The sequence below is a fragment of the Muscardinus avellanarius genome (assembly GCF_963383645.1).
Source record: "Muscardinus avellanarius genome assembly, chromosome: 2".
In the NCBI taxonomy this organism is placed as follows: domain Eukaryota; kingdom Metazoa; phylum Chordata; class Mammalia; order Rodentia; family Gliridae; genus Muscardinus; species Muscardinus avellanarius.
The window spans coordinates 186,166,873-186,228,146 of record NC_137787.1 but is presented as its reverse complement, the minus strand read 5'-3'; the positions used below and the strand labels follow the sequence as shown (position 1 = coordinate 186,228,146).

General features: G+C 41.7%; 1 protein-coding gene across 1 annotated transcript; it reads left to right on the top strand.

Moving 5' to 3' along the window:
- Window positions 1-1,190: 1,190 nt before the first annotated feature.
- TGDS (TDP-glucose 4,6-dehydratase) lies at window positions 1,191-22,876 on the top strand (the record flags this gene model as incomplete). Its single annotated transcript, XM_080688921.1, has 12 exons — window positions 1,191-1,276; window positions 4,004-4,070; window positions 5,519-5,587; window positions 7,248-7,338; window positions 9,551-9,693; window positions 14,351-14,449; window positions 16,076-16,135; window positions 17,314-17,357; window positions 18,205-18,370; window positions 19,437-19,495; window positions 20,167-20,264; window positions 22,791-22,876. 12 exons carry the CDS (start codon window positions 1,191-1,193, stop codon window positions 22,874-22,876), a joined length of 1,068 nt encoding a protein of 355 aa, XP_080545047.1.
- Window positions 22,877-61,274: the final 38,398 nt, after the last annotated feature.

Sequence of the window (61,274 nt, the reverse complement as noted above, 5' to 3'; positions counted from 1 at the left end):
GAAGATCATAAAGGGCAGGGGATTGGGATCAAAAAAAGGAAAAAAAACCCCACTAAGTATCCACTTCACTATATTCTGGTCCTCATTCCATGATGGTACATTATTTTTAAAGGCTAATATAACAGTCTACCATATTTTAAAAGTTCAACAATCTTAAATTGTGTCCAATTTTTCCTTATTAGACAATATAGTAATGAACAATTATCAATTTTGGAGTATGTAACACATGATGCTACCATAGATACTGACTATTCCCATTTTGTTTAGGCTCTGCTAAAATAGTGTGGAAAAAGATATTTATCAATGCGACAATATTTACTGATCATATTTATTCTATGCCAGGCCTGGTATCTGGGATAATAGCAGTGAACAAAAAACTCTGCCTTCATGGAACAGAGAAGTAACAGCAATTACGGCATCAACATTTATACTGATAAGTGCTATAAAAAACAAAGGGTAAAATGGCTTTGCGGGGCTAGGGTAGAGCTTGCTATTTTAATTGGGGTGGTCAAGGAAGGACTCTATCAGGATGATAAGTGAAGAATTAATAAAAACTAGTCAGACATCTGAGGGGAGGACATTCAGGCCCAGGGAAGCCGCCTGCCTGGCCGATTCAAGGAAGAGAAAGGCGCGGGAGGCTGAGACAGTGGGTAAGGGGAAGAATAATGGGATAAGACCTAAGGGTAGGATGTAGGGACATTTTTATCATGACTGCGAGTCGCCTGCGCGGTCTGTAATAATATTGACAACAGCAAAAGGTAATTTTGCAATCGCAAGTTCTCATTTCCACACTGCAAGAAGAGCACTCTCTGGAGATCTCAGTTTAATTAATGCATAACCTTTAGCGATGGCGGAAGTGCAAGGACGAAAGGAAGGCTTTCGTAAAACCTCAGTGTATCAAAGGGAAGCCTAAAACACGCCGGTGACACTTGCCTCGAAAAGTTGCAGACCCCTCTGCCCCAGTGACCCAATTACCCTTAGCCCCCAGGCATTGGTGGAGAGCATCTGCGCCTGCGCACTGACGCTGAAAGCCCCGCCCCCCAGTGGGCGGGGCGCGCTCTCCGGATGTCGCCGCTGTCTTCCCGGCAACGTGTCCCCAGAGCGGAGTGTGTCGCAAAAAGTCGCGGTGTTTCTTCCCTCCGGTCTCCAGACCCGGCGCTTTACGGTGCTAGGCGCTGCCGAGCTGGGCGATGTCGGCGGCGGGCCGGGCGGATCCCTCGGCTCCTCCCGGCAGCTTTGCGAAGCGGGTCCTGGTGACCGGGGGCGCTGGTTTCATGTAGGTAACAGCGCCGCTGGCCGAGCAGTTTCTCCCCAGAAACCTTACCTAGAATTGCTTGCCCTAGGCAACTTGGGTTCAGCTTTGGGGGAAGTGGTCTCACCTGGGGAGGGTCCGAATGCGAGGCTGGGACCGTCCTCCCTTCTCTCTCCCCGACCTGCGAAGAGGTGGGTCCTTTGAAGCTGTAATTTCTTTAAAGCTCTGCTTCCCGGGGCGAGTGTGCTGTCCCGCCCCTTAAGCTGGCGGGAGATGCTTACTTACCTCCTGTCACTCCTTGGAGGGCGCACAGTGAGCCCTCGCCCACTGCTGCCCACCATGATCTGCAGCCCCCAGACCCCGAGATGCACAGGCCTTCACATATAGCCCCCCCCCCCAAAAAAAAGATTTGAGGATTATTGAAGGACTCATTTGTTCAGCAAGCTTTAAACAGTCCTTGTTGTCGACAGTATTAGACATTGGATCAGCAAGTCCTTTCTCTCAACTTCCAGAGTTTATCCTTGATGCGACCACTCTCCCTCCTACTCTAGGCCCTGGTACCACCGATTTTTGTCGGGCTAGTGTTTTAAGCCTCCTGATTGGACATACTGCCTTTACTCTTGTTCCCCTAAAGTCTGTTCCTCACTTCCAGGTCAGTGTTTAAGTTAACCAGGTCATGTTAGTACATACAATTTGACACCAGTGGTCGGTCTGTCTTTCTTTCTTTCTTTCTTTCTTTCTTTCTTTCTTTCTTTCTGCAGTACTGGGATTGAACCCAGGGGCATTCTACCTCTGAGCTACGCCCCCAGCCTTATTATTTATTCTTTATTTTGAAACAGGGTCCCACCGAGTGGCAAAGGACCTCACTAAGTAGCTGAGACAGGCTGAGAACCGGGATTCTCCTGTCTCAGCCTCCGAAATGCAGGGATTACAAGCGTGCACCACCATGTCCCCAGCTTGATTCTTTAGGGTGTCAGTAAGTTACAGAGGGCCTCACTAAGTGGCTGAGGCTGGCCATGAACCTGAAATCCTCCTGTCCCCGCCTCCCAAGTGCTGGGATTACTAACATGTGCCACCACACCCAGCTACACCAATGGTTCTTGTCTGACTTAAGTCCAAACTCTACCAGATCTCGAAGATTCCTAACCAAGGCCCTACTTGACCATAACTGGAAGACCCATCTGCCCAAGCTTTAGTTTTTCAAGCTGATGACTCCTTTCCTTTCCCTGCCATACTTCCGGTTCTTCCGGTTCTTAGTGCCTCCTCCGGCCTTGAAGCTTCTGCACTTGCTTCTCCTTAAGTGGGCTGCTTGCAGGACGCAATTCAGGTTTTTGCTAGGATATCACCTTGTCCGAGAGCCTTTATTTGGATCCTCTATCTCAATTAGCCCCACTTTCAACCCAGCTGGCGGCACAAGTCTGTAGTCCCTGTACCTCGGGAGGCTGAGACACAAGGACCACAGGTTTGAGGTCAGCCTCAGCAACTTAGTAAAACAAATAAAAAATAAAATAGGGCTAGGGGTGTAGATCAGAGGTAGGACTCCCCTGGGCTCAATCCCCAGTACCAAAAATATAAATAAATAAATAAATAAATAAATAAATAAATCCCCACTCTCAACTAGCATACTTATCCTACTTGAAATTATTGAAATTATATTGCAAATTTGTGTTTATTTGTTTATTGCCTGAAACCCCAGCCATGAATGTAAAAGCTCATGAGGGCAGAGACTAATATCCACGAAGCACCTGGAGGGAGGCGTGCTCTTCTTACGAAGGTCTTCAGTAATTGTACAGTGAATGAATGCGTGAATCATAAACAGTAACTCCCCAGCCCCCAAAGAACTTGGTGGTGGAAGAAGAGGAAATGTCAGGCCTCTTGTCTGTTAAGCCATCCCTTCTATCTAAGGGTCATTTGATGGAGAGTTGTAGGCAAGCAAGTTTCACCTAAGAAGTATAGGAACATGAAAGGGTGGCCCTGAATGCAAGTGCTGGTCCAGGAAGTGTTTGTCCTAGAAAATTCCGGGAAAGGGCTACCAAATTCAGACACTTGACTTCACAACCCGTCAATGCTTACTTTTACATTTGGGGGCCCAGCGTTTTAGAGTTATAAAAATCTGGTAGATCGGCTTTATGACATATGCTTCCGTTCTACTTCAGGGTCCTCTGAAGCCCAGGAACCACAGCGGGTATCTAGCTCAGGATCATTGCAGCCATTACTCCCCTAGGAAATCTGGGTTTAGTCCAAGACACCCCCCCACCTGGATTCCAGTTTATACCCCCAAATTCTTGTACCAATTGCTATTGTAGAAGTTACTATAGACACGAATGTGATTGTGCTCATGTGGATTTAATTTTTATTTAATTTAACTATTCCATCTGCAGTTCCTGAAAGGGCTCGCCATGGTTTCAGCACCATTGCTCTGACTGGCGCCATTATATTGCGTCCAGCCTTACTTTCGCATTGAAAGCATACTTGGACAGCATCATTTGATTAGAATGATTTTTGTTCGTATACTCAGAACCAGTAAATTCTTCTGCATAGTGTAAAGTGAGCTTTAGAGGTAGTTTATAGATGCTGTTGAGAAGTTTGGTGAAAAGTGTGCCCATGTGCGTATTCTGTATAGTCTTGTTTCTGTCACCTTGGGAACTTATCTTTGATTATCTTTGTGATACTCAACCACATTAAAAAAAAAATCAAGGATCTAGAGAGGTTAAAGATTCTACTCACAAGATGTATTTTTTTTTCTTATAGTGCTTCACATGTGATTGTGTCTTTAGTAGAAGATTATCCAGACTATCTGATCATAAATCTGGACAAGGTGAGCTTTATAAATAGGAGCTTCATGCACTGAAATTATATTTAAATTTAATTGCATTTTTTAAAGTACTAGAATTCTGCTGGGTTTTGATTTAGTCATATTAGTCATAGAGGGGTCTATATTGTCAGGTATTCATGTTCTGTTTAATTTTATGTAAAAGTTTTTGAAAATTTTATTTATTATGATGGCCTATAAACCAAAGGTTTTAAGTGCAATATTTTTAGCAGAAGAAAAACTTCATTTTTTGTAAATTCAGTAGTTAGTGTAATGTATTTGGTTTTGAGAATACTGCAGTGATAATTGGAGTCTTCCTGAAGAATCTGAAAGCCAGCATTGGGTTGGTAATCACTAGGTTTTGTTTTGGTGCTACTGGGGATTGAACCCAGGGGCATACCTCCAGGCTACACCCCCAAGCCTTACTTTATTTTGTTATTTTTTTTTTATTTTTGAAATAGTATCTTGCTAGGTTGATGAGAGTCTCGCTGCTTGCTAAGGCTGGCCTCAAACCTGTGATCCTCCTGTCTCAGCCTCCCAAGTCCTTGGGTTACAGGCATGTCCTACCATATCTGGCTTGGTTTTTTTGAGTTTAAACAGATGATGCAAATGGTTTACCAAATTTCATAAAATGTAATGGTAAAATGTACAGGAAAAGACTAACCATTAACTCTTAGCAATTTTTGCCTGCCTTACTATCATGAACAGGAATTTTTTTTTTTTTATTTTCCCATCTGTACACTGATTTGCCAACACTGATTTGCCAGCAGTTAACTCAAGACCAGGTGTAATGAATTGTAATGTGTTTAAAATGGGTATAATTATTTTCAATCATTAGTTCTTTTCTGTAAGGAATAATAAACTTTAGACATTAGTAGCTGTAGGCAAATTTAGGCAGGAACTTTCTTTAAACTAGGGATTTATAAAATGGTTTGTTTGGGGTTTGCTTGTTTGATGTCTTAGAAAAGTAACAACATTACTTGTTTGTTTTTTACTTTGAAGATGCCAGAAGCTGGGTTGGGATATAGCTCAGTGGTAGATTGCTTGCCTAGCATGCCTGAGGCCCAGGGTTCATCCCCAGCACTGCACATACACCCATAAGATATCAGAAGCTCAGAATGTCTTTAAGAGGGCATGTTCGCTGGGCGTGGTGATGCACACCTGCAAACCCAGTACTCGAGGTGCTGAGATAGGAGGATTACAGGCTTGAAGCCAGCCTCAATAATTTAGTGAGACCCTGTTTCAAATCTTAAAAAAAAAAAAAGTGCTGGGGGCGTAGCTTGGGGATGGAATGCCCCTTGTTCAATCCCTGGTACCAAAGAGAGAGAAGGAGAGAAAAGACACGTTATCATATTATAGTTATTCACATTTATAGTTTTAAAAATAAATTGCTGTTTTATAGGAAAAGCTAATGTCACCTTTTGTGTTACCCCTGGTCACACTCTTATTTTAAGCTGGATTACTGTGCAAGCCTGAAGAATCTTGAAACCATTTCTAGCAAACTAAACTACAAGTTTATACAGGTATGAAAGTTTTCTTATAATTATTGCACTGTGCCTCTTAAGTCATGCATCAATTATATCTTTCTACATTACAAACTTGTGTAGCAGGGATTGGAAGACACAGTTACTGAAGACCTTTTAGTGTCATTCCTGTAATCCCAGTTTATGGGAGGCTGAGATAGGAGTTCAAGGCTTCCTACACAGGTTCAAGGCCAGTACACGGAACTTAGAGGTACCTGTTTCAAAATAAATAAAAAGGACTGGGGCTATAACTCAGTGGTAGACCCCCCCATTCAATCCCCAGTATCATTCATAAAAAAATAAACACAAAGATCATATAGTTAATTTCCAGAAGTACCTCATTGCTCTAGTATTGTAGCTTTAGATTAACACTTTCTTTTTTTGGTGGTACTGGGGGTGGAACCCAGAGGCTTTCTACCTTCAGGCTATACTCCCAGACCTATTTTATATTTTATTTGGAAACAGGGTCGCACTAAATTGTTGAGAGCCTCACTAAGTAGCTGAGGCTGGCTTCGAACCTGTGCGATCCTCCTGTCTCAGCCTCCCAAGTGCAGGGAATACAAGCGTGCGCCCCCACATCCAGCTTTAGATTAACACTTTCTAAAAAGTTCCATGTAATTTTGACACCTTGACACACCTATAAGTAGGTGGCTGAATATACATGTTTGTGATTTGAGGTCCTTCCTAGCCTGTTTAATAAGGCCTTCTGGGATTTGAAGTGATTGGTGTGCAGTGTTACTCTGAGTGGACAGCCAAACCTTGGAGCTCGTGGGATACTCTTTGACCCCATGAAGGCTGCTGGCCTCTGGGAAGCTGATCCTTAACTAACCATGTGTAGACAAGTCTAAAGTATAAACCACAGAGCCTATTCATTAATTTGGTAAGGGAAATGTTATTGTTAAATGAAACTATGTTATGACTTGTGTTTTTTTTCCAAAATGGCTCTGTAAACTCTTCTTAACCACAAAACTTAATATACTAAGCAACTCTTTCACAATTTTGTTCTCCTGTATGAATGTGTATAGTTATCAAAGAGTTGTTGAGAATATTTTTTAGAATTAGATGTATATAGAAACATCACAAGTACCATAATTTTGCTTAGTAATGGTAAAATACATTTTCCAGATTCCAGTTGTTATACTTACTTTCTGTATATTTCAGCAATGGTTCTCTCAAAGGAGTGTGTGTGTGTATGTGTGTGTGTGTGTGGGGGTACTGGGGCTTGAACCAGTAGCCATCTCTGAGCTACACCCCCAGCCCTATTTTTTATTCTTTATTTTTGAAACAGGGTCTCACTGAGTTGCAAAGGGCCTCACTAAGTAGCTGAGGCTGTCCTCAAACCATGATCCTCCTGTCTCAGCCTCCCAAATGAGGAGGATTTTTTTTAATGTAAAAAAAAAAATTGTACTGATAGTAGTGATCCGGGGTTGGCAAGAATGTGATGGTGCTCCGTAAAATACTGATTTATACCCAACTAACAAAGACGTTTGGGTTTGAATAGCTTATATTCTAAAATGCCGGGGAAATACATCATTATATACTGGCCTGACCATGTGGTTGAATTTTCAAAATACTCTCTTTTGAACTAGGAGGTGGGAGATGGGAGGAGGGAGGTGTTATAGCAAGGAATGGAGCATCTCATGTGTGCTTTTTCATACAGGGTGACATATGTGATTCTCACTTTGTAAAACGGCTTTTTGAAACTGAGAACATCGATATCGTGCTGCATTTTGCTGCGCAAACACATGTAGGTAAGTTGCTTTGTTACAGTTGTGAATGGCAGGGATTTTTCTCCAGTGCCTAAGTAGGCTAACTCCAAAGTCTAGTAACAGGACCCAGTAAGTAAGTACTTGACATATATCTTTGAAAGGGGATATACATGCTGTACCAGAAAAACAAGCTGTTCCTATGTCATTAATATACTTGGCACCTTGTAGATCATTTTTGTTAGTGCAGACTGAAATATAACCTTGAATATATCTTAAAAGTTTGAGTTGAACTTCTGAGGGGCAGGGGCAAGGAGATGGACTTTCAACTATATATATATTTTTTGGGGGGGGGCGGTTACTGGGGATGGAACCCAGGGCCATTCTACCTCTGAGCCACACGCCCAGCCCTATTTTTTATTCTTTATTTTGAAACAGGGTCTCACTGAGTTGCAAAGTAGCTGAGGCTGGCCTCAAACCATGATCCTCCTGTCTCAGCTTCCCAAATGCCGGGATTACAAGTGTGCACCACCACGCCCGGCTCAACTATATTTTTATGTTGTTTTTTCTTAAGTTGGGTGGTGGGTATCCAAATGAACATTAGATTATTGTCTACATAATTTGGGCATTTGCAGTATCTTCTAATAATTTTTCTAACACTTTTGCTGTGAAAGATACATTGTACCTTTGGAAGCATTTATAAGTGGAGTTTAATAAGTCGTGACCATCTGAGCGTCCACGTAGCCCTCACACAGGACACAGGTGGTCACAGGTTCCTCCTCAGCAACAGCACTATGACTGCCCGCTGCCTCATCTAAGGTTGTTACTTCCTGCTGAGCACATGCCTGTAATCCTAGTACTTGGGAGGCTGAGACAAGAGGATCTCAGGTTCGAGGCCAGTATGTGATAACTTAGACCCTGCTTCAAAATAAAATAAAAAGAGCTGGGGGCATAGCTCAGAGGTACAATAGTCAGTGACGTGCATACCCGCACACACACACACACAGAGACACACACACACATACACATTATTTCCTTTTCTTTTCTACAGGTTAGCTGTTTATATCCTTATCCCTAAATACTATAGGTTAGTTTTGCCTTCTTATTTTTACAAAAACTATAAAAATGACATGGAGGGTTTTTTATATTGCTTTTCAAAAGCCATATAAACTCATGCATATAATTGGGATTAGGTGTGATGTTTTTCATTTTTAGTACTGTATAATATTCCAACTTAAGAACTGGGTGTGGTGGCGCACGCTTGTAATCCCAGTATTTGGGTGGCTGAGACAGGAGGATTGCGGTTCGTGGACAGCCTTGGCTACTTAGTGAGGCCCTTTGCAACTCAGTGAGACCCTGTTTCAAAATAAAGAATAAAAATAATAGGGTTGGGGTTATATCTTGGAGGTAGAATGCTCCTGAGTTCCATCCCCAGTACCGCAAAAAAAGAAAAAGGTCCAACTTAAGAATATGCCTCCATTTTATATATATATTTGTTTTTTTTGTTTTTTTGGTGGTACTGGGGTTCCTGGGAACCCTTCCACCTCCAGGCTGCCCTCCCAGACACCTATTTTTTTATATTTTTATTTTGAAACAGGGTCTCTTAAGCCAGCATGGCTGGCTTCGAACCTGCGCGATCCTCCTGTCTCCACCTCCCAAGCATGGGGATTACAAGCGTGCGCCACCACGCCCGGCTATATTTTATTCTTGACAGACATTTGCCTTGTTTATAGTCAGGGGCAAGTTTGAACAGTACTACCACGGACATCCTTATGTATTTATCATACTACTCCTACGTACATATTATTCTCTAAAAAATAAATAGGATCAAAAGATTTTCATAGTTCAACATTAAGGTAATGTCAGATTCCTTTACTAAGTGGTTATACGAATATTTCTCTAGGATGTGTGCCTTCCTGGTGTTCCAGATCTTGCCATTTTGTGTTTTCTTCTGTTTTTGGATTTAAAAAAAAAAGTTTCCTGAAAATACAAATACAATGCAGATAGTTTCCTAGGTCCTAAAAAATTTACATGTACTACGTAATGTAGATTTACAGAAATTATAAATGTGTGTGTGTGTGCACGTGTGTGTGCGTGTGTGTGTGTGTGTGTGTGTGTGTGTGTGTGTGTGTGTGTTATTTCTAAATTTGCTGCAGTTAGTGAGCAAAATAAGTCGTTCTCTTAAAGCCTGAATGCATGGCTTGGTATTTGTTTTACCCCTTGGGTGGAGTTGTTTCACCTTTTTCTCCTTTTTCAGATCTCTCCTTTGTCTGTGCCTTTGAGTTTACATATGTTAATGTGTACGGCACCCACGTTTTGGTCAGCGCAGCGCACGAAGCCAGAGTGGAGAAATTTATTTACGTCAGCACAGATGAAGTCTACGGAGGCAGTCTTGATAAGGTAAACTGAGCAAATTCGTGTTCCGCATGCTTCCACGTCCTCCGACACGGCTATGTCTTATTCAGCCTGTCCTGGGCTTTTTCACCCTCTGATTCATAGACTGTGTCACTCTCCAGAGTGTTCTCTCATTGTCTCTTTTGTTGAAATCAAAGGATGCCATCCAGAGCAAATCATGTTCCCAGAGAGAGAACAGCTTAGTCTTGGTTCCTGTTTATTCATAATTTGACTGTTTTACACGAGGGCAGAAGATCTCACTTTTTGTCTCAGTCTCACAAACGTGATGCACGAACGCAGGAGTACACTCAGCTGCAGCCGACTTCTGCTCGTCTTTCTCTTCCAGTCAGGAAAACGCATGGAGCATCAAGGAGTGATGTGAAATTATTGTACAAAGTGAAATCTAGTGTTTACTCACTCCTCAAGAGTGTACTGTTACACAAAAGATGACTCCATTCTTATTAGTATTCTTTTTCCTTTTTGAATATACAGTCCTATTGATAAACAAATATTTATCCTACTAAATACAATGGCACTGAAATGATGGGGATACCAAAGGGAAGGCTCAACAGAATCTATGTATAGTAACAATTATTGGATATTAACTATTAATTATTGGATATTAACTATTAAAGGTCATTAACTTTTAAGGGTCGTTTTCTGCACAGTTAACACTTGAGAGTGATTGTATGCTCCTATGCCATATTTTAAAACTGCAGTTAAAATTATGTAGAAAAGAATGTAGTTAATTTCTCATATTTCTATAGTTACAATTTCCAAATAGCTGTTGTGGTTAAACTATAAACTTCTAAGGACCCACCTAACCATGACCTGGTAAAACTGACCCGGTAAATACTCCTTTCATATAAGCCTAATTTTTATGTTAATTAAAATTCTTATTGGCAATTGTCACTTTAAAAAGAGTCTCCCAGACAGTTGTAACCATGGACCTGTGTGTTGGCGCCGGCCAGCTGCTGCTCTCTGCGCTCTGGCCGAGCTCTGAACTTGCATTGTGATAGGCGCGCTCAGCATTACCTGAGGAGGGAGTGGATAGGAAAGTCCCGATCTCGTCCAGTCCAAATTCAAACATTTGTCTTTCCATTCAAGAGAAACAAATTATTTGTTGATTGACCATTATTATGGATAACGGGTTATACACAGGCTTTATTCCCATCAATTATCTGATACCATTATTCAACTTAGATTTCAGCAATTATATTTATACCTAGAAAATTCAAGGGCTTTTCTTGGGTAAACATTTCAGTGGTGAACTTCAGAATTTCCCAACAGTAACTATCAGTCCAATTACCACAAGCTTTCCAAAGACAGTGACCTTTCCACCCAAGTAGACTGTAACAAATTTAATAAATTCCTAATGGAACCTGGCATCATCTTGAAGGAATTCTTACTTCATACTTTTGGGGAAGTTTACCAAGATGGCTCTGTGTAGATTAACTTTATATGCCACATTTTAAAAAGAGGCACATTGCTGGGCATGGTAGCACACACCTGTCATCCCAGTACTTCGGAGGCTCATACAGGAGGACCACAGGTTCAAGGACAGCCTGAGCAAGTAGTGAGACTCTCATCCACCTAGTGAGACTCTGTTGCAAAACTAAAAATAAAATGTAGCTTGGAGGCAGATTACCCCTGGGTCCAGTCCCTAGCATCACACACATACAAGATAAATAAAAAGAGATCTTTATTCAATCTGTTATATTTAGCAATCAATCATGTAGGAAAAAATTTATCTTAAAACCCTGTGTTGGTCATGTAAGAAAAAAAAAAATCTATATTAAAACCCTGTGTGGAATGCCAGGCATGGTAGCACACCCTTGTAATCCCAGCATTTGGGAGGCTGAGACGAGAGAATCAACGCTTCGCAGCCAGCCTCAGCTACGTAGTGAGGCCTTTTGCAACTCAGTGAGACCCTGTTTCCAAATAAAGAATAAAAACTCTTTAGGGCTGGGGGTGGAGCTCGGAGGTAGAATGCCCTTGAGTCCCATCCCCAGTAGTGCAAACAAAACAAAACTCTGTGTTGGAATGCTTTATTCTTTCCACAGAACAGAAACTAAAATGACCTGTTAGACAAGTAATCACTGTGGCTTTTTGCCCATTTGTGGTATTGTCTAACCGTGTCATCTTTGTAGTGGTTCGGCCCTAGCACCGCTCTGCTTGCCGAGTTCACAAATCTGTTGCGGTCTGTAGTTTCCCTGTCACTCCTCGGCCCCCCGCCCCTTTTCCTACTAAGTTTGTTACCTTGCAGGAATTAAAGCCTCTTGCCTTCGTCATAGCTACTGTTGCAGCTGAAATTGTAACCACCTCGATTTGGCAAACAATTGGCCTTACCACCCAGGGCTTCTGCTTCCAAAGTTCCCTAATGTGAAGATTGATTATTGTTATTGCCAGGATCATATTAGCTGCCACGGTCTGCAAAACTGCTTTTATCTTTACCAAATCCACTGTGCCCATCCCCATTGCCACCATATCTACCACCACCCCGGCCTCTCCCTCAGCTGTGGTGACCACCGAGGTTTCCTCCGCGGCCAGCATTGTAACCGCTATCAAAACCACCCCCCTGGCCACCTCCAGAGCTTCCAGACCCACCTGGACTTTTGTCTAGACGAAGCGGCGGCCCCCTCTCGTGTCCACGGGCTTTCCGCGCTGCACAGGACGGCATTAGTGAATGACAGTCTTATCCACCGTCATGGTTGTCCAAGGTCACAAAAGCCGAGAACCTCTTCTTGCCCCGCCTCAGCGGTGATTCAGTCACTGAGTTTTTCCTCATGTCCAAAGTAACCCCCGAGGTGAGACTGCAGTGGCTTTGACGCTGCCAGCCAAGATCTTTTGCATAGTTAAGCGGGCACTCGGCCTCGAGAACCTTCCTCAGCCCTTCCATCTGCTTTGTACAGCGGCCTTGCGTTCTTGGCCGCGTCCACCTCCTCCATAGTGGGCGGGGGTCCAGCCCGGAGCCCCCAGGTCTCTCTGTGCAGGAGCCCGTGAGGGTTCCGTGTTGCCCAGCGGGGCTTCTCAGTGCCCAGTCCTCTCGCGGGGAGCCTCCACACCTGCTTGACATCAGAGGAGACTCAGCCATGTGTCAGCGGCAGGAGACTGTAGCAGCGCTTCCCCAGCGGCGCCCGTGCACAGAAAACTGTAGCTTTTAGAGTCAGCATTTGCTGGGAATCCATTTTATTTTATTTTTAATATTTTTAAAATTTACCAATATATACTGAAAAATAGAAATTTTTTTAAGAGACCTCTAATGAGAAAAAGCAGACCCAGACCACTTCTGAAGCCTCCCTCCTATTTGAGTAGCAACCACTTTCAACTGTCTTTGCAGTTTCTGCGGGGTACTTATTCCCTCCCAGAACCTTTCTACTCTACATCAGATCCAACACAGTTGCAGAATGATTGTTTTGTTTTGTTTGTGGTACTGAGGATGGAACCCAGGGCCATTCTACCTCTGAGCTATACCCCAGCCTGATTTTATTCTCTTATTTGAAACAGGGTCTCACTAAGTTGCAGAGGACCTCACTAAGTTGCCGAGGCTGGCTGCGAACCTGCGATCCTCCTGTCTCAGCCTCCCAAGAACTGGGATTACAAGTGTGCGCACCACCATCCCCAGCTAGCAAAGTTATTTTTAAAATAAGTATCAGAGGCAGGTGTGATGGCACATGCCTGTTATTGCAGTACTTGGGAGGCCGAGACAGGAGGATCCACAGGTTCAAATTTAGCCTCAGAAATTTATCGACACTCTCAGCAACCTACAGACACCCTGTTTCAAAATAAAATAAGATAAACAACAGCTTGGGGTATAGCTTTGAGGTATAATGCCCTTGAGTCCAGTTCCCAGTACCAAAAAAAAAAAAAAAGACAAAAAAATAGATATCAGACATGACATTTCTCTGCTTAGAGTTGGCCAATGTTTTCACAGTGGCTTCGCTGTTCAGTGTGTTCTGGCCTCTGTCCAGCCTCTGATCTCAGCTCCTGTTTCTCTTCCCACACACCAGCCTTCCTGCAGGTCCTCCGAGCACATTTCTGTCTTAGGGCCTTTGTCTGTGGTTTTTTCTTTGCTTGCCTTGAAGGGTTTTTGTGAGCATTAAAGTTATAATGGAGCCAGGTGTGCTGGCGCATGCTTATAATCCAGTACTTGGGAGGCTTAGGCAGGAGGATTGCAGGTTCAAGGACAGTTTTAACAAATAGTAAGACTCCTTAACCTAGCAAGACCCTGATTCAGAATCAAAATAAAATAGGCCTAGAGTTGTAGCTTGGAGGTAGAATGTCCAGTGCCCCCCCCACCCACACACACACTAACAGTGGGTACATGGGAAAATGCCAGGCACATACAATTCAAGATGTATGTGTGTGTGTGTGTGTGTGTGTTACTAGGGTTTCTGGAAGCCCTTCTACCTCCGGGCTACACTCCCAGACCTATTTTATACTTTTTATTTGGAAACAGGGTCTCTTAAGCCAGCACAGCTGGCTTCGAACCTGCGCGATCCTCCTGTCTCTGCCTTCCAGGCACAGGGATTACAAGCGTGCACCACCACGCCTGGCCAAGAAATGTTTTTTAATGCAGTGACTGACATTTTAGGTTTGTAATGCTTTCTACTTAGAAAGTATGAGTAATACTTATTTTTTAAATATGTCTTTTTAAAATGAGGAATTTGATGAGTCGTCACCCAAACAGCCTACAAACCCTTATGCGTCATCTAAAGCAGCTGCTGAGTGTTTTGTACAGTCGTACTGGGAGCGATACAAGGTAAGAAGTGATTTCAGAAACCTTTGAACAGTTTGACTTTGGTCTTCAGTGTTAAAATTCTAAGTTAACTTTATCAGCATTTCACTTTTTAGAGTAGAAGATCTAGAAGATGGAGCTTTTTTTTTTTGGTGCTGGAGATTGAGCCCAGGGGCATTCTGCCTCCAAGTCATACCCCAGCCCTATTTTGTTTATTTTTTTATTTGGAAACAGAATCTCTAAGTTGCTGCGCATGGCTTCAAACCTGCAGTCTTCCTGTCTCAGCCTCCCAAGTACTGGGATTTCAGGCGTGTGCCACCACATGAGTCGAATTTAAAATACTGATTTCTTACATTGTTTAGGTGACATAGGCTCTACCTTTTCTTGTTATTAAAGGAATGGTTTGGATATATATGTGTGTGTGTACATATATATAGGAACATATATATATATATATGTATATGTATATATATGTATATGTATATGTATATGTATATTTTTCTCCCATTTCAGTAGTAGGTAGAGTGTGACGGCTAGAGTGAAAAGCCCTGTTGGACTCCTGTGAGAGGAGGAAACAGACAGGACGGATTCCTTTCCCGCTGTGTGCGTGTGTCTGCGTGATTCAGCTCTCCTGGCCCCCTGCACTGGCCCCGGTGGCTCTGACAGTCCCTGTGGCAGCCTTTCCCTAGGAATCATCAGCGTGAATCCCCTGCGTTTGGCTTCCTGCTGATCTTTATAAGCCATTAGGAACTGGATGAGGAAGCATCCCTCAAGTAAACCTTGCCTTTTCTGTTCCAGCATCATTGGTCCTTTTCTCTTTGGTGATGGCCCTTTTTATTTGGAGAGAGCCACCTTGCAGTTGACCTTCTAACCACACGTAGAGCCCTGGAGGTGGTCCCTGAAATGACCAGGTCGGGAAGGGTACTCAGTACCATTAGACTTACAGGCCTGCCTCTGTCTGTACTCACTCTCCCCTTGCCCCAGTAAAGACAGCGGTCCTTTTCCTTTTGGACCTTTTGCCCCTTTTGGACCTCAGCCTTTCTAGGGAACCTTACATTAGGAAAAATTACTTTGCTCTGCCCTTAAGATGTATGGAGTTAACCAAGCGAGGTGGCACATGCTTGTAATTCCTGCATTTAGGAGGCTGAGATGGGGGGATCATGGTTTGAGGACAGCCTCAGCAACTTAGGCCCTTTGCAACTCAGTGAGACCCTGTTTCTAAAAAAATAGGGCTGGGAGTATAACTCAGAGGTAGAATGCCCTGGGTTCCATCCCCAGTACCACCACCAAAAAAAAGAAAAGATGTATGGAGTTGCTGGGTGTGATGATGCACTCTTGTAATCCCAGTATTTGTGTAATGTCAGTATTGGGAGACTGAGACAGGAGAATCACAGGTTCGCGGCCAGCCTCAGTTACTTAAAGAGGCCCTCTGCAACTTAGTGAGACTGTTTCAAAATAAAGAATATAAAATAGGGCTGGAGATGTAACTTGGAGGTAGAATGCCCCTGGGTTCAATCCCCAGCACCAAAAGAAAAAAAAAAAGTGTGGAGTTATTTAGGCAAAGGCGCATATATTTTAGAATTCTGCATATCTTTAAAATAATCATTGTTACTGGCCTTCCCAAAGCCTTAATGTTAATACTTTCTTAAGTTTCCAGTTGTCATCACAAGAAGCAGTAATGTGTATGGACCACATCAATATCCAGAAAAGGTAAATTTTATTCCTGAATTCATAGTGTTTCTTAGTGATTGGAACTGAGCTCTCTTCAGTCATTTTTGTCCAAGATAATTTGTATTGTAATTCCACAGAATCTGTACAGATTACATGCCAATGTCATCGTACTTAGAGTCTGAAGACTACTTGGGTTTTAGTATCAGCTTGATACTCACCAGCTGGCCTGACCTGAGGTCCTTTGGATATTGTCTTTAAATGGAGGGATAATTAAAATACTTAGGACCTGAAGGCTCCGTTGAGGTGATGTATGTGGAGTGCCTTGTACTTTCTAGGATTCTGAGGCACCAGCAAATACTTCACCAGTGCCACCAGGCTGCAGTTAAAAGCAGTCAGACCCACATATTAGAATGCACAGAAAGCTGAAAGCTGGTTAGATAGTGGTACAGGAGGCTCATATATAAATTTGTCTTGGGCCAGCTCATTAACTGTGCCCCAGCTCCTTTTCATGGTCCTGAATGTCTTCCAGAAAGTAATTCAAGTAGTAAATAAAGAAATATAGCTGAGTGGCTACAAAGTGCCCGTGCCGTTGGTTGCTTGTCAGCAAGTCTGATTTTAGGTAGCTGCTGCCTGCTTTGCGTACATTTGAGGACTTGGGTATTCTCACTTCTCAGATGCTTGCTTTGATCTATCTGCCCAAAGGAAAGGGCCATATCAGAGTGTTCTGGTATTAATACCCATATTGCTTAATTTGGGGGGTATCCATAGCAAATTTAATATAAATTTAGTAATTTCTTACTTGTCCTGTTCAACATACATTTTCTTTGAACTCAACGGCCATAGAATTTGCTCATTATAAATTCTACAATCACTTCCTGAGTGGGTTCTTACATATAAAGTGATAAGTAAAACGTGATTTCTGTTCTTAAAAATCGATATACAGGTGAGCTTTGTAAGACTTCATCTGGATTTTTTTTCACTACTGATATCACTTTAGCCTCAGGTAACTGGTTTTTGTGAAATAGGAAACTGTCTTGGATTGTTTTTCACTTATCAAATATTACAGGTTTTTATTTTCATGAATTTCTAGTAAAAATGATTAGAATTTATCTACACATATATTTCTTACCAATAATAATTTTTAATCTTTGGAGTTTCAGATTCATATTAATAAGTAAATGTTCAAAGTCTGAAATGATATTTAAATGTTCTTTTAGGTTATCCCAAAATTCATATCTTTACTACAACACAACAGGAAATGGTATGTTATTTGTACCCAAATGCTTCTTTGGCACATTGATAGCACTTGGTAACCGTCTTTCTCGACAATCCTATCATAAGAGCTGGAGGCCATAGAATTTAATGTTCCTCTAGATTTAAGAACTCCTCCACCATTTCATGTTAGAGTGTTTGAAATAATTATAATACTTAATTAATCTTTTTTTTTTTTTGGTGGTGGTACTGGGGTTCCTGGAAGCTCTTCTACTTCCGGGCTACACTCCCAGACCTATTTTTACATTTTTATTTGGAAACAGGGTCTCCTAAGGCAGCGCGCGCGGCTGGCTTCGAACCTGCGCGATCCTCCTGTCTCCGCCTCCCAAGCGCGGGGATTACAAGCGTGTGCCACCACGCCCGGCTTAATTAATCTTTATAATTTATTTACTAAGATAATTTCAGTTCTTGATCTATCATAGAACTTGAAGGTACAGCATTAAAATTTAGCATATAATTTTACATTTTCAAAAGATTTACTTAATTCACATAGAACTATAGATATTTCTTCAAAATGAATTTATGATAGAAAATTGATGAAAACTCACAGTATAAAATTTATAATATAAAATTTGTGGTATAAAATTGATGAAATTCCATGGGGGCTTAAGTTTGCCACATTTTTATTGCATGTCTACAGAAGGTTTAGATGATATCATTTAAGAACTAAGGATAACATTTTAAAAAATCTGTGAGAATTTGTGTTTTCAATAAAAGATTTTTAGGATCCAAGGGAATTGGCTTCCCAGGACTTGTACCCAGTCACTGTTTTATCCTGGTTTAGGAAAAGTCACTTTTCTTAAACTTCATGATTTTGATTCATTTAACCTGTTTAGCTGCATTCATGGATCAGGGCTTCAGACAAGAAATTTCCTTTATGCTACTGATGTAGTGGAAGCATTTCTTACTGTCCTCAAAAAGGGAAAACCAGGTGAAATTTATAACATCGGAACCAATTTTGAAATGTCCGTTGTCCAGCTTGCCAAGGAACTAATACAACTGGTACGTATCTATTGTAAAAGGATGGTGTTTGGACAACTGTCATTAAATTTCCCCAATTTAGTCATTTGCAAGAGTTTACAGTGTATTTAATTTAGAATTGAACCAGTAGAAAATGAAATTCATAGCTGGGCGTGATGGTACACGCTTGTAATCCCAGCACTTGGGAGGCTGAGACAGGAGGATCATAGGTTTGCTACCAGCCTTGGCTACTTAGTGAGGCCATCTGCAACTTACTGAGACCCTGTTTTAAAGTAAAGAATAAAAAATAGTACTGGGAGTGTAGCTCGGAGGTAGAATGCCCCTGGGTTCAATCCCCAGTTACACACACACACACACAAAAATGAAATCCATAATTATGTGTAAACTGCATCTGCATTTGAAGTTGTTATCATTCATTTAGTATTGGTTTTCTCAGGCAAAAGATAGTTCATTAATATACTGACCCTAATTGTAAGACATACCACAGTTCCAGCAATATAAAATGGTATGTCTTAGAACCAAATAGCAATGATATATAATACTTATAGTTATGAATATATGCACATATTAGGTAAAATAAATTATAGATCTTAGGATTCAGTAGAAAGGGAGACCGGATAATAACCAAAAGTCAAGAAAATTTATTTTCTCCCATAGTTTCTATAACGTGTGTTCTTTTTGAGTTTCAGATAGAAATTAAGCTATAAGGTATAGAAAGAATATACAAAGTATGCTTTTACCCCTGATATCTACCTTGTTTTGAGGCAGTTGTTTTTCTTATCTTTTTAATCAGCTTTTAAGTACCATTGTTATTCTTTTTTTTTCTGGAGGGATTGAACCTAGGGTCATTCTACCTCTGAGCTACACCCCTACCCCTATGTTTTTATTCTTTAGTTTTGAAACAGGGTCTCACTAAGCTGTGGAACACTGCACTAAGTAGCTGAGGCTAGCCAAGAACCTGCGTTCCTCCTGTCTCAGCATCCCAAGTACTGGGATTACAAGCATGTGCCACCATGCCTAGCTGTACCGTTGTTACTCTCTGGGTTCATTTTATAATTTGACTCAAAATCCTTCTCCATTTTTGCAGATCAAAGAGACGAATTCAGAATCTGAAATGGAAAATTGGGTTGACTATGTCAATGATAGGTGAGTTACAAGTTAAAACATTGGGGAAGGTTGTGAAATCTTAGGTGCTTATAAGATTATAAATTTTATGGGCTAGCTGAAAACTGGTTCATCTGTTCTGAATTTTCTGGTAAAATATTCTTTCCTAATTTTTTGTGTTGTATCAGTTAGACATAGCCCTATTACTAGCTATGTGATTTATAGTTATTGACCCGTTAGACTCTTTCTAAGTCTGAAGTTTCCTCCATTGTGAAATAGAGATGATGATATTTTACTTATAAAAATATTGTAGGGTTAATTATAATATGTATATATATATATGTATATATATATATATATATATACATATATATATATATATATATATAGTACCTGGCCCACAGCCTGGCACTTAGGAGTTATGTTATATGTGTTTATTTCTTTATTCATCAAAAATGTATTAAGTTCCTACTGTGTGACAGGCATTGGACTTATACCTAAAATGTGGTTGAAATAAATTTTAAAACATAAACTAGAGAGGGTTAGGTGGTAGGGGTTGTAGATACTTTTAAGGTCTAGATTTTACAAAGTTTTACAGTAAGCATTTCATCAGGGGGAATTTTTAAAAACTCGATAGCAAAGATACATGAATGTAATATTTCAGTTTACAAATGGATGCCCACAGTGTCATTTTCAATGTTTTGTTTTCTAAGGCCTACCAATGATATGAGGTATCCAATGAAGTCAGAAAAGATTCATGGTTTAGGATGGAAACCCAAAGTTCCTTGGAATGAAGGAATAAAGAAGACAAGTATGTTGTAATTTGATTGTTTGGGGGCAATTTGGAAAAATAGTTTTTAGAGCACTATAAATTCAGTAGCATAATGGTGAATTATTTGTACTTTTCAATTGTTGGGTTTGTTTCGTATATTCCTAAACATCTTGAATTTCATAGACTAACCTTTTTTTTTTTTGGTATTAGGGATTGAACCCAGGGGCATTCTATCTTTAAGGTACACCCCTAACCCTATTTTTTTTTTTTTCCCAGTACTGGGGATGAAACCCGAGGACATTCTACCTCCAAGCTACATGCCCAGCCCTATTTTTTTATTCTTTCTTTTGAAACAGGGTATTACTGCGTTGCAAAGGGCCTTACTTAGTAGTAGCTTAGTCTGCCCGTGATCTGAGATCCTCTTCTCTCAGCCTCTCAAGTGCTGGGATTACAAGCATATACCACCATCCCTGGCTCCCCCAACCCTTCCCCCCCCCCCCCCGCTGGTACTGGGGATGAAACCCAGAGGTGTTTCTACCTCCGAGCTATACTCCCAGACCTATTTTATATTTTATTTTGAAACAGGGTCTCACTAAGTTGCCGAGAGTCTCACTAAGTAGCTGAGGCTGGCTTCTAACCTGTGTGATCCTCCTGTCTCAGCCTCCCAAGTGCGGGGATTACAAGTGTGCGCCACCACGCCCGGCCCCCCAACTCTATTTTGAAACAAGATCTCACTAAGTTACTAAGGCTGGCCTTGAACCTGCAATTCTCTTGTCACAGCCTCCCAAGTATTGGGATTATAGACTTATGCTGTGAACTCCAGCTTTTCTTTATCTTGTCAGCATTTATCACACACCTGTTTCATTCATTCTGAGGTGCATTTTTTTTACTTTTTATATATTTGAAAGGTATTTGTTTTATAATTACTGATGTCTTCTAAGTATTATTACAGCTTTTTTTTGTCTTCGTGGTATAATAATGATTCATCTTTTTGTGTGTGTGTGTGTGTGGTGCTAGGGATTGAACCCACGGGCATTCTGCCTTCAAGCTATACCTCCAGCCCAATTTTTTATTCTTTATTTTGAAACAGGGTCTCATTAAGTTGCAGAGGGCCTCACTAAGTAGCTGAGGCTGGCCACAAACCTGCAATTCTCCTATCGCAGCCTCCCAAGTACTAGAATTATAACCATGAGCCACCATGCTTGGCTTATGGTCCATCTTTAGATCAGTGGCATCTTAGATTTGATGAAATATAAAGTAACATCCATTATGTCTTGAGTTATTTTATATTGAAATAAATAGAAAACAAATTTAGTATACACTGAAAAATGTATTAAAGTATAAAGTCTGCATATATTTGTTAAATATCTATTTAGAAATATACTCATGAAGTATATTCACTCAGGTAGGAAGATTCTCTCTGAATGTAGAAAAATCTTTATTAAGACTTGAAACATAAGCCAGGCATAATGGCATACACCCGTAAGCCTAGTTACTCAGTAGTCTGAAGCAGGAAGATCACAGGTTTGAGGCCAGCCTCGGTAACTTAGTGAGACCCTGTTTGAAAATAAAGAATAAAATAATAGGGCTATACAGCTGGGGGTGTAGCTTGGAGGTAGAATGCCCTGGGTTCCATCCCCAGTATCACAAAACAACAACAACAACAATAATGAGATAAAAAGCAAAATCAAGGATAACATAAAATCATTTGGTTACAGCCAGGCATGGTGGCATATGCTTGTTATCCCAGTACTTGGGAGGCGGAGACAAGAGGATTGCAGGTTTGCAGCCAGCCTGAGCTACTTAGTGAGGCTCTCTACAATTTAGTGAGACCCTGTTTCAAAATAAAGAATAAAGAATAAAAAATAGGACTGGGAGTATAGCTTGAAAGTAGAATGTCCCTGGGTTCAATCCCCAATTTTGAAAAAAAAAATTAGTTTGCTTGTAACTAGAAAAGCTTTTGATAGTACAGAGATAATTTGACATATTAATAGAAAGAAGCTTACATCATCTCATTATGCCTCTAATGCAATATTATCATAGTTACATGAACAAAGATTACACTTTTGTGTGTTTGTGGCACTAGGAACTGAACCAGGGGCATTCTACCTCCAAACTGTACCCCCAGCCCTATTTTATTTTTATTTTGAAACAGGGTCTCGCTAGGGTGATGAACATCTCACTATTTTCTGAAGCTGTCCTTGAACCTGCGATCCTTCCATCTCTGCCTCCCAAATACTGGGATTACAAGTGCACACCATTAAGTCTTAAAATAACTTCTAAACCCAATGTAAATGATTGTCCCCTCACCTCAAATTTCTTAAAATCAGAAGGTGCATGGCCGTAGGACTTTTAAACAGAAAAAAGTGGTTAATTTTCATGCTATGATTTTCAAGGGATAAAATGTCTTCTAATTTCATTGCTAAGTTCAAAATCAGATTATATTATTAGGCAACTCTTGTTTGCTGAGTAGATGATAGGCGTGGCAGTAACTCAGTGAATACTGGTTAATTGATGTTTACTTTTTTCATTTTTTTCATTTTTGTCTCTTGTTTTTCCTGTCAGTCGAGTGGTACAAAGAGAATTTTCACAACTGGAAGAATGCAGAAAAGGCATTAGAACCTTTCCCAGTACAACCACCATTTATATAATTGGCTCAGTTTTCAGAGAAAGAAGGAAATCATCCTACCTCAACTAACCAAGTGACCACGTGAAGTGCCCTCTTTTTATTTGAAATTCGGTTCATGACTTTTTGTATGAAATTCAAATGCAGACTGCCTCGGTCTTTGGAGGAGTTTCATCATTGGAACAGGATTTAATACCAGAATTCTTTCAGAAAACTTCTGGAAATTAGGAAACAGTAGGCATAAAAAGACTCTAGTGGTGGACCAAGAAGTCTACTGGTTTTGAGAACAAAGACAGGAGCGGTGCTGGGTGGAAGGCGGTCTTGGCTGGCTTGGAATTCAGTCAGCTTCCCAGCCTTGCCCAGCACCTCGGAGGTCTCTGCAGCTTTCATTTCTTGGCAAAGTCGGACAAGTATTGTGCTGTAATCCAGCTCTTCTTAAAGGTCTGATGTGTTGTAGCTGCTTTTAAAATGGAACAAAATGGAAGCATACCTAGCACTTTTTAGCTTTTGATAATTCTATAAAATCAAGTGAATTGCTTTTTAAAGGCAGGATATAAAGTTTTTATACTTTGAGAATCCGTTGTCGGCCTACATATATAACCTGTATCAGAAATTTTATTATGTACTTGCTGTTTCAAATAATTTTATTTATAAAATTGTCAGTATTTTAATGTGTTTAATGTAGAATATGGCTTTTTTTTAGTAATTCACATTTTTATTTTATTTTGCTGTCGAAAATTAAAAAAAATATATATTGGGTTATGTATTTTATACCTCCCTTTACCCTAAAGGCCTTAAGTTGACTTGAAAAAGTAACTGACTGACTGTTGGGTAGAGGAAGTGAAAGGAAGCTGGGTGACCCTCTATTAAGAATGTAGATTTCTTGCCCCAGACCCCCGCAAAGCTGGCAGCCTAGGATTACCTGGTATTTGGGCTGGCACGGTATCAGTGTAGAATGTGTTGTTCTGGAACCAAAAGAAACGGACCAGACACTGCTTCCTTCTTTGTGGAAGGCGTGTAAGAGATGGAAATTTGACTTTTACTTTTTGGAGGACATGTCCTGGCACACCATGATCATTAGACTCCTAAACCCAACTGAAATGGCAAGGCCCTAAGTCATCGTTGGATTCATCTCCAACTTTCTGGGACGAATGTGAGTTACTAGTGACAGCAGTGTGCTGTCCGCCCCTTTTTACTCCAGCCTGATCAGCATGATGCCATAGTGTTATAGATCTGTGTGACAGTCTCCAGGATGCTCAGAAGAACCAAGTTTCCTAGGAAGACAGAACCGGTTCATGTTGCCCCAAGGTGAAGCTAGTGATTGAGATGGAAAAGCACACGTTCACTCAATCACTGTCCGAATGCCATGTACGTTCCAGGGGCCTCCTCATGTGCTTCAGCTAAGAGAATGCACCTGGCACGGCAGGTGCCTTGGGCATCACCGCTCAATCCAGCTGGCAGTGATCTGCTGTTACTCTCCAGGGTCCACCCACTTTCACCAGGGACCAGATCAGTGAAGTAAATGGCAATATGGGAACCCCACTCTGCATCTTTGAGATCCTCAAGGGCGATAGCATCCTCACCTTTTCCAAGATGCTCTTCTGTTTTGACTTACCATCTTGGCTGGGGGAGTGGCCCAGGTTAAGACAAGTCCAAGCCAAGGTCAAGGCATCCGGGAGACCCAGGACCTGAACACATGGATGAGAACATCTTGGAGAAGCCTTTGAAGGTTTAGACTTTGAAGTGTTATTAAAGTCCTGAGCTTGGTCTTGGGCTTTTTCTCTGTCCTACCTCAAGTGATAAGGACCTCATTTAGTTGTCACTTGTTTGTTAATTATGCTCGGCTTTGTCTTTCCCTTCTGTAGGTACCAGTATAACCTAATAAAGACCATCAGTGTCATTGCCCTTGATGACCCCTGAACTTTTCAAATGCCCAGATTACTCCACCAACTAGGGTGATACAGTCCCTGCCACAGGAACCTTCTCCCTCGTTTCCACCATGAAAGGTAGTAATTGAGGGGCCAGTTTGCATAAGGAACTGCTTGTGCCCCACACTTCACCCTGCACGAGTGATCAGTTCCAAACCATCTTACCAGCTGCCTTGTTGGAACCAACTACGTCAGCTGGACCCTCTAGGAAGCAGAGATCGAGACAAAGTGAGACGTGAAAGAGGTTTATTGAGGGAGAGGAATGCTTGTGAAAGAAACAAAAGGGAGTACGTATAACTGGGCAGAAGAAATCCTGAGACTGCAGTGCAGAACTAACCGCTGTGAAAAGACAGGAGAGGAGGAGGGTTGGTAGAGACGGCCTCCACCTGTGATGCAGATGTGACTATCTCAGCTAACCTTACTAGCAAAGGTCACCAGATCTAGGCAGAAATGGCCAGGTCCCCCATTCTGCTCAGTACTCGGGGAGAGGCTACTCCAACAGCCAAGGTGAATCCCAAAGGCATTGCAAGTTGTGGCTGTCAGCTAACTGCACTCTTGGTACTGAGTGGCGAACTGATATAGGGAAATCTGGGTGGGAGACCTTCACCATTGCCACCTGTTGGTAGCACCTATCCACCCTACCACTCTCTCTCATGGTTACCAGTGCTGCAGGGTCCTGAGCCTTTCTGGTTTCCTGTGGAGTCAACTAGCCTGATCTACAAGTTCCAGGAGACTTTCTAGAGATGGCATTTAAGGTATGTCTTACTGGATGAAGAGGGGTGGTAGAGGAAGCTGAGGATGACTCTAGGCACAGAGAGAGCATCAGGTTGTAAACAATACCGTGTTCAGGCAATGACAGGTCATCAGGGTCACTCGAGCATAGTCATTTTCAAAATGTTTTCCCAGTTTATTAGATAACTGCAAATTGGAACTCTAATAATACAGTATATTTATTAGGGTAGTTTTTTTTTTTTTTTTTTTTAAGGACATAACAAATGTTACCTAGGATGTGGAGAACTTGGAACTCATGCATTTGTGGTGGGAATATCAAAATGATGCAGCCACCATGAAAAATAGTGTTGTGGCTCCTCAAAAAGTTAAGTAGAATTACCATATGATCTGGCAGTTCCACCTCTAGGTACATATCCAGAAGAATTGAACTCAGCCGCTCAAAAACATGTGTGCACCTCAGTGCTTATGACAACATCACTCAGAGTAGCCAGGAGGTGGAAACCACACAGTGTCCGAGGATGGACGGATAAATAAAACACAGTATAAACCTAAAGGAATGATCAGCATGCGGAATCCTGACGCCTGCTGTAGCAAGTGTCATAGAACCTTGAGCAAGAGCGTGATGCTAAGACACAAAAGGGTAATAGAATATAATTCTGCTTTTATGAGGCATTTAGTTGAATGAGACAGAGTATACTAGCGGTTTACCAAGGCTAGGAGGAGGGAAAGAAGGTTGTTATTTAAAGTGTACAGTTTCTGGGATGATGGGAAAGTTCTGAAAGTAGGTTATAGTGGTATTTGTACAACATTGCAAGTGTGCTTAATGCCACCAAATTATGCACTTAAAAGTGGGTCAAGTGGTAAATTTTTACATTGTTTATTTTGCCACAGCAGTAATTTATAAAAATGTGTCCCCAAACAATAGCACCTGTATCACTTGGGAACTTACTAAAAATGAAGATAATTCTTAGACCCCACATTAGACATACCACAATCAGAACTTCTCGAGGTGGGCCCTGTATTTCTGATAAGCTCCGATGCTCGAGAACCATGGCTCTGTGATGTGCGATGAGGAGATGAAGCCAGAGGAAAAATGTAGTGGTAGCTCATGAAGGACCTTGTCTGACGTGATAAGATGCTTAGCACTTATCCTGCCAACAAGGAGCTGAGTCAGGATTTAAAGGAAGAAACTGACATAGGTTTATGGGAGTATCTATTTTTAATTACAAAAGTAATATGCATCCATTGCAGAAAACTTGACAAAAAATGGAAAGTCCTTGTTAGGTTTGGATCTAAAATGTCCCCCCAAAGCTGATGTGTTGGGTTCCCAGTGCAGCAATGTCTAAAGGTGGGGCTTGGGAGAAGAGATGGGATCATGAGGGTTTTAACCTCATCAGTGGCTAATCCATTTGGTGGACTAGTACTTTGAAGGAATTACTGGGTGGTAGCTGTAGGCCGGTAGGTTGGAGGAAGTAAGTCACTGGGGATGTCCCCTTGGGAACTATATTTGGTTCCTGGCACCCACTTTCTCCTCTGCATCCCAGATACCACGAGCCGAGCGCTTTCTCCTCCCCTCCCTTCTGCCTTGAAGTTCTGCCTCACTTCAGGCCAAAAGCAACAGGAATGGCCCATGCATGGACTGAATCAGTGGAAACTGTGAGCCAAAACAAAGCTTCCTTCTCCAGGTTGTTTTTTCAGGTATTTTGGTCACAACGATAAAGAGCTGACTAAACAGTTATTCATAACCTCTATGAATAATTTTGATGTATGTTTTTCGTCTTACTTTTCGGTGCATATGTGCACATGTTTAGAAACCAAACCCGGGATCATTATGGACATAGCGTTTTGGAGCTTGCTTTTTTCCTCATAGCCATATATCATGAACGTTTTTACATGTTATGAGATCTTTTGCCATTTTTATTGACTGCAGAATTATATTTTTTGATGGCGTATTCTGGCAACTGTATGGAAGATGAATTTAAGGAAGACAAGATTGAGCTCCTGCGGGGAGCCAACCTGAGAAGCTGTTGCAGTAAATCAGGCTGGCAATGATCAGGCCTAAAGCACAATACTACAAGAAGGGATGAAGTTGGGTCAGACATGAGAACTTTTAGATTAAAAAACTTACTGATTGATGATACCCGGAGATGACATTTCTTGGCTTGGGTGGTATTTTAAGGTATTGAGTGTTGAATTGGAGAATGAAGAATGGTAAATGCTGAGCTTCGGGAGATGTTAAGCTTTAGGGGTCGTTGGGATGTTCAAGTGGAGATACCAAGCAAATAGTCAAATATGTGAATCCAAAGTTCAATTTAGTAGGCAAGATTTGCGATCTAGAGAGCCATATTTGGGAGTTAAGTGGCTATTAACACCTAACAGTGGAACCTATAAGAGGTGGAACCTAGTGGGAGGTAGTTAGGTCATCGAGGGAGCTGCCTCGGATTAATATAGTTCTTTCAGGAACCAGGTTAGTTCCTACAATAGTGAGTTATGAAAACAGACCAGCTGGGCATGGCAGTACACACCTGTAATCACAGGTTCACAGCCAGCCTCAGCAACTTGTGAGGCCCTCCACAACTTAGTGGGACTCTGTTTTAAAATAAAGAACAAAATAGGGCTGGGGGTGTAGCTGGGAGGTTGAATGCCTCTTGGTTCAATCCCCAGTACTGCAAAAATAAAGCTAGGGGGAATAGCTCATAGATAGAATGTCCCTGGATTCAATCCCTAGCAACACACACACACACACACCCTTACAGTGGTAACTGAATTCGATCTCTGCCTTTCTATCTTGCTATATGATATCCTGCACATGCTCTTGTCATTATGAAGACGTGTGCCATGAGACTCTTACCAGAGATCAAACCATGCAGCTTCCCAGTCTTGGACCTTCAGCCCCCCCCCCAAACAATGAGCTAAAAACCCTCTTTTCTTTATAAGTTCCCAGCATGAGATATCTTATAACAACAGAACATAGACTAGAACCCGTGGCCTGAGCGATGCTGACATTCTACCCTCTCTATTACCATCACATGTTAATCATATGACTTACATGCTTATAATTTGTTTGCCCCACCAGACCCTTGACCCCTGGGAGTGTAATCGTTTCCATCCCTGTACCCGGGCACTCAACATCTCAACTCATTTGTAGGGGTTAAAGGAGTAGGATCTTTGCTGCTGTCTCTCCCTGACTCGGTTTCTCTCTACCCCTCTCTCCCACCTCCTCTCTCCTCCTCACATCTCCTCTCCCTCCCCGCCCCAGACAGTCCTTAGCCTTCCACCCACCACCATGTCTACGTAAAGCTCACTTTCTTCCTTGAACCTCTGACTCTTTCAAAGGGATAAACACAATTTACAAGTCTTGTGCCTGCTTCTGATTTCATTTATGTATTTGTTTGTTTTTATTATTTGGAAAGACTGATCTTTACTCCAAACTTTGGGCCTTCTTTGTAGAAACTTCTTTGAGTAATTCTTCTTTGATCCTTTCTTAGCTTTAATAGTCAGTATGTCTAATATTGCTGTGTTTATAGCTACACTTTCTATCTTCTAATTGATGCACAATTTTAAAAAAGGTGTTCTCCAGTGACAGAAAGTATTCTCTCTGGTCAGTGTCATCTTTACAGCCTAAATTCTTAAAGTGAGAGTTCCCTTTCACCATGTTGACTTAAGTCAACCTTGAAGAGGCCAAGTAGCAATTCTAATTCCTGGTTTCTTTCCCTTGGGTCTAAACTTCTGGAAAGCCCTTCAACTCAATGTCAGATAACACTTCTACTCTTTGCTTAGTCCCTCATTTATTTATTTCAAATGAAAACATTACTGTCTTAATGAAGATGGCTGTGAGAATGAACTCCAGAGACAGAGGGATGCTGAATAAACACAACAGGATGAGAGGGTGAGAAATAGTAAATAAAACTGGCCAAATAAGCCCTGGAGAAAAATCTTTCTAATTCCAGAAAATGTTTTAAACCTTAATTAATGATGCTGAAGTTTTGCCTTTCACATTAAAAGAAAAAAAAAGGGAAGGAAGAAGAGAAGGAGGAGGGAGAGAAGGAGGAGGAAGAGGAGGAGGAGGAGGAGGAAGAGGAGGAGGAGGAGGAAGAGGAGGAGGAGGAGGAGGAGGAGGAGGAGGAGGAGGAGGAGGAGGAGGAGGAGGAGGAACACAAGGCCATTTTTTTTCTTGCCCAGAAAAACCTTCAAAGCAAAAAGTTCATTTGAGCTATTTGGATATTCCATATCCAGTGAAAATTCCAAGTGACAGGCACATTTCCCTTAATCTGTTCTGCAGGGTTTTGTTTTATTTTGTTTTGTTTGCCCTTAGTCTAAATAAGCATACTACCTCTGACTTATTCTGCAAATATTTCAGTTATCATAAAAAAGGATAGTATACCTCACAGCAAAAATTAAATCAGTTTAAAAGTCTCAAGAGTTGGAATTGCAGTTGCTTAAGTTAATGGACTAATCAAACCATAGTTTTATATGATGTTTCTGCAATATTCTAATTACTGCAATCTGATTTTCCATAGTAATTATGAAGGTCAAAACTGAAAGCTGAATTCAAAAAAGAAATTAAAAGTTAGGAATTAAAGACAGAGAAGACATTTTTATCCCCGACATATGTCATGATAGATTATTAAGTTGACCTTGTAAAGTTAAAGAGAGATTTTGCTGTAAATCACATCGGAATTGACTAAGGTATGGAAATTCTGTATTCCAAATCCTTGAAACAACACATTTCATTTAACAGTGTCATTCTTCAAGAAAGTTGATTCATTTTATATTAAACAAATAAAAAATTCTATCTACATGTATTATTAAAGGCAGATATTGGAATCAGTTATGCATTTGTTAGACTTTCAAGGTAAAAGCAAAAGTAAGAAAAATGTTTTTATCAGACCACATATTCTGATTTAAAGATTCAAAATGTATCGCCGTGGTGTGCCCAGAACAAACCTCCTTAGCAATACATGGCTATTGAGGTCAACGATAGATGGAGGGAAAGGCCTCTCTTTTCCTATAAAATGTATCCCCAGGCCCTTCCAATGCCTAAAAATGTCATTATTAAGAAACAAAGTCCTTTATTTTTGAGTGAAAAATATGGTTAAAATCCAGAAAGTTGTTGAATCTATAAGATAAAATTAATACTTAGTTACCTTTTATCAAAAAAGGTTTTTTTGGTGGTGCTTAGGATTGAACCCAGAGCCTCATGCATGCCAAGTAAGTACTTTGCAACTGAATTACATGCCCAGACCTTTTTTTTTGGTACTCGGGTTCCTGGAAGCCCTTCTACCTCTGGGCTACACTCCCAGACCTGTTTTATACTTTTTTAAATTTTGGAAACAGGGTTTTTTTAAACCAGCACGATCCTCCTGTCTGCCTCCCAAGCACGGGGATTACAACCGTGCGCCACCACGCCCAGCTAGTGCCCAGCCCTTTTTAATTTGTTTGTTTGTTTGTTTGTTTGTTTTGAGACTATATCTTCTAAGTTAGTAGGCTGATTTGAACTTGCCTCAGTCTCTCGAGTAGCTGGGATGACAGACATGTAGGTCATTGCTCCTGGCTCTTTTTTCAAAGTATTATTATTATTATTATTATTATTATTTCTGGTATTGGAGGTTGAACCTAAGGGCATTCTACTTCTGAGTTATACCATTGATCCTTTTTTATTATATTTATGTATTTATGTATGTATGTATGTATGTATGTATGTATTTATTTATTTATTTATTTATTTATTTATTTATTTTGGTGGTACAGGGGTTCCTGGAAACCCTTCTACTTCCGGGCTACACTCCCAGACCTATTTTTATATTTTTATTTGGAAACAGGGTCTCTTAAGCCAGCGTGGCTGGCTTCAAACCTGCGCGTTCCTCCTGTCTCTGCCTCCCAAGCGTGGGAATTACAAGTGTGTGCCACCACGTCTGGCCAGGTCAAACATTTTTAATAAGCATCCTTCACAGGTGCTGCTATGCATGTTATATTACAGTGCATCAGGAGGCCCAGAGTCAGGGTGCAGGACCTCTGTTTATACATGCACATAAAAGGCTCTTATATGGGTCTTTTCTGGGCCCAGATTTTTAATTGGAAGCAATTAGGCCTCAAGATTCTCAAAACAAAGTTGGCATGAAATTTCTTCAGTAGTCTGGGGATTTGCCAGGTGTCTCATTGCATTCTCTCTTCTGTGATCAAACACCTGACGCACAACACTTAGAGGAAGGAAGGTTTATTTGTTTATATGTCTAAAGATTTCAGTCCATATATATAGTCCATTTACACCAGCTGCCAAGCAGGAGCCGGGGCTACAGGTCCTTAGGGCATGATGGCAGGAGGCAGGGAGAGCGACATAGAGTCCCCAAGGCCGCACTCCCGGGACACACATCCAGCCACAGCCTCCCTCCAGAGGATGCACCCCCAGTATCCGTCTTCTGAGCATCCTGCCTCCAGAGCCTGAGGTCCAAGGACATTTTACTTTCAACCCACAACACCCGTTTGGCATGAACAGCACCGAAGAGTCATCACTGAGTAAGGTCCTGAACAGTTGCCTCAATACTGCCCCTCAGTATCTGAGGAGGATTGGCTCCAGGAACCCCATGGATTCCAAAATTTGAGGATGCTCAGGTCCCTTATATAAAATGTAGTATTTGAATATAACTGACATGCATCCTCCTGTAGGCTTTAACTTATAATACAATATAAATACTGTGTATATAGCTGTACTACTCTATCACTTATTAAAAATAATAAAAATAATCTGTACATGTTCAGTATAGACGTGTGTGTGTGTGTGTGTGTGTGTGTGTGTGTGTGTGTTACTGAGTTACTGGGGATGGGACCCAGAGTCCTTCTACCTCCAGGCCACACCCTCAGATCTATTGTATTTTTAATTTGGAAACAGGTCACACTAAGTTGCTGAGAGCCTCACTGAGTTACTGAGGCTGGCTTTGAACCTGCAATCCTCCTGTCTCAGCCTCCCAAATACTGGAGTTACAAGCATGTGTCACCACATCCAGACTAGACACTAATTTATTTTATTATTTTACTTTATTTTTTATTTAACTTAATTAATTTTTTTGTGGGTCTGGGGATGGAACCCAGGGGCATTCGACCTCTGAGCTACACACCTTGCCCTATTTTTTATTCTTGATTTCGAAACAGGGTCTCACTAAGTTGTGGAGGGCCTCACTAAATAGCTGAGGCTGTCTGTGAACTGTGATTCTCCAGTCTCAGCCTCCCAAATGCTGGGATTACCAGCATACACCACCATGCCCAGCTCTAGACACTAGTTTTAAATATTTTTGAAGCCGGGCATGGTGGTGCACACTTGTAATCCCAGTATTTGGGAGGCAGAGACCAGAGGATCTCTGTGGACAACCTCAGCTACTTAGCAAGGCCCTTTGCAACTCAATGAGACCCTGTTTCAAAAATAAAGAGACTAAAATATAGGGCTGGGGGTGTAGCTCAAGAGGTACAATGACCTTGGGTTCCATCCCTGGTACCACAAAATATAAAATAAAATAAAATAAATAGAATAAAAATATTTTTACCCATGGTTGGTTGAATCCAGAATGCTGGCCCCTTAGATACGGAGGGCCAACTTGGTTCCCATGTGTTTGCTGATCATAGACTTAAACTTCTACATTCTGACAAGCATTATATAGTAGAATGGCTCTGACCTGGGCCCTGATCCTAAGTCACTGGGAGTCATTAACCTCTCTGGCCTTTCATCGATCTGCATGTTGGGTAGATGCCCTGACCCAGCTGACATAAGATTTCCTACATTATATAAATATTACTCAAGCACCAATGTGATTGAATGACAGTGCATATTTCTTGTTGAGATTAAAAAAAAAACAGCACTTGATTTTACTTCTTGTATTTTTTTATGGGACAAACGAGAGTGTATCCTTTCTTTTCAAATTGAAGAGTTACTCTCAGTTCAATTATCTGGACACCGTTGTCATGGGCAAAGTGTACAGTCAGTACAGGGGCTTCGGTCACAAAAAGTGAAGGGTCAAATGTCTCTTTCATTTGCGGAAGCTAGGGAGTGATCAGGATACTAGAGGGACTTCAGATAGTGGAGGAGAAACTGCAGTGGAGTGAGGGCGGTGGTCTAGATGAGGGGAGAGGAAGATCCATGAAGGAATCACTTCGCAATATGCACACATGTGAGAATACCAAGGCCAATCTCAATACCCTATGGGGAAGGGGGAGATGGGGGGAGCTGGGGAAAGCCCCCCAAGGGCTGTGTGCGTGTGCGTCCCTATCACTGTGAGCTATGTTATGATGTGAGACTGTAATGCATCAACAAAAGTACAAAAAAAAAAAAAAAAAGATAAGAACAGGGGCTTCTGTCTTTTGGGCAGCAGATTTCTGCCTGCCGAAGGGAGAGCAACAGACATTGGATCATCAAGGGAAAAATTATATAGAATGGTGGGGTGGAGCTGTGGCTTTTTACCTTTTGAAATATGTAATTTTATGTAGTTGGGAATGTCGAAGCAGAGTCAACTTTTCCAATTGCTAATGATGAGAAACGATTGGGATCGAAGGGGAGTTTTCTACTTTTTTTTTTTTTTTTTTTTGGTGGTACTGGGGTTCCTGGAAGCCCTGCTACCTCCGGGCTACACTCCCAGACCTATTTTTACATTTTTATTTGGAAACAGGGTCTCCTAAGCCAACGCTCGCGGCTGGCTTCGAACCTGCACGATCCTCCTGTCTCTGCCTCCCAAGCGCGGGGATTACAAATGTGCGGCACCATGCCCGGCAAGTTTTCTACTTTTTAATCGAGGGGAGCCCAGGTCATATGACCACCCAACCAGAGGAGGGCCGAGGAGAGTGGGTGTGGAGAGGCTCCTGCTTCTCTGCAGAGTCCTCCTCAAGTCCTAACCCCAGGAAGGAGCAAAGCTTCACCACCATCTCCTCTTACCCCATCTCACCCATCCACTAAAGTCCCTTGGATGAGCCCTAGCTTGTGTGTGAGAGCCAGGATCCAAGGAAGGGTAGAGAAGCGCTGACTTGTCTCCATGAGTTTTATAATAAGTACAGCACTCTCGAGTGCAGGAGTGAGGCTGTGGGAGGTGCTGGATCTGGGGGTGAAGGGTTGGAGAAGTAGACAAAAGCAGTGGCAAGTGTCGGAGGAAGACTCTCCCTTTCTCAATTTAGGGTCTACTGTTGGGGTGTTGCAAATTAACCAACAACAGATAATGAGAGAAATCTTTAACTGACGTGCATGTGGGATCACTCAAATGAGGAGGCTAGCTGAACTGAACGGCGAGGGCTTAAGGGTTTATAAACCCACGAGATAAGGGGAAAGGAGAGACAAATGACTTTGAGGGGAACAAATGAAAACCACTACACTTTGCAATCACGTTTGCGTATGCAATTTCTTATCCTGGTGCTAGCAGTCTCCTTTTTGGCTGGATGACTCTCCCTCTCCCCCAGAGAGGGGACTTCTGGCAGTGCCTCCCTTGGAAGGTGAGCCCTGTACAAGGAAAGCTCAGGAAAGGCTATTATCCGTTTCTACTGGATATCATATATCTTCAGGGGTCAGTAATCTTTAGTCCATTTTGGGGCTGTGAGGGCCTATAAAAGCAAAGAATGCAGAGCTCCTGGGAGGTTCCCAGGGAAGCAGGGCCGACGTGTGCAGGTATTTCTGTATCCTGACCTCTTTTTCTGAGCTCCTGGTCTTTGAGCATCCTCTTGTGTACCTCTACTGGGACAAAACAAAAAGCTGATTAATTTATAGTTTCTACCACTTAAAATTATCAAGGGATTTATGAAATGCCTATATTAAGTTTTCATCTGATTTATTTGGGAAAATAATCAGGCCTTATCCTTAATCTCTGGATGGGGGTGGGCCGATGGGGAGATGGGGACAGGAATACAGTTGGGAGGCTGGCCCGCTTCATCAAAAGGTACAGACCAGCAATTAAACTAAGCAGTATTTAAAGAACACTCGAGCTTCTGAACTCCAAGTTCTGGAATCCAAGTTTTTTGGCCTTTAGGGCATTGTGCAAAATCCACATGGTTAGTTAGGCATTTGCCAGATGGATGTGGGAGGATTGGATAAGAACATATAAAAAGCTTGGTAAGTTGTTCTTGAGTATAATTTACTTAATTGTTTCTGGCCTGGTAAGTATACCCAGAGGTCTTATATTGATGCATGTGATTCAACAAAAACAAAAAACAATAAGGTCTTCATCGACTTGTGGTTTAATGGCTTTAAATAAATTAACTTCTTTAGGGTAAATTCAGCACACTGATGATATTTGCAGCCTATTAACTTTTTTTTTTAAATACCACTCCCTTAAGTTACAACTTTAATATATAACTTTGGAGAAATTGTTTTACACCCATCAAGCAAAGATATTTTCTACATGTAGAGAACTTCAAACTGCATAGTCATACACATAAAAAGGCATCTATAAGAAAAGGCTGAGCCCTAGTCCCAGATTCAGATGCTAGCTTTAGATTTAGAATCTCATGCCAATTTTCAATTGAAATAGGAGCTGTCTTTGTAAAAACAACTAAAGGCATTTGATAGAAGATAAAGACTATGCTTTATGGGCCAATGGTCACTTCTGTAACAAATTGTGTAACTACTAAAAACTGAATTTCCTCATCCTAAATTCATATGTGGAATGGAGCCCTAACCCTCAATGTGCTTATTTTTGGAGCTAGGGCCTTTTAGGAGGTAATTAAGGTTAAAGAGGTCACAAGAGTGGTTTCTAATTCAGTAGGATTGATGGCCTTATCGGGGAGGAAGCTTTCCTGTGTGTGGGCAATGTGCATGAAGTGAGAAGGTGGCCATTGGCAATCCAGGAAAAGCTAAGAAGCCAGTCCACAGGAGCCCTGCTCTTGGGTTTCCCAGCCTCCAAACTGTGAGAAAATTAACTTCTGTTGTGTGAGCCACCCAGTCCCATGGTATTTTGTTATGGCAGCTCAAGCAGACTAATACAGTAACCAGAAACAAGTTACTTACAGTTTTTCAGTTTCCCACTATATAAAATGTGTGAATCAGGCTAAAAAAACTCAAGTTTTCTTCCAGGTCTAGCATTACTATGGTTCTAAATGAAATAGTCTCGGCTCCAGAAGGCAGCCAAAAATATTTTTTTTTAGAGATTTGAGTTCCAAAGTCTCAGAAAAACTAACAAAAAGTTACATAGCATAGAGAAGTTATATATATATATAACACAATTATATAATTAAATATATATATATTTCACAATTCATCAGTTTTTTATATTTTTTGCTATTATTTTATATTACCGCTTGTATATGTTTATATTTACATATAATATGTGCATAAATTCTTTATTTTTGGGAACTGTTTGGTAATTTGGTAGTTAATTATTCCTGCATACTTCAATGTGCCTAAAAACAAGGATATATTCTTACCTGTGGTTGCTAACTTCAGGAAATTTAACAGTGAGACAAAATTTATTTAATCTATAGCCCATGCTCCAATTTTATCAGTTGTCTCAATAATATCCTTTAAGACACCTCCCCTCCAGAACCAAATCAGTCCAGGAGGAAATACTGCTGTGGACTGTCATATTTCTTTAGCAAAAACATTTGGAACGAGTTCTTAGCTTTTCTTTGATTTCATGATATTAGCAGTTTTGAAGGTCAGTTATTACTAGAATGACCTTCATTTGGGGTTTTCATGATGTTGCCTCCTGATTAAAATTAGTTTATAAATCCCTTGCTGGGCACTATGTAACTGTGTGGTATCATTTTCAGGGTGTCTTATTCGAGGACATACGGCATCCAAATGTCCTTCGGTGGTGATAATTTTGATGCTACATCGAGGCATTGTGCAGTTTCTCCCCTGTGTAGCTATTATTTTTCCCCTTGTGGTTATTAAGCAAACTATGGAGAGACACTTTGAAGTCACAAGCTGATCGCTTCATATAACTTTCTCCCCAAAGACTTAGCATCTGTTAGTGATTCTTGGATGAACAATCTTTACAATGATACTTGGAAAATGGTAATTTCCCGGGCGCTTCTCTCCTTCCATATTGACAGCTCATCTAGCTATAAGTAGGAGACCTCACTTTGCCCTAACCACGATGCCCAACTACAATAACTACTATACTCATAGATTTTTATTTTATTTAATCCATTATTATTCTTACTGCAATGATCAGCTTATGTCAGGTTGAGCCAGTGGGAACCCCTTCAAATTGGCTCCTATGTCCTTTAAACATACTTCTATATTCTATCATGTTTCTCTTTTGAGAATACTAATTAAATCAGAGGCAAAGAAAAATAAGTGTGTGTGTACATGTGTGTGTGTACATGCACATGGACTGAGAGGCTCAGGAGCAAAGTTAAGGAAAAATTATTGACAGCAGTTCAAAAGTTTATTAGATGTTATAACTGTACACAACATATTCTCTTTATTTTTATCATTCTAAGATCTGCTAGTTAGTTCTCATAATTAGTTTTCATAGTTATCATAGGCAATTAGACCAGAATTGGCCAAAATCCTTGGACTAATTGCGAAGACAGGACTGCAGCCTATGAAAAGTTTCTTTTCAACCTGGAGTCTTTTTCAAATGCTAACCTCTTTATCATCTGGCCATTCTTACTGTGACATGTGTGCTCACATTTCTGCTTCACGTGGCACATGGCACTTGATCTTTTTTTTTTTTTTTTTTTGCCTCTGCAATCTAGTTGAGTAAACTCCCCAACTCAGTAACAATTTTCCTTCACAAACTCTGCTTACAAGGTTCATAGTATCTTGAGAGTTTCTTCAAGGTCCCCAAGGCCAAAATATATACCTGACCTAACTCTGTGTTCTGGATCCCATGTGTTACCATCCTCTCACATCTTATACATTTTGGAAGAGGCTTCCTGGATTAGATTTTATCCTAAGAACATCACTTTTGTTAAATTTAGGAAGTTGAGCAGGATTTAATCCAGGCACGCGGTCCACAGTAAAGAACAGCAGACTGGTAGCCCAACGCGTCATCAGTAATAATCCAGCAATTTAAGAATTTCCTGTTGTGTTTTGAGGAGAATATGAAAGGTATCTTCTGAACACGCAAGAAAACCCGTAAATGTCTCTTTTTTCCCCTAAGTCCTTTTAAACTCTCGCAAAGGCAGCTCTCCAAATTTCTTACGTTCTAAGCCCGTCGAGCCTTTCTCTGAACTTTTCCAGCTCCTAGTTCTCTTTGGTCTCTCCTCCTTAGCTACTGACTTCTGTTTGCATTTCTTAGAAGGGAAGGAGATTGGCGGTGACAGCCGAGATCGCAAACACTCCTGAATTTATTTTTCTTTGACTTTTGAATCCCCCCCCCCCCCCCCGTGCATTCATCCATATTGGTTGTGTAGCTTCCACTTGAATGCAAAGCTCTACTGAGGCGGCTAAAGGGGGCGGTAAGAGAGTCCTTGAGATAAGTACAATTTAATTGGAGACACACACACAAAAAGTATGCCTGCGCCTGGCACATAGTGGGTACTTCAGAAACATTGGTGACTGCTGGAAGTGCAATGACATTGCTTGATCGTCCTTCGTAAGCAGGCTCGGTGCAAAGGGCTGATAATTAAGGTGGCCATTTCCCGGATCCAGGGCACGGGGGCCGTGCAAACTCCCTGCAGGCGGGCTGGAGGAGTCTCACCTCCCTGCAGTCCCGTGGAGCTCACCCTGCTGCAGGTCGGCGGGGGACCAGCGCCCCAGGGCCCGCCCGAGCCCGGAGCTGCGGGCTGCGGCCGGGTGGTGTTTCAGAAAGCCAGGGACGCCGGGTCCACGGAATCCAGGCTGCCAAGAGCGGGGCGGGAGAAGTGCTACGGTTTAGTGAGACGGAGGGAAAACGGAACTGCGATAACTAGGGAAAAACAACGGGGGTAGTTGGACGTGAAGTACTTAGTAAGAGAGTAGTCGAAAGAGAGCGAAAAGAGTGCCGAAATAGCTCAGTTGGGAGAGCGTTAGACTGAAGATCTAAAGGTCCCTGGTTCGATCCCGGGTTTCGGCAGCTAGTTTTTAAATTTTAACTTGAAGTTCAAATTTCTCTAGACTCTCCTCATTTCTAGGGTATCCTACCGAAACAAAGCAGGAGGACGTGGTCCGTGGGCGAAAAGCTGGCAGAGCGCTTCCCCGGAACCTAGAGGTCGGCGGCTCTGCCCTGCAGTACCCAGCCCGCCACTTCCGGGCGCCTCCTCGCGGGCGGCTGAGGCGCTGCTGCGCATGCGCACTGCGGAGCCCGGAGAAGACGCGGTCCCATCGGCCCGCCAGGCCCCGCCCACCGCGCAGACCCCGCCCAAGGCCCCGCCCCACGCCCCAGGAACGCGTGCGAGTTGAAGGGCGGGCTCGAGGAAGGAGGCTGTCCAGTAGGTGAGGTAGGCTGTAATGGGGCGAGGAAGACAACTCTGTCCCAAATTTCTGTCTACCCGCTTCCCCCTCTAAGCATCCACCTCTGAAGAAAAGCAAAAGCCTTGCTGCGTAATCCAATGGCTCCCAGCTGCTGGTGCCCAGGAACGGCCCCAGTTCTGGCTAGAGGCAACCAGGTAAAGGAGTGGCAGCTGTACAGCCTTAAGAAAGGTTTAAAGACACCCAACTTTATTTAGAGTCTAGAGTGGCAGTTCTTAAAGTGGCATTCCTGGACCAGCAGCATCCGCATCACCCGGGAGGTGGTTAGGGCTGAAAATTCTGGGTCGCACTCTGGGCACACTGAGAAGGGGCCCCTTAGTTGGTGTTTCAACGAGCTCTCCAGGGGTTCTCAGCTCAAATTAGAGATCCACCAATCCAGCCACTCTTTTCTGTTTCCGACATTTGCTGTCTTTTGTGCTGTGTAAAAATAAGTTTGATGCACGCACAGGTTAGTTTCTTTAAAATTAATTAATTAATTTATTTATTGGTATTAGGGGTGGAACCCAGAGGCTTTTCTACCTCCAGGCTACACTCCCAGATCTAATTTATAGCTTATTTGGAAACAGGGTCTCACTAAGTTGCTGAGCCTAAATAGCTGAGGCTGGCTTTGAATCTGTGTGATCCTCCTGTCTCAGCCTCCCAAGCAAGGGGATTACAAGCATGTGCCACCACGCCCAGCTGCAGGTTAGTTTTCACCTAGTAGGGGTACAGAAGGACCTCAACCTCTCTGGCTACTTGTGAGAGCCCACTGCTAGTCCAAAGCACGTGGAGAGACATAACGAAAATGGAGGCCAGGCACCAGGTTTTATATTGTAAGGCTCCTGAGAACTGAGCCAGGCCCAGGTGTTGAAAGGCGCAAGGGTTTTGATTTGAATTAAAAGAAAAAGAAATTTCCATCTATTGGAGTTACTAGAAAATAGGTTAGTGAGCTGCTGGGTCAGTAGATGAAAGACAGTCAGCTATGGGATTTATGCTCTGGTTCTTGATCACGTTCTGTTTTGCAGGTTTTTTTTTTTTTTTTTTTTTTGGTGGTACTGGGGTTCCTGGAAGCCCTTCTACCTCCGGGCTACACTCCCAGACCTCTTTTTACATTTTATATTTGGAAACAGGGTCTCCTAAGCCAGCGCACGCGGCTGGCTTCGAACCTGCGCGATTCTCCTGTCTCCGCCTCCCAAGCGCGGGGATTACAAGCGTGCGCCACCACGCCCGGCTGTTTTGCAGTTTTGAGAGCAAAAGGCACCTCATGTTTATAAAGGACTCTGTATTTTCCATTACTTGTTTCTTCACTACCTGACGATAACTACCTGGGCGTTACTTGCTCTTCTAACAACCCTGTGAAGTAGGTGCCCTCATCCTCATAATTGTGGGGACTAAACATAAAACACACCAGGCATATAATGTCCGCTACCTCCTGGATGTTACTCTGTGTGAATGGTTGTGGGCATGTGTAGGTAAGATGTGTGCGTAACATAAGAGTAATTGTAAGAGGAAACTAAAACCCTTGGTTAATCAGAGAATGCTCTATGGGGAGTAGATCTTGACTGAGTCCTCACCCAGAAGCACATTTCTTAGATATGAAAGACTTAACTGGAATGTGACTGGCTGTAAGGGTTGGTTCTAGCTATGCAGGAGCTATAAGGGGAGAGGGGTTGGTAGTTGGAGACCTAAGCAACCTGGCTGAGAAACTAAATAAAACCAGGTATTAGCTATTGGTGGGGTGGGAAAGGCTGGAGGCATATACTTAGTATCATTGATAAATACAGACACTAATCTGTGGCAGATTTTTTTTCTTTGGGTATTTAGGGTTGAACAGAGGGGCATTCTGAGCTACACCCCAGTCCTATTTTATTTATTATTACTTTGAGGCAGGGGTTCACTAAGTTTCTTCGAGCTCGATAAATTGCTGAGATTGGCCTCAAACCTGCCATTCTCCTGTCTCAGCCTCCCAAATACTGGGGTTATAAGGTATGATGTACCTTCATGCCCCGCTTGCAAACACAGATGTTAATCATCAATAATAATAGTAATTAAAAAGTCAAGCTATTTGGGATGATAAGGAAGAGGTTCCAGAGTGAACTAAGAAGTGATCATACCTTTTAAAGGGAGAATGAAAGATTGGGTTAGGGAGAAGGTCTAGGGGGGTTTGAGGCAGGCTGGGAGGTGAACAGTTACAGAAGACTGGTCTGTGTAAATGCCAGTCAGGCCTGCTGTGTCTGGCCTAGATGGTCATTACTGAAGACAGGATTCAATCTTCCTACATTGACTAAGCGAAATGGGCTCTATCCTTCCTCTGAGGACACATTTCAAAAAAAGTGGCTTTCAGGTCCTTGAGAAAGACACTCTGAGTAGTGTAGAAACATATCCATCTCAGAGGAACAGAGGAAGGATGCACAATTATAAGCCCTTTTTAGTAAATGTTCTAAGAAAGTGGTCAGGAAGTGTGTCTCAGATGTTGGATCAATCTTTTTTTTTTTTTTTTCCTAGCAGCTTTGAGCTTTCTGAAGCAGAGACTCTCAGGGACTAGGGCCATCCTAGGGATTCAGCCTTGAGCTGTTAGAAACCATGTTAGTTTTTAAGTCTCTTTTCTTTTTTGGTACTAGGGATTGAACCCAGCGGCATTCTATCTCTGACTACATTCCCAGCCCTATTTTTTAATTTTTTAATTTTTAATATTGGTGGTACTGGGGTTCCTGGAAACCCTTCTACCTCCGGGCTACACTCCCAGACCTATTTTTAAACTTTTTAATTAGGAAACAGGGTCTCTTACGCCAGCGCGGCTGGCTTTGAACCTGCGCGATTCTCCTGTCTCTGCCTCCCAAGTGCGGGGATTACAAGCGTGCGCCACCATGCCCGGCTATTTTATTTTTAATGTTGAAAAAGTGTTAGGTAGTTAGCCAGTGATGAGGAGGGAAGGGAAAGACATGGGACAGGAAGGAGCCTTCTGGAGAAGAGATAGGCTGATTGCCTCAACCAGCTGTGCTCAGGGACTTCCAACCCATTTCATGGCAGCTGTAGACACCAGCAGAAAATTTCATCATGGCCAATTTTTAAAAAAAGTTTTATTAGGCCGGGCGTGGTGGCGCACGCTTGTAATCCCCGCGCTTGGGAGGCAGAGACAGGAGAATCGCGCAGGTTCGAAGCCAGCCGCGCGCGCTGGCTTAGGAGACCCTGTTTCCAAATATAAAATGTAAAAAGAGGTCTGGGAGTGTAGCTTGGAAGTAGAAGGGCTTCCAGGAACCCCAGTACCACCAAAAAAAAAAAAAAAAAAAAAAAAGTTTTATTGGTGCATTGTAGTCATGCATCTTAACAGAGTACAGGATGGTGGAGGCATACATACACACATCACCCGGTTAGCCCTTACCCAGTTCCCGCCCCATTCCTTCCCCCTTCCTCCTCATGTTTGGCTTAGTTACCGACATTGATATGTTTGTTAATGTACATCATGTGCATTAGAGAATTTCCCTTTTCCCCCCTCCCATTCCCTCAGTTAGGTCGCCTTATTTGCTCATCTTTAGAATCTCCTTCTTTGCCTAGAGTTTCTCCTATGACCCATTTTCTCCCTAGCTTCTGCATATTAGGGAGAACATCTGGTTTCTTGGTTTTTGTGAATGACTGATCTCACTTAGCATAATGTTCTCCAGTTCCATCCATTTCTCTGTAAATGATGTAAGTGTGTGTTTTGTGGTACTCTGGATGGAACTCAGGGGCATTCTACCTCCGAGGGAATGACACACCCAGACCTATTTTTTTATTCTTTATTTTGAAACAGGGTCTCACTGAGTTGCAAAGGACCTTGCTAAGTAACTGAGGCTGCCCGTGAACTACAAACCTGTTTCAGCCTCCCAAATGCTGGAATTACAAGCGTGCACCACCACACTCGGCGAATTGTGTTTTTCTTTATGGCTGAGTAAAATTCCATTGTGTACATATCCCATTTAGCGCAGTCATAATAAGTAGTAACCGCCCTAAATTACTGTGCAGGAGGAGTGGCGGGATTTCTGGACAGTAGAAAAACTCACAACTCACTTCTCCCTTTTTTCTCTTTCTGCTCCCGTACCAGCCAGCTCTTTGACCCTCCTGGTGAACCCACTCAATAAGACTCATTATGCTTACCCTGTCTGTGTCCCCGAATGAAATCTTTCTTTTGGGAAGACAAGAACTGAGGGAAACTCTCTGCCCTGTGACATGAGTTCTCACTAAGTTGCTCAGAGTCTCACTAAGCTTCTGAGGCTCTCCTCAAACCTGCAATCCTCTTGTCTCCCATTTCCAAGTCTTGAGGTTCCAGGTGTGTATCACTGTGCCCAACTTAGTGTTTGTTTAAGTCTTTTAAGGTAGGAGGAGGACAAAGTCATTTGTCTGATTGTGGGTAGTTTTTAGCGGCCAAGATTGAGGCCTAGTCAAGAGGAAGGCTCAGAGAAGCCTGACTGGAGTTTGATCAAAGAGAGAATCTTTGTCAGAAGCCTGAGGAGGGGATGATGAAGGGATGGTTTAGGCAGGGAGGAATGATCAGGAAGCAGGTAGCCACCATCATCTCTCTCTCTCTCTTTCTCTCTCTCTTTCCCTCCCTCCCTCCCTCCCTCCCTCCCTCTCTTACACACACACACACACACACACACACACACACACACACTCATGTGAGGAAGGCAAAGCCTGCTGATTCAGATCATGCATAGCACAGGAGCTGGTCACCATCACTTGCATTTGGCAGAGTCTCAAAGATGGGCAGGAGATTGGGAGGTTGGGAGAGCGTTGTAGGTAATGAAAGATGCAGCTTCAGGCTTGGCTCTGGCTATGAACTAGGAGCAGGGCAGCTTATGTGATTGGTTAGGGAAGCAGATACGGCTTTTTCTGGTTGGCCTTAAATTGAAAATGGGGACAGAAATAAGGGAAGCTCTCAGGTATTAATCTGGCCCTGGGCATTTGGGACCAATTATCATAGAAGTTATTGTTTAGCCTCCCAGATTATTAAAGATAACAGCCTGTCTTCTTGTAAGTCTGACTTACAGCAGGCTGACTTCCTGGTCTGGTTATCATTGACAAGTCTGGGCTTTTGGGCAAGCTACTATAGGTTGTAGGTTAGAGTTTTATTTTTAGATATGGTCTGACCATTTTTCATTTCTCTAGTCAATCTCTCAATAAATATTTTACCTTAAGAGCTAATATCTGACAATATAAGCTATTAATGGACATGCTGGCACATGCCTGTAATCTCAGTACCTGGGAGGCTGAGATAGGAAGGAGCCCAAGTTTGAGGCCAGCCTTGGCAACTTAGCGAGACCTTGTCTCAAAGTAAAAATAATTAAAAGGGTTAAGGGTAGAGCACCCCGGGTTCAATCTTCAGACACACACACACACACACGCAGTCTGATAATTTTTGTTATCTTTTCCTGAGGTATCATGTGTTCTAGTAGATGTCAAACACTCTGAGGGTGGGGAGAGATGTAGTACCAAGTGTGTCCTTGGAGCCCCCTGACATCCAGTAGCTCTGCCATAGCCTTTTTGCAACTGAGGAGGCCTCGAAGAAGAGAGGGGCAGAAGCGTAGAATCAGCCCTTCAGAAAAGATTTGCTTTTGGTCAAAGAACACCTTTGTCATTAATCATTCATCAGAGTTCATGCTCAGCCGAGCTTGTTTGTCTGCCAAAAGGTTCTGACAGCTTTCTCTTGCCTTAGGCAGTTAATCCAGGATTGGGGAATGGGGGGAGGCACCTTCTTATATTTCCTTGAAAAGCCTTTAAAAAAGAAAGCTGGAATATCTAGCTGTCTGCAGAATTTCTCTGGCAACATGCAAGCATATACCTGAGTAAATGTTTCTTTCTTGATCATTCTGGACATTATATTCATTTTAGGGCAGAACTATGAGACAGTGAAGCTATTAGAATTGTTAGACTTAGTAAAACTAGATGAGCATTGAATAATTCATTGAGGCTCTTCGTGTAATAATGTGTACATACATTAATGCCCATTTTATTAGTCTTGGCTCACACTTCCACTCCTAAATGGATCATGGTTTATAGTAATTTACCTTCATGTTATAATATTTGTCATAACCAAGATCTGTTTAATGTTGAAATCTTGGCCAGAAATCCAGTTCCTGCTTGGATTTGCTTCAGATTCCAGGAATATGTGGCTCTCATACCATCATTCCTAATATGTGGTGTCACGGTGGATTCACCTAGAGTTTAGCTCATGTATCTAACTGATGATCTTAGAGGAGTGTTTGCAGACATAGAGTAAAACATTAGGGAGGAGGCCTGGGCCATGATGCAGGAGAGCCTGAACAAGGACCTCACCCCAAGCCCCACGTCAAATTCCATAAATTCCAGTTTTCATATGCTGAGTTGTCTTTAAGCAGGGCTTGCAGATTATTTACTATTCACTACCTAAATATTTTATAGAATGCATTCTGAGCAAGCTTTCTCACCTCATACATTCCAAGTTCAAAGCATCGAGAATAACTATAGAGCCAGGCATGGTGGCGCACGCATGTGATCCCAGCATTAGGGAGGTGGAGACCAGAGGATCACGATTCACGGGCAGCCTCAGCTACTTAGTGAGACCCTTTGTAACTCCGTGAGACCCTGTTTCCAAAAATAAAGACTAACAAAATAGGGCTGGGGGTGTAGCTCAGAGGTATAATTCCCCTGGGTTCCTTCTCTGGTACCGCCAAAAAAAAAAAAATAGTAGCTACAGTCGCCATGTATCTGGTACTCTCTGTGTGCCAGACAGAATGATAAGCACAGTTCATACCTAATCCCATTTGACTTTTCAATAACCTTTCAAGGTAGGAAGTGTAGTTGAATACAGATAAGAAAAAATATATGCCACATACAAGTACTGTAATGAAAAGCCAGAATGCATCTGAGATGTCTTCAAATGGAGCATGAGCCATTAAAAAGAAAGAAGTAGTTCCTCTCTTATACTCTGCAGAGTGAGAAGTGAGAAGTGTTTAGGTTGAATTAAGTCAGCCTTAAGAGGGTTAACAAAGAATAAAAACAGAACTGAGGAATAGGGGGATTCATTTTAAAGAAGAATGATGAGTGAATGTGAAGTCGATTTTCCAAGAGAAGAAAAGCTAAGGGTAAACTGACTACTGTCTCCAAGTTATTATTTTTCAGGAGTATATGGTTTCCAGGGAAATGCCACAAGAGGAGATAGGCTTAGATGAAAGCAGGAAAGAATCTTGCTATATAAAGACAGAAAGTGGTCAGTAGGGGTGATAGGATATTGGAACCTAGTTTTGTGATAGAAAAGCATCTATCCAATATTGGGTAAGCTAGAGAATTACCACTGGGTAGATTTGAATGTGTTATTAAAGAGGACCACCAGCCAGCTTTTGATACTTTTGATAAATCTTCTGAGTTGTGGTTTCTTTGTGGCTGTTGCTGCTGATAGTTGAAGAAAGGAGAAAGGGTAGCATAGTGTGTGGACAGAAAAAAGGGGGTTAGCTTACCGGGATGAATCTATCATTTCATTGTGTTGTAACAATAAGTACTGCCATATACTGTATAACCACATTTCGGTCATCCACAGACTGCACACACAGCAGTGGTCACACAAGATTACATTGCTTAGTGGCCATCTCAGTTTGTGTAAGTGCACCCTATGATGTTTGCATAAAGATGAAATCATACAACAATGCATTTCTCAAGTCATGTCCCCCTGGTTAAGCGATGTGTGACCGAATGTCTGGAAGCAAAACTGGCCTCTTTTCTCTGCTGCTTTGATAAGTTAGTGTGCACAGCACTAACTCATATACCTTAGCCAGGCATGATAAGCAGAAGCAAAACAAAAAACCAATTTGCATCATGAGAGAAACCAAAGGAAACCCCCTCTATGGATCGGCCCTGTCTGGTTAGGATCCCCATAGTAAATGAGAGTGACTCATTCTTCACCAGAGAATTTTATCCGTGTTCAGTGTTTATGTCTGAACATGGGTGACAACCATTGTAGGTAAAATGCTGTGAAGAAATTGCTATTTTTCCACCATGAACAGACTGTGAGCCTGGAAATGTTGCTCATCTGTGTGTACATGTGGGTGTATTTTGACTTTATTTTGGCTTATTTCAGAGGATCCTGTTTGTTTTTGTTTTGTGTTTAAGCTTGTCTTTCAACAGCTTGGACTCCTTTGTTCCACTGCCATGTAGTCGAGTTTCTTTTTGTTTGGCGAAGTGCACTGATCAGAGCTGATTTCAGTACAAAATATCTGTTTAAAAATGGACTTGGTGGTGGAAGTCTGGGGTCTTCAACTGAGTTGCAGGCAAACTGAAGCCGAAGGAGTTGAATGCATGAGGCAGGAAGCAACATAAAAAAAGAGTTCAGGAAAAAGGATCATCCCATCACCTCGAGTGAAGGGAATTTAAAGATGGAAGGTCTGAGAATTCTTGGTTGAAGACCCACCAGTGTTCAATGCTTGCATAATAATGATCTTGTAATCCCAGCATTTGGGAGGCTGAGACTGGAGGATCATGGTTCGTGGACAGTCTCAGCTACTTAGTGAGGCCCTTTGCAACTAACTCAGTGAGACCCGGTTTCAAAATAAAGAATAAAAAATAGGGCAGGGATTGTAGCTCGGAGGTCGAATGCCCCTGGGTTTCATCCCCAGACCCTCAAAAAAAAAAAAATGCCCACACTTAAACAACACTTGAGAGTAAAGGAAGGCATCCGGGCTGACAGTCTGGTTCATGTCATAGTTTCTTGATTATTGGAGGGAAGTTTGATGGCTAAGAGCCGAGTGCTCTTTCCAGTGGTCCATGGTTCATACCCTTGTATTCTTACACTGTAATAAAGATGGATGGTACACCAAAACAGTTTGATTTTTTTCCCTAAAGCAGATGAAGAAGGGGAAAAGTGGTTCAGCTGGAGGTAGATGAGAATGAAGCCAATGTGCCTCAGCTAGGTGTATGCACGTGGCACGGGGAGGAGTCAGGAGCACAGCCCCTGCAGGCAGGTGCCCTGGCTCAGGCTTCACTTGCTCTGTAATGTCCATAGTTTCTATAACCCTCTTGCTTTCTCTCTCCCCATCCGTAAAATGGAGGAAAATAAAAATGTTTACTTAGCAAGACTCTTTTTCAAAATAAAAAGGGTTGAGAGTATAACTCAGAGGTAGGACACCCCTGGGTTCAATTCCCACTGCTTGGGTTGAATTCCCAATTTCCATGAATTAGATAATTCATGAAAAGTACTTAGCATGAAGCACCATAAATGCAGCACATGCTCAGTCGTCACTTCCTGCATGCTGCTCTCTTTATGTAAGTCTGTTTAGGTGTCAGCTCCTTCCAGCTTCCCAGGAAAACATAGGTGTTCCTTCAATTCTCTACTTTCTACAGAGTGGATGTTGAATGTCCACAAAGCCCATGTGTTAAAGGCTTGGTCCCAGGGAGGCATTGGGACCTAAAGGAGGGGGTCCTAGTAGGAGGACATCACTTAGGTCACTGGGGGGTATGTCCTTGCAGGGGATATCAGGACCTTGGTCTCTTCTTTGTGTTTTGGTTTCTGGCCATGAGTTGAGCAGTTTGCCCACCATGACTCCTTGCCATTGGCATCGCCACCAATGGCCAAAGAGTAATGGGTCCACCCAATTGGAACCTCTAAAACCATGAGCTGAAACAACCCTTTTCTCTTTATAAGTTAATTATCTCAGGTACTTTGTTATAGTAACAGAAAGCTGATTAATAAAGTGCCCTTTATGCCTTATGCATATCGTCATCTAGACATTATTTTATTGTATTTTATTGATCTGTTTTCCTGACTGGCTGCTGTTATCCTCTCATGATCAAGATCCATATGCATAACAGGAAATAGATAATAGGTGCTCAATGCATATTTGTTGAATGAATAAGAATACATTTCCTCTTTATCCTCCCAATGCTAGCTTGCCATCACATTTTAGTTCTTGTCTGTACCTACTTTTATTATTTTCCCAAGTAGGTGAATGAACTCTCAGAATCGAGACTGAGAGTCCTTTTCCATGTCTTCTATCATCTACCCAATGCCCGAAGCACTCTGGTTCTTAAGAATTGCTTGTTGATGTCTATTGATGTGACAGTCCTCAATTCTTTCCGAAAGACTAAAAAGGTTGTATGGCCAACGTAATATTAAGGATATTTTTTAATGTACCACACCCATTTATTTCTATGTATGTTTTTATTAGTTGTATAATTTAAAAAGTGACAGGAACAAAAAGGTTCTAAACCTTCTTCAACACAGTAAAATAGGAAGTCAGGAGGAGGAAAAAAGATCATGGGGATTGACTTAGTCTAACAGAAACAAACTGAGTCCTTTTGAGAACCATGATCTGTCAGGGCACTTACTTAGACTAATTTAGGTTGTAAACCCACAAATCAGGATCATAGTCACACATTACATGGTTGACATTAAATAAATGCTATACCAACAACAATCAAATTCTCTCCATCTTTCAAGTTACTTAAGATGTTCTGACTGCTATTTTTAAATCTAAGGTTCAAAGAAATTTCTAGATAAACAGTGTTTAGAAAAGCTCTCAGATGTAACTGAAGGATTAAGAACTAAAAAAGGAAAGAAAATAAAGAAATATAAAAGGAATGAAACAGTCCAATACAAATAGAAACATGTCTATTTGGAAACATTTTGCTTAATCCGCCAATTAATTTTGTGCTGTAACTAGGCTACACAGGTGTTGGTCTTCAGCAGGTGTGCTTGGGAGGTCCCATTGGCAGAGCAGCTGCTGGACATCACAGGAGCTTGAGCCTTCCAGAATAATATTCTATCCAATGTCAATGCTGAATCATCAGGCTCAGGCAGGCCTTTGGGCACATGGACCTGTCAATCTGGATCTTAAACTGTCTCCACCATTGGTTCCTGGATGCTTTTTCTACCACCTCAGCAGAGAACCAGAATTTCTGGCACTATTTATTTGAGCAGTGGGAATTGAACCCAGGGGTGTCCTACCTCTGAGTTATACTCTCAACCCTTTTTATTTTGAAAAAGAGTCTTGCTAAGTAAGTCCTGACGTTGTTTAAAGCGTGTGTGTGTGTGTGTGTGTGTGTGTGTGTGTGTGTGTGTATACCTGTTTTCAGAATGAAAAGAAAGGCAGGTTAGGCTGATCATTCCAGGGAATCATCTAACATTTTTATAGGCTATCTGGGGCCCGACATTTGGCTATAACTTGTCGTGAATACAAAAGGCACAGCTAGCTTCTCAACACGCTGGCGAGTGCCTTCCCCTTTGATGCAGGATCCGACGCTGTTTCCCAGCCCCATTGCAGACCTTGCCACCAGAATAGATTAATTTTGTCATTACCCTTTCTCAATTTCTGCTTTTGACCAGAAAAAAGAGGTTAATTGTGTGCCATTTCTCAGGAGAATGAGGTATCAGCATTTTAATTCCAGATATTTTATGAATTGCGGGCAGCTAATTAAAACTTAAAGATTAGAGGAGCTATTTTAGCTAAGAGGCCATTTGCAGGATTGTGAAATGAAGAGAACAAAGGGTTGTCTTTTCTTTTTATCCCCACAGTTTAAATGAAACCTCATGCTGAAATAGAGCCTTGAATTGTTTTGCATACTGAGTATTCATTGTATTGATTCTAATTTTAATTTTGTAGCAAATGGCACAATATCTGAACGCTACTGAGGGGTTAACATGGAGATTACTGGGGATGATAAATGGCAAGATTTGTGTTCTAAGGCTTTGTTTGACCCTTCTGGACCTCTGAGAGACATCTTAAAGTCAGATAGGGGCCACTTAAAGATTCTATTAGATGTCCTTAATTGCCATCTCAGAACTCACTAGTATTTAGAGCTTCTCTTTTGTTCTCCCTCATAGTTAACAGCTGAGTTGCTCCATAGCAGATTAGTGGACTAAAACAGTGGGATTTTCCCCGGTTCCTCTACTTCTACTGGTTGACTTTCAGGCTGTTCTGTTTCTTTGGGTATCACTGAAATGACCAAGTACACATGTCCTTGTGTTGAGAATCAAGACAGTCACTAGCCCCTGTCATCCCTTTGTGCAGATTTGAAAAATGACATCTTTTACCCAGAAGTCCCCCAAAACAGGTAGCTAGGAAAGCCAAGATGGGTTGGATTTTAACTCCTACTCACTTCCTGGCAATACAAGACCTACAAAGCAGTTTTGGAAGTGACACAGTTTCAGATGATGATAGTTAATACTATGAGGATGGTATCTAAAGTTGAGGAAAGGATGGATTCCCTAGAGATTAGGTCAAGGGGATGAAAGTCCAAGATCTTGGGAGGATGTTGATAAAGACCTTAAGGCCATATTGGACAATGGCAGAAAATGCAGTAGTCAATTGACAAAGTCTTAAAGGAATTAAGCAATTAAATGCTAGAAAAGAGGAGAGAGAGAGAGAGAGAGAGAGAGAGAGAGAAAGAGAAAGAGAGATGAGAATGCAGTTATTAGATAGAATTAAACAACAAAAGGGCTGGAAGAGAAATTGGAAGCTATTTCCAACCTCTATCATTCTCAATTTCCCTACTTATTGCCCTTTTGATTTAGGAAATGATCATATTTGGGGACAAATTTTAGAAACTGCATAGTTACTATGCCTTGAGGTATATTATTTGAAATATGTCTTTGTACAAACTTTTTTGGGGGGGTTATTTTGCTTTTTCTTGAATGATCTGGGAAATTATGATCTTGGCTGGTAAACATGAGCTGTCTCCAAAAGTTTTCCCCCAATCAGGTATGCAATAAGCCATGAACTCTTTAGCACAGAGGAAGATTGTTTAGCTCACTTCATTTGAACCATGTGGTTTTCATGAGACATATTTCTCTTCTGGGTGGCAGCTATAGACAAGGTTTAAATTTAACAGAGGCAATAGTTTACTTAGTTTGTCCCTCCACCCTTATTGTTCCAGAAGTTCTCCTCTCTGCTCCCACATGCTTAAGGATAATCTCTTCCTACTTGGAGCAACTCCAGGCTCAAGACACCTGCCAGGTACCTTCAGTTAACAGATTCTTCATTACAGCTCCCATCAGTAGGCATTAGAAGACATCAGTCTGGGTGTTGCTGAGACCAGCTAGATCCAGCGCCTGCATCCTCTGTGAAATGGGCAGGTGGCATCAAGGCGGCACCAGCTACCTTCCATTTTGGCCTACCTTGGATATTGTCCTGTTGTTTTTCATGCCTCTCCCCAGGTGACCTTATTTTTGAGTCCCACAACCCGCAAATCTGTCCGAGAGGACAGAGCTCTTTGTGTGATCTGGATGTGTACATCGATTGTCTTGCCTGGAGATCACACAGCAGACACCAATCCAACCTCTTAGTCTCCAGCTGAACTTACGGGTGAGCACCTGCTACAGGGCTATGGACTGTCTTAACAGCTACTGGCATCTTCTTGATTACTTGCATCAGCAAAGCAGGCTAATGTCCAAGATTTCTTAAAGGTATTGAGATTCTAACTCTCCCAGGCAGCAACATAGAGCTTTTGAGAATCATTCCTCTAGCCCTGCTTGAGATTTTTGCTAGACTTTACACCTTGTATTAAAAGCTGTGAATGCAAAAGCTCTGAATGCAACTTTGGTTTCCTGAACAAACACTGTCCAGTTAGGTGTTTGGGAGGTGACATCGCCAGTCACCAGGTAGCCCAGCCTTAATCATGGGATAATCTTTTACATTCCCTGTCCCTCACCATCTGCATCCCATTGGTTTCCAAATTCCGTTTATTCCTTTGCACCTCTTCACTATAAGTTGAATCACTCCCTCTTCATTTCCTACTCTTACCAATTGGGTTTAGATCTTTGTTAGCATCTCAAAGATCACAACAGCCTCCTGTCAGATTTTTCTGCCTTCCGTATCTCCTCTTACCCTGTCTTAGTCAATCTGGGTTGGTATAACGGGACACATAGACTGGGTGGCGGTTCAACAACAGACATTTATTTCTCATGGTTCTAGAGGCTGGAAATCTGGGGTCAGGGCACCAGCATGGTTCAGTCCTGGTGAGGGCCCTCTTCCAGGTTCACAGACAGCTATTCTTTCGTAGTGTCCTCACATGGCAGAAACAGGAGGAGAAGATCTGAAACCCCTTTGGTAGGGACACCACTTGCATTAATGAGGATTCTACTCTCATTATCTCATTATCTCCTAAAAGCCCAAATCCTAATACCATCATGTTGTGGTTTAGAATTTCCCCAGATGAATTTGGGTGGGCTGTGCACATTCCACCCTATAACAAACCCAGTCAAAAAATTTTCACACTGTCAACAGATCAATTTTTCTAAAATCATGATACCTACCAACAATTGCAGTACTTGGAAGGCTGAGATAAGAGGATTGAAGATTTGAGGCCAGCATGGAATAATTTAGTGAGACCTTGCTTCAAAATTAAAAAAAAAGTGCTGTGGGTGTAGCTCAGTTCTAGAGCATTCCTGGGTTCAATCCTCAGTACCACACACCACATAAAAATATATTTTTTATTATATTACATCTTAATCTAAAGCCTACAAGATCCTCACTGTCCAGAAGACAGTAGAATTATAACTTCTAGACTCCCTTGCATGCCAGAGAAGACCATCCAGAATATTCTCAGTTCTTCATTTTTGTCTTTTGCCTTCCCCCCACACCCCATATTCTAGCCATATTGAGAGGCCAAACCTTTTCACCTCCTGGCCTTCCTGTATGCCTGTCCCTTTGCCTGTGTACTCCCTGCTCAGCCCGGTCCACTCCTATTAATCCTTTGCAAGTTAGCACAGCCTCTCCTGGTGCTTTCCAGAAGTCTGGGTCTCATGCCTTTTCCTGTGCAGCTGCAGCCCCTCAGCCTAGAACCTCCTGGTCACCAAGCCTTCTAGACACATGGCCTTCAGGGAATCAGCTGCTAACCTTGCTGACTTTCTTTGGACTCTGAAATGGCCAGTGCAGCCTCTGAGGGCATGAAAGAGAACAAGAAGACATGGTTAGAAGGTGGCTTTAATTTAAATGTAGTGAGCCCCATCTAACCTTCCTGTTTAGGAGGTTTGGTCTGAGTACCAGAAGATTGGTCACAAAATTTCCATTTTGCTGTCTCTTTTTCCTCGGTCACACAACCCTACAACAGCTTTTCTAGCACCACATCAGCTGTCTTCCCATTTCTCTTCATGTGAGAACTGAAGAGAGAGAGGTTTAGTGTCTTATCAAGACAAGTTAGGGCTTTGGCTTTTATCCTTCGGACCACTGGGGCATGAAAGGATTGTTAAGTAGGGGAGACCTTTATTCCTTTATAATAGATTGCAGGGGACCATTTTATTTTTTTAATTTTTAAATTTTTTTAGTACATTGTAGTCATACATCTCATTGGGGTATAAGACTCATGGAAATATACATGCACACATCACGCAATTAGCCCTTACCCAATCCCTATTCCCCCTTCTTCCCCCTCCCTCCTACCCATGTTTGGTCTCGTGATTGATTTTGATATGTTTGTTTAAGTACATCATGTGCTTTGAAGAGTTTCCCTTTTTCCTCCTCCCATCTCCTCAGATAGGTATCCTGATTGCTCCTCTACAGGATCCCTTCTTCATCTAGAGTTCCTCCTGTCACCCATCTCTCCCCAGTTTTCGCATATTAAGGAAAGCATCCGATTTTTTATTTTTGTGACATTTCCCTGTAAATGCCATAATTTTGTTCTCCTTTATGGCTGGGTAAAATTCCATTGCGTACATATCCCATAGATTTGTAATCCACTCATCTGTTAATGGAGATCTTGGCTGGATCCATAGTTTGGCAATGATGAACTGTGCAGCTGTGACCATAGATACTCATGCAATAGTTTGGTAGTTTGGTTTTCATTCTTTTGGGTAGATACCCAGAAGTGGTATTGCTGGATCGTATGGTAAGTTTGTTCCCATTCTTCTGAGGATCCTCCCTACTGTTTTCCAAAGTGGTTGGACTAATTTACAATCTCACCAATAATGCATTGGAGTTTCTACTTCTCCACATCCAAACAATTAAAGTTTCTTCCTCCCTTGGAAGTCCTTTTTTATTTTCCATACTGATTCTTGCTCACTGAAATCCTGAAAGCCAGAAGGTGAGTAACTTTGATGAGATGATCCACTCACAACCCATTTTAAAAAAAAATAGCATTCACTTGGATCTGGGAGTCTGCTGAAAGATAAGGTGACACAGCGGCAGCTTCAGGTGCTTCCTGACTGCACGGTTGCACGGACCTGCTTGCCCTTTGCCGTGGGGCAGGCTCCAGTCCCAGCCTTGCCAAGTGGAAGGCCCTGGTCCCTACCTAGCTGGCTCCAGTCCCAGACTCACCGAGCAGCAGGCCCCAGCAGGGGGCCAATTTAAAACAGTGAGTGTAAGTGATAGGGTATAAGCAGAGAGCAATGGAGGAATTTTGAGGGATATTTAGGAAGGAGAATAAACAGGAGTTCATTCATATAATCTGAAAAAGATCTGGAGAAAAGGAGGGAATCAGTAGATGTTGATGCTCTACAGGCAACTACAGAAGGAAGAACTAACTTTGTGATGCTGTGGTTGCATTGGATACATGAGCCTGGAGTTCAAAAAAGAAGTTGGTAATGGAGAAACACGCATTAGGGTTATCAGTGCAGTGCTCAGCTGGGAAATGCCACGAGCAGGACAAGGCCATTCTGTGGGACTGTGGGAACAGCTCTGGTTAGCAGGAATATAACGTAAGACCCAGAGGCAATTTAATTGTTTAACAACTGCAGTAAAAAGCACAAAGAAATAGATAATTTAGTTTTAATAGTGCCTTATTTAACTCTATATATCCAAAGTATCATCGTTTCAGCTTGAGCTCAATATAAAAATTAGGAGCGAGTTAGTTAAAATGCTTTTCTTCATATTAGTCATTAGAATATGGTATTGTTTTCACTTTGGAACCCGGTTTCAAATCATACTTTCTTCTTTCTTTTCTCTTGCCAGAGTGACTCACATGTCCACACATATGCATGTGTCTGTGTGTGTCCAAGCCTATCATGCTGAGAAAAGAAACAGAAATACTGGGTTAATAGCACCAGTGACCTCCACAGCCAGGAGAGGAGGAACCAGGATTTGTACCCAGAGAGACTAACTCTGGAGCCAACAGCTGACTGCATGGCCTCCCACTCACAGGTAAGGGCTGGTGTGAACCTTCAGGGCAAAAAGTCCAGAAAGGCCAAAGTTTTCAAAAAATTAGTTCTCATATAGACCTCTCTTGGTTTTGAAAGACTTTGACCACAACATCTGGTTGTGTAAGTCAGCCTCTTATCCCCAGACCCTCCTTTAGTTCCTTGCTCTACACTCTTTGTCTAAGCATACTAGAGCTATGGCAGCAGGGAGAAGAGGAGGTATTTCAGTAAGGATTCTTATTGCTGTTATCCCAAATACCTGATGACCATTACTTAGAGGAAGGAATATTTATATGCTCCTAGTTCTGGAGGTTTCAGTCTACGTTGTTAAGGCAAGGTCATGTCTGTGGAGCTTAGGACATGGCAAAGGGAGAGAAAGAGAGGTGGGGAGAGAGAGGAAGAAGAAAATAGAGAAAAGAGGAGAGAGGGCACAAGGGAAAAATGCATAGTCCCCGAGGCCGCACCTCTAGTGACCTACTTCCTTTGGCCTCGCCCTACTTACTTTACCACCCCAAATATCCATGAATCCATCAGTGAATTTATTCTCTAATGAGATTAACCCTCAGGATTAAATTATGTCACCTCTAAATATTTTTGTCAATAAATGAGCTCTTCCAGTGGAGATTCTATATCAAAACTATAACAGTAGGAAATGGCCTTGTCAGGAAGGTCCAGTCCCATGGCAAAGCAGAAGCTCAGAATTCCCCACAGGCAGTCCTGGCCAGAAGGGACCTTCAAGGCCATCTAACTGAGGTACTCTTTTCCAGCTTCTATTCTTCTCTGAGATTTAGTCATCCAGTATCCCCTGTAGCACTCTTGGCACCAGGAGTTCACCAGGTCTCCAGTAGCCATTCTGAAACTGGACTACCTGGCTGGAAAGTGTTTCTTAACCATAGCTGAACTGGGTCTTTATAAACTTCCACCCAGTGGTTTCCATTCTTCCATCTCAGAACACACCTAGTTTTAATCCTCCGTTTCTCAAAGAGTCTGTAACATATGGAAAAAGTGTCTTTCATGTTCTTCCTGGGTCTTTCTCCTCCACTTTAAAACTTCTCTAATTTAAAACACATCAAACAGATCTTCTTTCTTCTTTCTTTCTTTCTTTCTTTCTTTCTTTCTTTCTTTCTTTCTTTCTTTCTTTCTTTCTTTCTCACTAGGGATTGAACACAGGGGCATTCTACCTCTGAGCTATATCCCTAGCCCTTTATTTTTATTTTGAAACAGAGTCATGCTAGGTTGTTGATAGTCTCACTATTTGCTGAGGCTGTCCTTGAACCTGTGATCCTCCTGTCTCAGCCTCCCAAGTACTGGGATTACAAGTGTGTGCCACCATGCCTTGCAGTTTCGTTTTTTTATTTATTTTTTGACAACCTTGAGATTCTTCGTATATTTTGAGTTGTGTCTTAGCATTCTCACTGCTATAATCCAAAGAACTGACCTTCACAGAGGAAGGACGATTTATTTGCTTAAGGTTTCCTTGGAGGTTTTTGGGTTTGGTCCAATTGAGGCCGGGGACCATGGATCTCAAGGTATGGTGGCAGGAAGTGGAGAGAGGAAGAGCAGAAGGCTGTACTCCTTGCATCATGGAGGTCAGAAGCAAGAGAGCGAGCAAGAGGAAAAGGAACCATATGGACTCTTCAGAGCCACACTCCTAGGGTGTGGTCACCCTTAGTGACCAATATTGGAAGGCCTCTCTCCAACATTGCTACCTTGTTTCTGTAAGGCTTTCCAAACCATTACAAGATGTTTCTTTCCTTCTTTGCTTCCTTTCTTTCTTCCTTCTCTCTCCTTATATCAGCCTCCTTCCTTCCTCCAATGCTGAGCAGACTGCTTTAAAAGCCATGAAAAGAAGGAAATTGATTTAGAGTGGATATTGCTGTGACAAGGTGGTTACTTCTCCAGCACAGACTTTTCCCTGGGTTCAATGTAACCCACCCAGCCCTTTCTCTGAAGCTACGTATTACTAGGAAATGTGTTTGCTAAAGTCGTAGGGCTATTGAAGGAATAAAAGAAGCCAGGCATAGTGGTACACACCTGTAACTCCAATACTTGGGAGGCTGATACAAAGAGATCGCTGGTTCAAAGCCAGTATGCAGTAACTTATTTATCATGATCCTGTTTCAAAACAAGAAGGGGCTGGGTGTTGCTCCATAGTAGGATGTCCCTGGGTTCAATCCCTAGTTCAGGAAAAAAAAAAAGAAAAAGCTCTAAATTGGTCTTCTCAGGTAGTAAGAGTAAAAATTTAGTTATTATGACAAATAATTAGAGCAAGGATAGTTTCTGTTGCCAACATAATACATAATGATTAGAAGTAATAACTTTTGTCTAATATCTTAGAGAATAGCATGCTCTATATGTTATGGACATATATGCCAACAACTGAAGTTTGACTATATGTCATGTGAAAACATTGAAACGTGACTAAAGGGCAATATATAAGGGCTCTTGATGTGCCCATTTTTCTTTGCTAATGGTTCAGATGAGCAATTCCTTCTATTGCATTAATGATGTGAAGAATAGAGACTAAAACTTGTAGACTCTTGACTCTATAAAGTTAGAAAGGATTAATTAAAACTGAGCTAATGTCTTAGAGGAGTTTAAATAAAATAGTCAATATAGCAGAGATGCAAATTCCACTTGTTAAAAAGCAGAATGTCCTTTGATATGGCATGATAGATCTCTACTAAAGACTCTTTTGTAGCTTACATCAAAGGTGGTGTGAAGCTCAAAGGCCACTGGGAGTCCATTCTTAGAATGCCAGATGTTTTTTGCTTTCAAACTTTTCCTGCCAACTTTTAAATAACTTCATACTTGCATAAGAATGACAAAAAATTAGAAACTTCTTGTCTACTCTTTACCCCCAGCCTTCTCTTATATTAATATTCTATGAAATCATAGTACAATTATCCAAACTAGGAATTAACATTGACACATGATACACACTAATCTGGATGTCTTATCTGGATTTTACCCTTTTTCCTCCAATGTTCCTCTTTTGATCCTGGATGGCACTTAGCTATCTTGCCTGCATAGTCTCCTCCAATCTTGCAGTCATTAGTCTTTGTCTTCCATGACTTTGACACTTTTCAGAAGTACTCGAAGTCTACTCCCCCTTCTTTTTAAAGTAAAGAAACCAAGACCCAGAGGGTACCATATAGTAAGACAATTGAGTAAAATACCCAATGTGTATCTGTCTGATATTTTTCATAAGATGAAAGTGAAGCGTTTGTGTGAGAACACTATCAGAGTGATGGTGTGCCCTTCCTAGTGCGTGATATTAGGAGGTACATGGTGTTGGTGTGCTGTGTCTTATCACTGATGATGTTAAATTTGATCTCTTGCTTAAGGTGATATCTTACAGATTTTTTCCTTTTTTAAAAAGTATTTCCCCTTTATAATTAATAAGTATTTTCTAAGAAGACATTTTGAGACTATGTAAATGAGCTATTTTTTGTTGTGCAATAACGATGGTTACTGTGGCATTTAATAGTTCTTTTCTATTTGCATCATTCTTTGTTAATTAAATTCTGCAGTCTCTTCTGTGCTTGTGTATATATTTATTTCTCAATATTAATGTGACTCATAATTATTTATTTTTATTTGAATGGGTCATCATCCATGACTATCATTATTTATTTTCCCTCTCACATTGTTTCAGATTGACCATTGGGAGTTACCTAACTTTTGTTTCTGTGTCCACTTAACTTGTCACATAATTTTAGGGAGTACTTTCTTATTTTATAGCACCACAAAATGTTTCAACTTCTTTTCTTTTCTTTTTTTTTTCTAACCCTGAAGTCAACTAAATTCCTCAAGAGCCCTAGTTTGTTTTAATGGAGAATGGCATCCAAATTCATTTCAAACATTTTTGGAAAAATTATTTAGAAATAAAGAAGTAAAATCTTGTGTGGGGATGAGAGTGATAGAAAGGTCTGAAAAGGTCTCCATCAAATGTTAAAGAAGTTATCTCTGAGTGATGGGTTGCACTATTCACTTTTTCTCCATGTTTGGTTATCTGAGAGATTTTTAAATAATTATGTATCTAAAAAGTGAAGGCCAATTTTCATTACAGCATTATTCACAGGAACCAAGATATGAAAACAAATAGAATGTACATTAAATAGATAAAGTAAATGAGGGGCATATATATAGTGGAATATTAATCAGCCCTTTAAAAGAAGAAAGTCCTGCCATTTGCAGCAATTCATAGGACATTATGCTGAGTGAAATAAGGCAGGTTCAGAAAGACAAATGATGTCATTCAGATGTCAAATCTAAAAATAAATGTATTCTTAAAAGCAAAGAGTAAAATGGTATTTACCAGGGCTGAGAGTGAGGGAAATGC